Genomic DNA, 72,089 nt, shown 5'->3' on the forward strand with positions numbered 1-72,089 from the left:
CTACTATAATATTGCCCCTATATAAAAGGTTATAACTACTATAATACTGCCCCCATGTACAAGAATATAACTACTATATTACAGCCTCTAAGTACAAGAATATAACTACTATAATACTGCCTCTATGTACAAGAATATAACTACTATAATACTACTCCTATATACAAGAATATAATTGCTATAATACTGCCCCCTATGTACAAGAATATAACTACTATAATACTGCCTCCTATGTACAAGGATATAACTAATATAAAATTGCTCCTATGTACAAGAATATAACTACTATAATACTGCCCCCTATGTACAAGGATATAACTAATATAATACTGCTCCTATGTATAAGACTATAACTACTATAATACTGCCCATATGTACAAGGATATAACTAATATAATACTGCCCCTATGTACAAGAATATAACTACTATAATACTGCCTCTATGTACAAGAATATAACTACTATAATACTGCCTCCTATGTACAAGGATATAACTAATATAATACTGCCCCTATGTACAAGAATATAACTACTATAATACTGCTCCTATGTACAAGGATATAACTACTATAATATTGTACTATATACTCTTATACAATTAGTTGATCAGATAATATCCATATTTGATCTGAATGGACCCTTGATATAAATCCCTTTGAACACTGTTCCTGGCGTCGTCTGTATTATCAGAGGTAATATCGCATGCAGCGACAAGCTCAATGTAGCATTATTACATTGTAACAAATTTACGGAATGGCGATAATTTCAACCATTTGGGCAAACACCGTCTGTAGCCAATTATTAGCTAAACGGCTTAATTTCATTACGTGCAGCCTTTCTATCAGCTCACAAGTAGCTGCGTCTGCACATAACAATTACCCAGCTAATCAAGAATAAATGAACTGCAATTTCCCCTCGACTGCAAAGAAGAATGGAGGAAAGCTCAGCGGAACGCTTGGCATTTCAGAGTCGAAATGTCACAGATTTTCCAGGGAGATTGGGTATAAATTCTACTTTTGTGTCAGAAAACGAGCAGACAGAACCACTCATATTAAACGTGGGCAATAAAAAGTATCACCACCCGGGGACTGAGGACGTGAACGATTTACGAAGAGTAATCCGCAACCACCATCATCGGTGACATTGAAATAAGGATTTTTTTGGAAGAAAAGTATTAGAATTTTTTTACTACATAATCTTGATGAGCCTGACATCCCTATGTAAATTTATGTATAGTGAAACTGCGGACAAGATGTGTGGGTTCTCCGCACTAGGGGTCAATCAGGGGTCTTAATGTTGCATGTGGCGAGGGGAATTTAATTTTGTAAACAAAATAGAAAGAAAAATTAATTCTTATTTCACTATGAGACTTGTGCAGGTCACAACAATACTGTGGACTGTTGCATCAGGCATCACGCATAGCTATCTAGTATTTCCTGTCCAATCCTTTTTATAAAGGGTTGAATAATTGTGGTTGACTTTTTTTTAAATTATACTTGGTTACAAAATGTATAGCAAGAAAAAAGTGGTAATGGCAATTGACAGGGTGGTGTAAAAGAAAAAAAAATACCACAGCTAAAAATGTAAAAGCAGCATTATCGTCACTAGGGATGTTGTACTCAAAAAAAGGGTCAAAAGTGGCCTCTTTTACCTTTAGCAAGGAGAAAGTTAAGGGTGTGATGTAATATATGACACATCACTCATCTCAGTAACAAAAGAATATTATCACTGACAGCTACACCGGTCACAGAAGGATAATGTTACCTCTGACAGCGACAGCGGTCACAGAAGGATAATGTTACCATTGACAGCGACAACGGTCACAGAATGATAATGTTACCTCTGACAGAGACACCAGTCAAAGAAGGATAATGTTACCATTGACAGCGACAACGGTCACAGAAGGATAATGTTACCTCTGACACAGACACCAGTCAAAGGAGGATAATGTTACCTCTGACAGCGACACCGGTCACATAAGGATAATGTTGCCTCTGGCAGTGAGACTGGTCACAAAAGGATAATGTTACCACTGACAGCGACACCAGTCAAAGAAGGATAATGTTACCTCTTACAGCGACACCATCAGTTTTAGTAAGTGATCTGCACAAGCTTCCTTTTCCACGGAAGCAATTCATCTTTTACATAACAGACTTTCAATTCCATTAATGTCACTGGTTTCTGTTCACCCTCTTAGTCATTTAAGAAACAGCACTTTGGGTCCTAATGAAGATATTTCACAACAACATTGATCTTTATTTACCCAGTAGTACTTGGTCAGCGTTATCATCTGGCGTAGGCCAAAACCAACAACAGGGGTAACACCATGAAAAACATAGCGTGCACTGGGGACACTAAGAACGAAGGGCCCTAGCACTAGTGAGAGGGAAGATGCACACCTCCTCCACTTTCCTGCTGCTAAACCCTGCACGTCTAGCCAGTTCCTATACAGGTTTCTCACCTGTTGCCGAGCAGGAACCTGAAGCCCTGAGTGACCCTAAAATATAGTCCCTGGCTAGGGAGAGGGCAGGTAAGGGACGCTAGCCCCACCGCTGCACTGAAACAACACACCAGGAAAGGAAGGCAGATGAGGGGAAAACAACAGACTGCTGCAGCCACCACAGCAACTTCAGAGGGTTTTCAGCAGCTCCTTACACCTCAAAGACCAGCATCCAAATGGCAAAGAGAATAACTAGCACTCTCTGATGGTAGCAAAGGGTATATAAAGGGAATGGGAGTGATCCCAAACCAGAAACACCTGAGCTGGTCATTAGCCTGCTTGCTGGCAAGGAATACAGACATTAACCCCACAACTGCAAAAAGGAATACGTTTAATATTGAGAGTCAAGAATGGAAAATGTCCTGAATCTGTCATTAGTCTCATAATGTAGAGAAAATACAAATAAGGAATTTAGTTCAGCTCACCACTCCAAAGCAGGTATCTCCAACTTCTGGTCCGGTGCACGGAACAAGTGGTTTGGCTTCCACAGCTGAATAATCAGTCACATCAACAGGAGGAAGGGGAGGAGAGAAGATCCGGCACCGACGTAATAAAAAAATTCTTTATTCAAAAATCATAAAAAGGTAATTCCAACCAAGTGCAGAATATATTTATGCTTGACGCGTTTCGGAGAAAGTAGACTCATTCATAAGTAACCAGTAATAAGTTGCTTATGAATAAGGAGTCTACTTTCTCCGAAACGCGTCAGGTGTAAATATATTCTGCACTTGGTTGGAATTACCTTTTTTATGAATTTGGAATAAAGAATATTTTTATTACGTCGGTGCTGGATCTTCTCTCCCCATAATGTAGACAGACAGCTGTGACCCAATCATCATCATCATCTTCTAGCTTCATCACCTCCTCCTTTAATCAAACAAATATTCTTGGGCGTCCATGGCTACAATTTTCTCTATCATAAATCAGATTATTGGTAAAAGTCAGTATGTTATTTGCCTCCACTGAGGTGAATTCTCTGGCAGGACCCTGTGGATTGGGCCTTTGCGCAGGATTGGGCAAAACAGGGGAAAAAAAGCTTCCAACAAAAAATCTTTTTTAGCATATAGATAGTCCTTTGGGTATCAACTAGGCGGAATATCTCAGATAGGACTCTGCGCAGGATTGAAAAAAAGGGAAACATAAATTATATAGAGTCATTACACACAGTGGTCTATTTCTATATATTATGTAGAGTAATTACACACAGAGGGATCTATTTCTGTATATTATATAGAGTCATTACACACACAGGGATCTATTTATATATATTATACTAGCTGTACTACCCGGCTTCGCCCGGGTTAATAACTGCTGTTAACAAAATAGAATGTATTAACAAAAATGTATTCTGCACACAAAAACCACAAAACAGAAATAAAAGTAATTATGTCTGTCTCCCCGTCTGTATATATCTCTGTCTCTCTCTTTGTCTGTCTCTTTCCCTGTCTGTCTCTGACTGTCTGTCTCTTTCTCCATCTGTCTCAATCTCTTTTCCTGTCTATCTATCTCTTTCCCTGTCTGTCACTTTCCCTGTCCGTCTCTTTCCCTCTCTTTCCCTGTCTGTCTCTTTCCCTCTTTCCCTCTGTCTCTTTCCCCGTGTCTGTCTCTTTGTCTGTCTCTTACCCTGTCTGTCTCTTTCCCTTTCTTTCCCTGTCTGTCTGTTTCCCTGTGTCTGTCTCTTTGTCTGTGTCTGTCTCTTAACCTGTCTCTTTCTTTCCCTCTCTTTCCCTGTCTGTCTCTTTCCCAATCAGTCTGTCTCTTTGTCTGTGTCTTTGTGTCTGTCTCTTACCTTGTCTATGACTGTTTCCTACCCTGTCTGTGTCTGCCTCTTTCCCTGTCTGTGTCTGTCTCTTTGTGTCTGTCTCTTACCCTGTCTGTCTGTTTCTTTCCTGTCTGTGTCTGCCTCTTTCCCTGTCTATGTCTGTCTCTTTCCCTGGCTGCATTGAGACACGCCAACATTCCATATAAGGGCGTGGCTGCGCATTCTTCTGAAGTTCTGGCTGCACTGTGGCTCCCAGCTCCATTCGCTTTAATGGAGGCAGGTTTTTTGGCGAATAACTGTAAAGAACGGGGTTAAAATTTCCCCTCAAAACATAGCCTATGACGATCTCGGGGTCCAGAAGTGTGAGTGTGCAAAATTTTGTGGCTGTAGCTGCGACGGTGCGGATGCCAATCCCGGACATACACACACACACACACACACACATTCAGCTTTATATATTAGATAGTCATTACACACAGAATTATCTATTCCAATGTATATATTATACAGAGTCATTACACACAGAGGGATCTATTTCTATATATTATATAGAGTCATTACACACAGAGGGATCTATTTCTATATATTATGTAGAGTCCTTACATACAGAGGGATCTATTCCTATATATTATATAGAGTCATTACACACAGAGGGATCTATTTCAAGTGTCTATTTCTGTTAATGTTGATGATTATGGCTTACAGCCAATGAAAACCCAAAAGTCATTATCTCAGAAACTTAGAATACTATATAAGACCAACTGAAAAATAATTTTACACTCAGAAATGTTGGCGCCTACTGAAAAGTCTATAAAGTAAATGACCTCTATACTTGGTAGGGGCTCGTTTTGCATAAATTACTGCATCAATGTGGCGTGGCATGGAGGCAATCAGCCTCTGGCACTGCTAAGGTGTTATGGAAGCCGAGGTTGCTTTGATAGCAGCTTTCAGCTCGTCTGCATTGTTGGGTCTGGTGTCTCTCATCTTCCTCTTTACAATACCCCATAGATTCTCTATGGAGTTTAGGTCAGGTGAGTTTGCCGGCCAATCAAGCACAGTGATACTGTGGTTAGTAAACCAGGTATTGGTACTTTTGGCAGTTTGGACAGGTGCCAAGTCCTGCTGGAAAATGAAATTTCCATCTCCAAAAAGCTTGTCGGCAGAGGGAAGCATGAAGTGCTCTAATATATCCTGGTAGACGGCTGCGCTGACTTTGGTCTTGATCAAACACAGTGGACCTACTCCAGCAGATGACGTGGCTCCCCAAACCATCACTGATTGTGGAAACGTCACACTAGACCTCAAGCAGCTTGGATTGTGGCCTCTCCACTCTTCCTCCAGACTCTGGGACCGCGATTTCCTAATGAAATTATTATTAATTATTATAGCGCCATTTATTCCATGGTGCTTTACAAGTGAAAAAGGTATATATAAAATCAAGTACAACAATCATTAACAAAACAAAACAGACTGGTATAGGAGGAGAGAGGACCCTGCCCACGAGGGCTCACAGTCTACAGGGAATAGGTGAGGACAGAGCTGGTTGCACAGTGGTGTGCTAGACTGAGGGTCATTGTGGGTTGTAGGCTTGTTGGAAGAGATAAGTCTTCAGGTTCCTCTTGAAACTTTCCACGGTAGGAGAGAGTCTGATATGCTGGGGTAGAGCATTCCAGAGTATGGGAGAGGCACGGGAGAAATCTTGTATGCGATTGTGGGAAGAGGAGATAAGAGAGGAGCAGAGAAGGAGATCTTGTGAGGATCTGAGGTTGCGTGCAGGAAGGTATCGGGAGAGTAGGTCACAGATGTAGGGGGGAGACAGGTTGTGGATGGCTTTGTATGTCATGGTTAATGTTTTAAACTGGACTCTTTGGGCAATGGGAAATGTAAATTTACTTTCATCTGAAAACAACACCTTGGACACTGAGCAACAGTCCAGTTCTTTTTCTCCTTGATCCAGGTACAATGCTTCTGGCGTTGTCTATTGGTCATGAGCGGCTTGACACAAGGAATATGACACTTGTAGCCCATGTCATTTATATGTCTGTGTGTGGTGGCTCTTGAAGCACTGACTCCAGCGGCAGTCCACTCCCTGTGAATATCCCCCAAATTTTTGGATGGCTTTTTCTTAAAAATCCTAACAAGGCTGTGGTTATACCGGTTGCTTTTTTCTACCACACTTTTTCCTTCCACTCAACTTTCCATTAATATGCTTGGATAAAGCACTTTGTGAACAGCCAACTTGTTTAGCAGTGACCTTTTGTGGCTTACCCTACTTATGGAGTGTATCAATGACTGCCTTCAGAACATCTATCAAGACAGCAGTCTTCCCCATGATTGTGTAGCCTACTGAACCAGACTAAGGGACCATTTTAAATGCTTTAGAAGCTTTTGCAGGTGTTTTTTGGGAATTACTCAAATTTTCTGAGTAAATGACTTTTGGGTTTTTATTAGCTGTAAGCCAAAATCATCAACATTAACAGAAATAAACACTTGAAATGGATCACTCTGTGTGTAATGACTCTATATAATATATAGGAATAGATCCCTCTGTATGTAATGACTATATAATAAATGCATTTCCCCTTTTGTATTGAATTACTGAAATAAATTTACTTTTTGATGATATTCTATTTTAGTGAGATGCACTTATAGTAATCAAACCAGGAATCAAGCCCAGAGTTGTTTATCGTGGTCTGGACACTATGGAGGACATTGTCCTATCAACTTTGTATGTTACGGTCTGACAGTGACAGAAGAATAGCCGGTCGTCAACTCCTGGCCCTTGCGTGCATCATTTATAAAATACATAGTCTATCCAGGCTTGGCATGGACTATAAGGGGGGGCTTTACACATTGCGACATCGCTACCGTTATATCATCGGGGTCACACCGTTAGTGACGCACATCCGGCGCCGGTAGCGACATCGCAGCGTCTAAATCCTAGGTGCGACGATGAACAAGCACAGAAGCATACAATATCGCTGATCTGTGTAACGTCGTTCATTTCCATAATGTCGGTGCGTCCGCAGGTACGATGTGGTTTGTCGTTCCTGCAGCAGCACACATCGCTGTGTGTAAACCCGCAGGAGCGACAAACATCTCCTTACATGCGTCCCGACGGCAATGCGGAAGGAAGGAGGTGGGCTGGATGTTATGTCCCGCTCATCTCCGCCCCTCCGCTTCTATTGGCCGGCCGATTCGTGAAGTCGCTGTGACGACGAACACACCTCCCCCTTGATGGAGAGATTGTTCGGCAGTCACAACGACGTCGCCAACCAGGTATGTGCGTGTGACGCTGCCGTAGCAATAATGTTCGCTATGGCAGCAATCACCACATATCGCATGTGTGACGGGGGCGGGTGCTATCGCGCTCGACATTGCTAGCAATGTCGCAACGTGTAAAGCCTGTCTAAGTCTTAGTAAGCAATCTCATTGTACTCCACTGTGCAGGTACTATTAGTCAGTCACCCGTTTCCTGACATTTCCTTAGTTGCATTTTACAGTAAGAGCCCATGGTCCATAAACAGCTTACAACACAGCAAAAGGATCTCATTGTTTAAAGTTATCTGCAGGAAAAAGGTACAAAAAAAATTCCAAGGCATTAAATACACCATGGAGCACTATGAAGACATCATCAAGAAGTGGCTAAAATTTGGTAGAATAGTGACAGTACCTAGCACTGGATATCCATTAAAAATTAATGAAAAGACAAAAAATAAAATTGTTCCTGGATGCTTACAAGAGTCCTACAGAATCAGTAAATGAGTTGTAGGACTTTCTGACCAGTACTGGATGGAAGCCTTTTCTTACAAAGAAAAACATCCAAGCCTAGCTACATTTGGACAAAATCTACAGTTTGTTATGGTTTGATGAGACCAAGATTGAAATTTTATTGGCTGTATTTCCAAAATTATGTTTGGCATAAAGCAAATACTGAACATCACCAAGAGAAGGTTATACCCACACAGTGAAGCATGGTGGAGTCAGCATTAAGCTTTGGGGCTCTTTTTTGACAGCTGGAACTGTGGCTTTAGTAAAAGGTGGAGGAAATCATGAACAGTTCCAAATATCACTTCATTTTGCCACACAACTGTCAGGCGTCAGCTGAAAACCTGAAGATGAAGATTAATTTTACCTTTCAGCACAACAACCACCCTAAGCATACCTCCACCTCCACAAAAGAATGGCTTCATTACTGGAAGAACAAAGCTTTGGAATGGCCCAGCCAGAGCCTAGATTTGAATCCAACTGAAAATCTGTAGGTGACCTGAAGATGGCGCTGTACACAGGAGATGTCCCTGTAATCTGAAAGATTTGGACCTACTGCAAGAGTGGGCAAAGATTACCAATCCTAGATGTGTTATGCTGATAGACTCCTACTCCTAAGACTGAATGCTGCCACAAATTCAAAGGGAACTTCAAGGTATTAGTGGGTGTGCATCATAATTATGCAACCATATTATGTTTGCTTTTTATTTGTACCTTGCCCCTCCCCCCATCTCATTGTAGATTGTAAGCTCTCACGAGCAGGGTTGTGTGTTCCCCCCCCCCCCCCTCTAACTATTGCATTTCTATAAAACTGTTACTTGTTTGTATATGAGCCTCCTGAATTGTAAAGCGCTGTGGAATATGTTGGCGCTATAGAAAAAAAATTATTATTATATTTGATTTTTTTTCTACCCCCCACCAAAAAAAAAAAAAAGGTGTTTTTTTTTCCAAGAGAATTGTACAGGTTATGGGGACATTAAAAGGTGAAAAGCGTTCTGAAATTATTCTGTAGGATTTTTTATACATGAAAAAAACCCCATCATTTTAACAGGGCTGTGTAGACTTTTTATAGCTATGATATATGGATAGATACATAGTTGGATACTATATATACTCTGAGAATACAGGTGTGACGGGTGACAGACAGTCATGGGGTTTCTGGCAATTGAAGGTTAAAGAGTTTGGCTGCGCAAAATGCTCCCTGACTTTCTATTGTTCCTGCTGTCAGTATTCATTGTACTAAGTAGCTTCCATCTCTTGCCCTTTAGGACTCAGCGTAGCTCTATTTCCATCCAGCTCCTAAGTATTAGCATTCCTCTTGTGCTTAAATACTCCCATCATCCTTGGGATTGTGCTGGTGATATTTAGTTGTTTCAAGCTCTGGTTGCAAGCAGGTGGCTTGTTCTCCTTTGTAATATTGTTGCTGAATTTCTACCCAAGTCATCTGTGGATAAGTAGTTCATGCACTTTTTCCCTGGGTGTCCTATTTGTGTCTTCTTTAGTGGGGTTGACCTCATGCCACCCGTTCCCTATTTAGGGCCTAGCACTAGGGATATCTACGGTCAGGTACCCAGCTCGACGTATATGTGAGGAACCTATCTAGGGTGGTGAGGGTCCCCAGAAACTAGCAGTAGGTTTGTTCAGGGGTCATCTCTCCCTTCCCTAGACACAGGATTCCACTTTCCTTCATACTCCTCAGTGCCTACCGTGACATGTTATAGAGAGATATATAGCTAGAAATTAGACAGATTTGACAAAGATTTGCCAGTCTCTTGTGAGGTTTTCCTATGGTTCCTGCTCCTCTCAGTTCCGGAGATATGACTATGTAAATCGAAGTCTTGTTAGCCAGAGAACGAGACTCATCGTTTTTCTGAGGACGTCTTCATGCGTATCTAGCATAACCTCTTGGCTACAAAACCTAGATTGTAGATAGAGCCATACCTCAGGAAAACAAATTTTTTATTTTACTCAGGTTTTGTATAAAATGACGTTTCCAAGTAAAAAAAAAAAAAAAAAAAAATCCTTCACAGAGTTTCGTCTGATAAGCATTAAATGCCACCTTGTGGATATATGTAGTACTGCGGGAAGATTATTTTGCAGCCAAATATTTCCACACTAGATAGCTTATTACTCATCCTTTTGGCTCACCTCCCAAACTTCCCAGATCCAGTGAGACTCTCCCACTCAGGTCATGTCACAACTTCAGCTTTGTCTGTGTCCTCATGGCATAGACAAAGCTGAAAATAACAGCGGAGAAAGGAGCCAACGGGTCCTCCCTCCAGTCAGTCTATGTAATGTCCCTCTTCACATGTCCGTGCAGAAACATACATGCATGACATAGGTGTGGGTGTTCTCAGGGTGCTGTTCGGGTGACATCCAGATAGCACACGGACTTTAATACTTACCTGTCTCTAGCACTACTGTAACACTTGCTTCCAGGTCCGCAGTCCGTGCAGTGAATATTCATGAGGTATAATGAACAGGACCCAGAAGCAACAGCAGCACCAGAGGCAGCGCAGTATAAAAATGCATTAAATTTCAGTAAATGGGCGTCATCCGGTACGTGTCACATCAGTGTGCGATCCATGTGCTATCAGTGCTGCAGGGCAAAAACAGACATGTCACCGTGTGGAACACACGGACACATGGTCAGTGTCAAAACATGGATGTGTGAGCAAATCCATTTATTTTAATGAGTCTACTTGTGTCTGTGTCATATACGTGTGGAAATGGACATAACACGTACCGGAAACAGACGTGTAAAGGGGCCTAAAGGCGGAAGGTTCTGCTAGGACCTTTGCATCATAAGACAGTGGAGGAAGGTGAAGAGGAGCAGGACACATGCAAACTGTGCATTTGTTGATGTTGCAGAGCTCTGTGTTTTGATGTAGTAGAGCTGTGTGTTGCTGTAGCACAGTTAAGCGTGTGTTATCAACATACACAATTCTGCTATGTCAACACAACTCTGCTACATCAACACGCACTCTTAACTCTGACATAGCAGAGTGGGTGTTGATTTAGGGAGCAGTGTGTGTTGATGTAGCAGAGGTGTGTGTGTGTGTGTGTGTGTGTTCGGGGTGGCATCATGCTTTGCGGGGGCTCTGTAGGTTGGATCTCTAAGGGCATCATACCCTCTACGATTGCACAGTTTGTATCCCCCTTTCTTGTCAGAGTTTACAGGTTCCCCTTTTGTAATGTTTAAGAACATTTGTTTGGATTTTTTTTTTCTTTTTAATCAGAAATGCTATTTATTATACAGTTTAAATAAACACACATTTTACAAATCTTTCTGGAGAAACATCCTTGTCATGAAGAAGGTCTCTGGGGTGTGACCTCTTCACGTCATCCCGCATGAGAAGTCAATAAGAATAGGGGAGGTGAAGCATCAGTGACCTAGACACATTCCTAGAGTCCAAAAGTGGTTCTCACACTTATGGTACATCAACATCAGTGGGTATGGTACAATCCAGCATCCGATTGTACATCCAATGGCCTGCGATGTTCCTGTGGTCTCCATATTTCATCACTAAACCAAACCAATATGTTAAAGAGATCTAGAGCTGAGACCTAGTGTTAGACTGTGGTGACTTTAGTGCTGGTGAGGTCTTCCCTCCAATCCAGTCCTCCATTGGACTCTACGACAGGAGATGATTTTGACTTGATCAAATCCGTGACCTCTTGACCAGTACTAGTCTCCACCTTAATGGTCTGAATTGTGGTATTGACCAAGACTTCTGTTTTAGTAGTAGTTAGCATGATGGTCTCCTTGGACATTGTGTCCACCACCTTGGTGTCCATACTTGGCACTGGTTGGACCATATCTTCTGGACTAATTATGGTCACAGAGCTTTCCTTTTTGGGAAGCCAAAATGCGGCATAAAGGGGTTCAGAAAACGTACCCTCGAACCTATGCAGGAGAGTCATGGTGTCCTTGACCCCGTAAAATGCCACCGAGCCTCTCTGGTAGTTAATATAGACTCCAATTCTCGAAAACTTTCCTGTCTTTAGTGGGGTCTCCACGTCGCTGTGCCAGGCTGAAAAATCTTTACTGTTCCACTTAATGGCCCACGAGAAATCATTTCCAATGATGGTGCTGTTACTCTCTGTCCCCTTCCGGTCAATACACTTGTAGGTCACACCGATGTAGAGGACCTCACCTTTGAACTCCACCTCAAAGTAATGGCGACCGACGTAAAAGCTCTCATCACTCAGAACCTGACGCCAGTACTCAAATCTTTCTGGGTGCTCCGGGTATGACTGCTGCCATGGGGAGGCGTTGTTCACTTTATGGTTGTTTTGCAGTAACCTCAGGAAGCAGTGAGCCGTCACCGGGTCCAGGGTGACATTCGATTTATCTACAGTGACAAAAGCATGAAGTGTAAGGAGGAGAATTAACAGAATTGTTAACATTTCAGTCATTTTTAGTGATCAATGGATCTTCTACCGATCTCTACGTCCTGACATAAGTTATTTGCTTTGCTCCTAACGATTTTTTGTAATCCGCTTCCGGTTTGGTGGCGGCCCTTTTCTGATGAGACATTATATGGAGTGTATATTTAGTGTTCAACACACAGACATTGCTACATTGCAGCTTTATGAGGTCATAAAACCAACTCTGGAGCTGCGCCGAGCAAGTACATTAAATGACTATTAACCCAGGTGACCGCGCCTGGAAGAGTCTCGTGTACTGATCGTGATAACAGGAGAGTGTGACCTACATAGAACCGGGAGGATAAAGTTACACACTGGAATATCAAGTCCTTGTCTGAAATTTACACTGCAGATGAGATCTCCTCCTCTGAAATGATCCTTATATACACACACACACACACAAAAAAAAAAAATATCAAAAAAAAAAATTATATATGAATTTTTATGTATTCAAATTTTTAAATTTGTTGGGAACAAAAATAGTAACTTATTGGTCAATAGAAACCAAGAGGGGCGGTCCCCTGCCCCGGGCAGAGGAGGGGCGGTCCCCTGCCCCGGGCAGAGGAGGGGCGGTCCCCTGCCCCGGGCAGAGGAGGGGCGGTCCCCTGCCCCGGGCAGAGGAGGGGCGGTCCCCTGCCCCGGGCAGAGGAGGGGCGGTCCCCTGCCCCGGGCAGAGGAGGGGCGGTCCCCTGCCCCGGGCAGAGGAGGGGCGGTCCCCTGCCCCGGGCAGAGGAGGGGCGGTCCCCTGCCCCGGGCAGAGGAGGGGCGGTCCCCTGCCCAGAGCAAAGTCATCCACCAGGGGCTGAATTCCAAAGTGAGCCTGAAAACAAACTCAACAACTAGAATATCAGGTGGATTCGACTTTAGGGAATTTCATCATATCAACTCAATGTGTTTCAGTAGTGTGTACGGCCCCCGCGTGCCAGTGTGCACTCCTGGTAACTTGGGAGCATGCTCCTTATGAGACAGCAGATAATGTCTTCTGCCATCTCCTCCTAGACTTGGGTCAGGGCCACAGTGAGCTGCTGAATAGTCTGTGGCATTACTTGATGATGTTGAAAGCACTGGTACATAATGTCCAAGAAGGTCTCAAGTAGATTTGTGACGCCCTGGCAAAACCAGGTAGTCACACAGATAGGCCCCCGCATAACACCTTCCCACACAGGATTACATTCAGCCGACCTGAAATCTTAGCCACCCCCCTTTGGGTAGTACAGACCAGGGGTGGGATTCAGCCGGTTCTGGAGAACCGGTTGTTAAAATAGCAGCCGGTTCCCAGAACCGGCAAGAAACAGCTGCGGCGATCCGGTACCCTGTATTCATTTGTGTTAGTGTCTCTTTAAGACACTAGCACAAATGAATCCCCGTACCTCCGTGCCACACTTCCGGGTTCAGTGAAGCCTGTCTGCTCCCTGACCCGGCATGCAGCGACGCGCTGACGCTGCAGAGGACACGGCAGTGTGGTTAGGTAGCTCCTCCTCCTGCCGTCTGTCAGCGTCAGTGTGCAGAGAGGAGCCATGAAGGATGGAAGACACAGGAGAGGCCGCCGGTGCCTGGAGCAGCTAAGCGCTCAGTAAGCCGAAGATGCAGGGGAGCAGGGAGAGGAGCCGCATTAAGATGGCAGCTATATGTGGCTATATGGGGAGAGCAGGCCATATAAGATGGCAGCAATATGGGGAGAGAAGGCCACTCGTAAGATGGGAGCTATATGTGGCTATATGGGGAGAGGCCACATAAGGTGGGAGCGATATGGGGAAGGAGCCATATGGGACAGGATCTGCAGGGGGGGGGGGGAGGGGGAAGAGACTACATGGGATGGGATCTGTAGGGGAAAAGGAGCACATGGGATGAGATCTGTGTGGGGAAGGTCATCCATTCCAATTTTAGCAGGGCTCCTTTAGTAATTTTTAAAAACTGTAGAAAAATCATTTAATACAATATGACTGACAGTGACTGGAACAACTGGTGTTGGACAAGAGATTTAAGGTATAGGAGGGGAAGGAGATTTTACTTTAAATTACTTGTATTTTTTGGTTGAGGAAAGTGCGTGAAAATGGGCGTGGTTAAAATGGGTGTGGTTACAGAATGGGTGTGGTTTTCAAATGGACGAGGTTTACAGAGAACCTGTTAAAAATTTGAATCCCACCCCTGGTACAGAGACCAGTGGGCCGGACCAGGCGAATGAGAAACGCCCACCTAGGGGTCTGGAGAACCCAGGGGCGGGAAAGCAGTCAGTTTGGAGTTCGAGTGGAGGAGTTTGGAGGTGTTAGTTGACAGGCGTCGGGGTTGGAGCCCTGGCGTACTGGCTAGGTGGCAGACAGTGGCCAGTGTCAGCAGGAGACGGGAAGACGGCTGCTGGAGATCAGAGGTGGACCGGGGCAGGGTTGTAGCCCGCCGGTACTGACACCGGATAACCGACCCGGAGAAACCGTGCACACAAAAGGGGGTACTTTGACCCTGAAGCCAGGACCGAAACCAACGGCCTAGCTAATTAACCAATTGAGGGCAGGATTATAGGTCCTGTCCCAACCTAAGTCCCGAAAAGAGACAACCACCCACCGAGAGGGATAGGGCATCCATCAGGGCCCAATAGATCCCAAGGGTCAGCGTCAGCGGGCAAGGCTCCCAACCAAAGGACCGGGAGCGGACCCCCGTGTTTCACACCGGGAGGTCCAACACACAACACAAAGCATGCAGAGGAGAGAGACATTGACTACTAGCTCGGGTGTGGGATCAGATACAACTGTCTGCGGCCGGCCAACAACACCTTGGTTTACCAAAAGGACTTTTTGTTTATTGACTCCACACATCAGTGCAACCTCATCCAGCACCAGGACAACCGAACTGTAAGTTTACTGGTCCCTGCAACCCTGCACAACCCGGGGCATCCATCCCTACCCACGGAGGGGTTAATATCCAGCTGCCATCCCATCGCCCCCGGGTACCCCATAACAGCAGCGGTGGTGGTGCCACATCTCACCACACACCGTGGGTGGCGGCACAGACTAATTACAGCAAATCCCGTACAAATACATCCCCTTTTATTTGAAGTGTCCGCGCGACCCCCGAGTCCGGTAGAGTCCCTTGAGCCATACCGCAGATCCGGATCCAAGCAGCACGGCTGCTGGCACGGGGACGGCACAGATTCACATTTGGGAAACTTGAGGACTGGTCAATGTCATCAAGCCCTAGTCAACCAACAACTGCCTACACACTGCGGCCACATGAGGCCAGGCATTGTCCTGCTCCAGGAGGAACCCAGGGCCACAGCAACATCGTAAGGTCTAATAAGGTCTCTGAGGATTTCATTCACCAGTAGTCAGGGTAGTGTTGGTTATCATGTGGATGACTGTAACCCTCCAAAAGGATATGTCTCCCCAGACTACCACTGATCCACAACCAAGCCAGTAAAACTGGATTATATTACAGACAGCGTGGCATTCAACCGGGGTTTCCAGACTCTTTCACATGTGCTCAGTGTGATCCTACTTATTTGTGAGAGATCCCAATTGCAGAACTGAAAGCGTCTGGTCTTCGTTAGATAATGCCAATCGAATTGGGGGCAAGCACAGATCCCACTACAGGACATCAGACATTTATGCCATCCTCCTTTAGTATCCGTTTGACACATTGTTCAAAAATATGGACACCTGTGGCCAGCTGTAGGACATTTTGTAGGCTCTAGTCTTGGATCTCCAGGTCATCTGCGCACAAAAGGAGCAGATACCAGGATCAATCGCCCTTCTACAAACCTGTATGGCTTTTCTTGTGCAACACTACATGTCCTGGTATCCACTCCATGCTCTTGAGACAGCGCTGGGGGATGCAGCAAACTTTATGATGGCCCATCTAGAGGAGCTGGGCTACTGATAAAAACTTACTAAGCTGCATCTTATTCGACCAAAGAAATGGGTAATATGCTAATCTGAAGGAGAATAAGTCAGGAAGGAACTGTAGCCACCACCTGCAAAACCATTCCTGGTTTTTTTCCACCTTATGGGGATTGTCTTGGTGTTCCTCTGCGGTGGTCAGGTTGTCATTTTTAATTCCACCAAAGCTAGTGACATTGATCCACAATTGCTTCTGCTTCCAAACTGGACAGATCGAGATCCCTGAGGTTTAATTGACTTGGGGGTTATACTGTAAAGTGTTTTTTTTTGTTTTGTTTTTTTTTGAGCAGTATGTCATTTATTGTCCAAAGTCCAGACAGACCTGGGGGGGGGGGGGGGGGGGCAGAAATCAGAAAGGTGGAGTGAGAATTAGAGTTGGTGTAAATTCACACGCAGGACTCAGAACATCGGTAATTTTTGGCCGCTTTACGGGACACTCGAGGACCATCCCTTAACTGACAATATCCATGGCGCTCTTGATTTGCCGGCCTGACTTGTGGAGTGAAGCACATGTGACACTGGACTACGCCGGCTAATCAAAAGAAGAGCCACAGATGTGGGAAGGCCGGAGTTCGTCCTCAGGGCTCCCATTCAGCAGTCACAGATTACCGATTTGTCAATTCGATAGCACCAACTTGAAATAACCATGCTTTCTCCACCAAATCATCTACTGGACCAATTTCCACATAAGACATAGGCGTGACCAGTATCTCGGGGATGATGCCATTTTTCTCATGACATTTTCTAAAATTCTACCCTTTTAGATTAAAACTCTGAACCATTGAGTGTTTGCCAGGAGGTGACAGCACATCCGCACACTCACATTTCAGAAAGTCTTCTCTCGTTGTCGGGTCAGGAGCCGTTATCTTGTGGTTCTTTGATACAATTGCAGATACCATGGTCTTTATCCCTACGTCCTCTGCAAAAAAAAAGAAAAGTTGACCTTAAAGGAACATTACAGATAAAAGTGATTGTCATTGCGAGTCCTGGAACTGAGGCGGCAAACCCTGACAGGCGGATTCAAAATAGCCCATTGCCTGAAACATGGACCGGTTTACTGTTGTGTGTGCATATAGATCTAGTTTCTTGTAAGAATGATCTATACATTTTTCTAAGTCATCATTCATATTTTTTTATTTTTGTATCGTTTTAGTGTCTAGTGTTGTGACCCAAAAAAAAAAAATGAAAAGCCGCAGTACCTCTGGTGACCACCAGGTGTCTTAAGTTTTTGATTTATACAATAAATTGAAAAACTGTTTTGTACTTAACATTATATAAGATGTTGAGCAATTTTTATACATATGTATACATGTCTATTAAAGTATTCACTCCCTTTAGGTGTGGTTGTTGGTTCTCACTGTTCTTCTGTCTTCTTGGGACTTTTTCCTTTATTTTTTCCCAAGGTCATAAATTAATTTATCAAATCCTACGTTAAATATTTACTTATCTGAACTTTTTGCCAGCACATTGTGTTCTGAGCTGAGGCCAAACCTGCGGGTAAGATTATACTATTGTAGATGTGTTATGGATTAAGGGGATAAAAAAAGCAATATCACTACGCAACTGTAAGCATCATCATCAGCGGAGGAGACTATAGGTCATAATACGTGATGGTGTGTTATCAGATAGTGTGGCAGTTATTTGTGGGAGGTTAAAGGAGCGTCTGGATGCCTTTATGCCTGAAAGACAATGTTACAGGTTATAGGCAATAGATTCTGTGATGGGACGTTGAGCAAGGAAACTAGTCTGATTGCCATACGTGGAGACGGGATATCATTTTTCCCGTAATATGAGATTAGCATTTGCCTTGTGGGGATTTTGCCTTTTTGATTAAAACGTTAACCTTAAAATCTATAAAACTAACATTAAACCTATGAGGTATAGTTCATGAGGGCGGACGGTGTGGAGGTTACAGCTCATGAGGGCGGACGGTGTGGAGGTTACAGCTCATGAGGGCGGACGGTGTGGAGGTTACAGCTCATGAGGGCGGACGGTGTGGAGGTTACAGCTCATGAGGGCGGACGGTGTGGAGGTTACAGCTCATGAGGGCGGACGGTGTGGAGGTTACAGCTCATGAGGGCGGACGGTGTGGAGGTTACAGCTCATGAGGGCGGACGGTGTGGAGGTTACAGCTCATGAGGGCGGACGGTGTGGAGGTTACAGCTCATGAGGGCGGACGGTGTGGAGGTTATAGCTCATGAGGGCGGACGGTGTGGAGGTTATAGCTCATGAGGGCGGACGGTGTGGAGGTTATAGCTCATGAGGGCGGACGGTGTGGAGGTTACAGCTCATGAGGGCGGACGGTGTGGAGGTTACAGCTCATGAGGGCGGACGGTGTGGAGGTTATAGCTCATGAGGGCGGACGGTGTGGAGGTTACAGCTCATGAGGGCGGACGGTGTGGAGGTTACAGCTCATGAGGGCGGACGGTGTGGAGGTTACAGCTCATGAGGGCGGACGGTGTGGAGGTTACAGCTCATGAGGGCGGACGGTGTGGAGGTTACAGCTCATGAGGGCGGACGGTGTGGAGGTTATCGTTCATGAGGGCAGACGGTATGGAGTCAATGTACCATATCCCAAACAGTGTGGGAACACATTTTCGTCAGGAAAAATAGTCAGGAGCAATTATTTAATTAGGGGCACAGCAAAAGTCAGATTTATATTCAGTAGCATTATAATAACAGTATTATTTTTAAGGGCACTTTGTTTGGATGTGCTGCAGAAGACCAGAGAAGATGGAAGTCTGCATGGTAGATCTGTGGATGTGAAAAGTCATCATGGTGACTGGACTAGATGAAGATGAAGGGTAGAAGGGCTCAAATCAGAGAAAACATTACTTATAAAAAAAGGTACTTGGGTCTAAATGTTTATTTGAGATACTGATGGCATCTAATCCGTACTGTGGCTCTGTCTGTTCAAGATTGGTAACAACAACTTCCACTATCTCCTTACCATTGTTTGTGACATACTGAGAGTTGTAGGTTCATGTGATATAAATATATATGGCAGAGGCTGACCTCACATTGTAATTTGTTGCTGTAATAAGCTTTGGGCTGTCATGTACTGATGGTAGTTCAGGTGCTGCATTAATTTACATATGGTGGATCTGGTGATTTATTCTTGTACTGAGTTTGGTGCTTTATTCATGTAGTGGTGTTGGTGACTGATGTATTCCTATACTGATTGTGGTCCTGGTGCTGAATTATTGTACCTAGTTCGGATCTAGTTCTTTATTCATGTATTGATGGTGATTCTGGTGCTGCATTCATGTTCTGATGTTGATTCTGGTATTGGATTCCTGTATGGATGATGGTTCTGGTATTGTATTTTTGTATGGATGGTGGTTCTGGTGCTACATGCCTGCACCAATTTTGGTGCTATAGTCATGTACTCATTATTCTGATGCTATATTCATATACCAATGGAGATTCTGGTAGGAGACAGTTTTTTGACTGCAATACCACTGTATAGTATACAGTGACAGGCAAAAGGGTAACAAAGTTTTGAACTTTTGACTATCAGGCTACATACCTCATCATCCACTACGGTGTAAGACTACCTTAATTTTATAGACAATCTTGGTTATCTCATACATAAATTGACTTGCATTTATTTAGCATATGACTAGTTATGTAGTTTGTCATGTCACTGCTTTGTTATGGTTTTTCTTCTAAAAATCTGAATGAAAATTTGTATTATTTTGTAAATCCACATGGACCTGTAGAAGCGCATGGTGAGCGCGAAACAGCCGTAGGCCTGGGGGAGCTCGCACCCAGCTCTGCCACTCTTTATGCCCATATTTTTGTACCAATAATTCCTCTTTAAAGGACCTTGGAGTGGAGCCACTTTCTTTTGTGGGCATCTGCCTCTTTTGAACTGTGCCCCTCTGAGCAGGTTTGATTTTCGGATCTGCAGCAGCTTTCCTCTGGCCAGTCAACCATGAAAAGTAATCCCTGGTAGTGCAGGATCAATTCTTTGTGTCACATAGCTTGACTTGTGTTAACCTATGAAGATCATAGGGCTAGAAATGTACCTGTCAGGTGCTTGGAAAAGCTGGATAAGAATGTGTACTAATGTGTTATCCAGGGCAGGCATCGTGCCAACTAACAAAATGACGAGTGGTGGCAACAAGTTTGGTGTGGACGTGTGCACTTGCTTAGGGTTGCGCTTAGGTCTTTCTCGGCCTATTGCAGTGAGTATGTGAAGCGGAGCCCTCCTTTACAGAGTCATCAGAGTCATATGCAATATTCATGACAGTGTGTTGACTACATATTACAACTACATTTTTTGGCAATGGATTTAAAGGGCACCTCCTCCTAAAACATAGTAGCAATAGTGTGAACACTTATAAACAGTTAATTTCCAGTTCGTAATTCTTCGTTTTCGGGCTAAGTGGCCTCCACTTTTATACAACCCAAGGGGATGTCCATCTTTGGGGATTGGTTTTCTTTTAAACGGAATCGGTCAAGATCAACCTTCCTAAGCAGTCTCTATGGGCACGTAAAATCATAGAAAGTTGGATAAAATGATACTAAGACATCAGTTTGAAGATATCAAGGTAAGAAAAATGTGGATTAAGGTCTGAAAAATCTTCAGATCTATGGACTGGACACTGATCTCCCTGAGAAACTGCCTCCAGGGCTTATTTTAAAAGGTGAAAGGAGGAGTTACCAGTGTGAGACATATAATGACAAAGTCTAGTCTCCGGATCTACATGTCTCATACTGATACTTGCCTCCAGAGCTTATTTTAAAGTGAAAGTAGGACTTACCAGTGTGAGACATGTAGAGCCATAGAGTAGGCCATCAGTCATTACATGTCTCCCACTTGCAACACCTCCTTTCAGTTTAAACAAGCTCTGGATGCAATTACCAGTGTGAGACATGTAGATCCGGAGACAAGACTGTCAGTCATTACATGTCTCACACTGGCAACACCTCTTTTCAGTTCAAATAAGCTCTGGAGGCAAGTACCAGTGTGAGGAGACATGTAGATCCGAAGAGTAGACTGTCAGTCATTACATGTCTCACACTGGCAACACCTCTTTTCAGTTCAAATAAGCTCTGGAGGCAAGTACCAGTGTGAGGAGACATGTAGATCCGAAGAGTAAACTGTCAGTCATTACATGTCTCATCAGTGAGAGACCTGTAGATCTAGAGGACAGTCAGTTATTACATGTCTCACACTGGTAACACCTCCTTTCAGTTAAAATAAGCTCTGGAGGCAAAATTCTCAGTAAGATCGGTGTCCGACCTATAGGTCTTTACTGCTCAATTACATATTAAGAAAAATGTGAATGTCTCTGGACTAAAACATCAGATCATAGCTATTAAGGCATTATTTTCTTCAACTTTTTATGACCTGCATGCCCATATAGACTTAGGAGGGTTGATCCTGCTGACACATTCTTTTCAACTTAAAATACATGTATTTGGGGATAATCACCATTTTTACTGTTTGATTCTACTAAAAATTTTGCTGCATTTATTTTCAATAGCTTTTTGGTTGCACTGTCTATTGCGGGCTGCAAAATGAGTTAACTGAGAATCTATCAGTGAGCTCGTTTAAATTGAATGATTGGAGAGTTTGCAACTTTTTAAACCTGTGTTCTGAGCTCATTTATGACTACAGACCACATCAAAGTTGAATGTGCCATGTTACAGAGCCGGTAAAAGCCAAAAAGGTGCAAAATTTGTAATGAATCCCAATTGCTAAATTGATTTTTAGCCCCAAATACTGTCACTTAAGTAAAAATATAAATTGTCCCTAATTATGGATAAGCACTGTGGTATATTTATGGTAGATAGATGTGGTGTACGCCACAAGTGAGCCAATGAGGAGTTTGGTTAAAAGGAAAAGCGCAGTATGACTTCTCATGTTCTTACCCTCCTTCGCAAACTCCTGAAGATTATCAGTGTATGAGGTCTGCAGGTCATTAATAACTTTTTTGGTCGAATCGTTCACCACCTTCCTGATCCCCGACAGCTTGTCTATGAGTCCGATGTACACGCTGGGGAGGGTGTCGTCTCCAGTCGCCTTCTTAAATTCGCAATACTCCTGCAGAGATGACAAAGGGAGACATTTCTCAAAAAATTGTGAAGAATTTCATCATGGAAATAAGAAAAGCAAAACCACATAAACAAAAAAAAAAAAAAAACACACACACCACAACAGTATTTCCACCCTATATCCATAGGAGAACTCGAAAAGTCTTTTAAAGTGGCCCCTGACCATTTACACACTCTTTTTATATATATCTGAATCACAAATATGCAAAAACACTTATAGGTGGTTAACTTTTTTTTTTTCCCTTCATACTAAAATGCATGCATTTTTGACTAAAAATCACTCTGGGAGAGTTTCCCACTCTTATTTGTCTTATTTGTGTTCCCCAGCTGATCTATGACCCCATCAAAGTTGAAGGTGCAGAGAAAAGAGCCTGTAAGAACCAAATCGGTACAAACTTTTTAAAAAAGACAAATTGCAAAACTTAATTTTTTTACACCCTAATACAGGCATGCAAGAAAAGAAAAAAAAAAAAAAAAAAAAGTGTTATTGGTTAACCCCTTTAAATTAAAAATATGTAATTCCACCAATGACCACCAGGAGGCAATGCTTTCATAATGCAATTTGTAGGCTATACTGGTTTGGAGTTGTAGATTATAGAGCGTTACTGCCTAAAATAAAGAGAACTCTCCAGTCTACAGGGGATCTGGAGTCGTCCTTTGACAAATTGTTAAACTCTGTACTCATTCATATGCGATATGTTTTTGGAAGTAGAATGAAATCTCACCGGGACTAGTGATGGGCGAACCCGGACTGTAAAAGTCCAGATTCGCGCAGTTGCAAAGGTGCCTGGGATTCTGGGTGTTTGATCCAGCACTTGAGAAATGAAATATCTATATATATAATTGCCTTATTCTGTCTGTCTGTCGGTCATGCTTCAAAATTGTGTCCTTACGGTGACACAAAGCTGATTGGCCGCTGGGCTCGCCATGGCCCCGCCCCCCCACACCGATTGGCCGCTCGCCCAGGCTGCGCCCCCACACGGATTGGCCAGCCGCTCGCCCCCCCCCCGCGCATTCCCCGAACTGACACTGTCACGGCCCCCAGGTGAGTACTGTACAACCCCCCACCCCCACCCACCCCCCCCCACGGGAGCCCACATCAGCGTACGCCGCCAACCCAGCCGACACTTACCCTCGCATTGCTGGCCTTGCCGCCGTATGCTGGTGTGGGCTCCCGTGCGAGTGGGGGACGTGATGCGCTGGTAACCATCCTAGCATAGTTACCAGCACATCAAGGTCCTACAGCGGCAGAAGATCCACACGCACACATAACAGCACACACATACACACACATCAGATCACACTCACTCTCACAAACACCTCACACACACATCGCATCCACACACTCACAGCATCCGGCGATATCGCTTGCTTCTCGGCCTCGATACTGTGCTGTTGTGACCTTCCAGGCCCTGCCGGAGGATCACATGGCCAGAAGCATGTGGTATCTCCGGATGTTGTGAGTATGAGCGCGTATGTGCAATATAGTCAATGTGTGTGTGTGTGTGAGTGTATGCGATCGGGTGTGTGTCGGTGTGTGTGAGTGTATGCGATCGGGTGTGTGTCGGTGTGTGTGAGTGTATGCGATCGGGTGTGTGTCGGTGTGTGTGAGTGTATGCGATCGGATCTGTGAGTGTCGGCAGAGGAGCATGGCGTGCTGGAGGTGGCTGGGAGGAGAGAGGCTGATCCTGGGGAAGGCTGATGCTGGGGACAGAGAGGCTGATGCTGGGGACAGAGAGGCTGATGCTGGGGACAGAGAGGCTGATGCTGGGGACAGAGAGGCTGATGCTGGGGACAGAGAGGCTGATGCTGGGGACAGAGAGGCTGATGCTGCGGGTAGAGAGGCTGATGCTGCGGGTAGAGAGGCTGATGCTGCGGGTAGAGAGGCTGATGCTGCGGGTAGAGAGGCTGATGCTGGCGCAGCATGGCGGATGGAGCACGTTTGGGAGTGCGCAGCATGGCGGATGGAGCACGATGGGGAGTGCGCAGCATGGGAGATGGAGCACGATGGGGAGTGCGCAGCATGGGAGATGGAGCACGATGGGGAGTGCGCAGCATGGGAGATGGAGCACGATGGGGAGTGCGCAGCATGGGAGATGGAGCACGATGGGGAGTGCGCAGCATGGGAGATGGAGCACGATGGGGAGTGCGCAGCATTGGGAGATGGAGCACGATGGGGAGTGCGCAGCATGGGAGATGGAGCACGATGGGGAGTGCGCAGCATGGGAGATGGAGCACGATGGGGAGTGCGCAGCATGGGAGATGGAGCACGATGGGGAGTGCGCAGCATGGGAGATGGAGCACGATGGGGAGTGCGCAGCATGGGAGATGGAGCACGATGGGGAGTGCGCAGCATGGGAGATGGAGCACGATGGGGAGTGCGCAGCATGGGAGATGGAGCACGATGGGGAGTGCGCAGCATGGGAGATGGAGCACGATGGGGAGTGCGCAGCATGGGAGATGGAGCACGATGGGGAGTGCGCAGCATGGGAGATGGAGCACGATGGGGAGTGCGCAGCATGGGAGATGGAGCACGATGGGGAGTGCGCAGCATGGGAGATGGAGCACGATGGGGAGTGCGCAGCATGGGAGATGGAGCACGATGGGGAGTGCGCAGCATGGGAGATGGAGCACGATGGGGAGTGCGCAGCATGGGAGATGGAGCACGATGGGGAGTGCGCAGCATGGGAGATGGAGCACGATGGGGAGTGCGCAGCATGGGAGATGGAGCACGATGGGGAGTGCGCAGCATGGGAGATGGAGCACGATGGGGAGTGCGCAGCATGGGAGATGGAGCACGATGGGGAGTGCGCAGCATGGGAGATGGAGCACGATGGGGAGTGCGCAGCATGGGAGATGGAGCACGATGGGGAGTGCGCAGCATGGGAGATGGAGCACGATGGGGAGTGCGCAGCATGGGAGATGGAGCACGATGGGGAGTGCGCTGCATGGCGGATGGAGCACGATGGGGAGTGCGCTGCATGGCGGATGGAGCACGTTTCGGAGTGCGCAGCATGGCGGATGGAGCACGTTTCGGAGTGCGCAGCATGGCGGATGGAGCACGTTTCGGAGTGCGCAGCATGGCGGATGGAGCACGTTTCGGAGTGCGCAGCATGGCGGATGGAGCACGTTTCGGAGTGCGCAGCATGGCGGATGGAGCACGTTTCGGAGTGCGCAGCATGGCGGATGGAGCACGTTTCGGAGTGCGCAGCATGGCGGATGGAGCACGTTTCGGAGTGCGCAGCATGGCGGATGGAGCACGTTTCGGAGTGCGCAGCATGGCGGATGGAGCACGTTTCGGAGTGCGCAGCATGGCGGATGGAGCACGATGGGGAGTGCGCAGCATGGCGGATGGAGCACGATGGGGAGTGCGCAGCATGGGAGATGGAGCACGATGGGGAGTGCGCAGCATGGGAGATGGAGCACGATGGGGAGTGCGCAGCATGGGAGATGGAGCACGATGGGGAGTGCGCAGCATGGGAGATGGAGCACGATGGGGAGTGCGCAGCATGGGAGATGGAGCACGATGGGGAGTGCGCAGCATGGGAGATGGAGCACGATGGGGAGTGCGCAGCATGGGAGATGGAGCACGATGGGGAGTGCGCAGCATGGGAGATGGAGCACGATGGGGAGTGCGCAGCATGGGAGATGGAGCACGATGGGGAGTGCGCAGCATGGGAGATGGAGCACGATGGGGAGTGCGCAGCATGGGAGATGGAGCACGATGGGGAGTGCGCAGCATGGGAGATGGAGCACGATGGGGAGTGCGCAGCATGGGAGATGGAGCACGATGGGGAGTGCGCAGCATGGGAGATGGAGCACGATGGGGAGTGCGCAGCATGGGAGATGGAGCACGATGGGGAGTGCGCAGCATGGGAGATGGAGCACGATGGGGAGTGCGCAGCATGGGAGATGGAGCACGATGGGGAGTGCGCAGCATGGGAGATGGAGCACGATGGGGAGTGCGCTGCATGGCGGATGGAGCACGATGGGGAGTGCGCTGCATGGCGGATGGAGCACGTTTCGGAGTGCGCAGCATGGCGGATGGAGCACGTTTCGGAGTGCGCAGCATGGCGGATGGAGCACGTTTCGGAGTGCGCAGCATGGCGGATGGAGCACGTTTCGGAGTGCGCAGCATGGCGGATGGAGCACGTTTCGGAGTGCGCAGCATGGCGGATGGAGCACGTTTCGGAGTGCGCAGCATGGCGGATGGAGCACGTTTCGGAGTGCGCAGCATGGCGGATGGAGCACGATGGGGAGTGCGCAGCATGGCGGATGGAGCACGATGGGGAGTGCGCAGCATGGGAGATGGAGCACGATGGGGAGTGCGCAGCATGGGAGATGGAGCACGATGGGGAGTGCGCAGCATGGGAGATGGAGAACGATGGGGAGTGCGCAGCATGGGAGATGGAGCACGATGGGGAGTGCGCAGCATGGGAGATGGAGCACGTTTGGGAGTGCGCAGCATGGGGGATGGAGCACGATGGGGAGTGCGCTGCATGGCGGATGGAGCACGATGGGGAGTGCGCTGCATGGCGGATGGAGCACGTTTGGGAGTGCGCAGCATGGCGGATGGAGCACGCTTCGGAGTGTGCAGCATGGCGGATGGAGCACGTTTCGGAGTGCGCAGCATGGCGGATGGAGCACGTTTCGGAGTGCGCAGCATGGGGGATGGAGCACGATGGGGAGTGCGCAGCATGGCGGATGGAGCACGATGGGGAGTGCGCAGCATGGCGGATGGAGCACGATTGGGAGTGCGCAGCATGGCGGATGGAGCACGATGGGGAGTGCGCAGCATGGCGGATGGAGCACGATGGGGAGTGCGCAGCATGGCGGATGGAGCACGTTTACGAGTGCGCAGGATGGGAGATGGAGCACGATGGGGGGTGCGCAGCATAGGGGATGGAGCACGATGGGGAGTGCGCTGCATGGGGGATGGAGCACGATGGGAAGTGCACACCTCCCCCCAACACACACACGCGCGCACTGCACAACACACCACACACACACACTGGGAACCACAAACAACTGCCCTACACAGACACCCACACACAGACAACGCTGCACACACAAATATACGCACATACCGCACAACACACACATTGCACAAAACATACCTCCCCCCAAAACACACCCCACACACACAAACCGCGCAACACACACACAACGCTACAGAGACACAGCGCTCCACAAACAATGCAACACACAAACAACACCGCTCTCACCCCCCGCCACACCCAGAACATGTACAGCGCCCTACACAAACACTTGGTAACTACACACAACAACATCTATATCTATATCTATATATAATCAAAAATCATACATGAACTACACAATACGTAAATTCTAGAATACCTGATGCGTAGAATCGGGCCACCTTCTAATATTATATATATATATATATTTCATATCTATCTATCTATCTTTCTATCTATCTAATTTTGCACACTCACGCATATGGACACCGAGAGCGTCATAGGCTATGTTAAGAGGGGAAATTTTAACCCCACTCTTTACAGTTATTCGCCAAAAAACCTGCCTCCATTAAAGCGAATGGAGCTCGGAGCCACAGTGCAGCCACAACTTCAGAAGAATGCGCAGCCACGCCCTTATATGGAATGTTGGCGTGTCACAATGCAGCCAGGGAAAGAGACAGACAGGGAAAGAGATTGAGACAGACAAAGAGATAGAGAGAGATATATACAGAGGGGGAGACAGAGAATGGGAGAGAAACAGAGAGACAGTTACTATCCCGGGCAGCGCCGGGCGCTATGTTGTGAGGCGGAATTTAAACCCCGCGCATTCCAATTTACCAATCAATTTTGCCCCTATCTACATAAATGGGGAAAAAGTGAAACGAAAAGTGTTAGGGGCAAATTGACAGCTGCCAGATGTGAACAAGGGGGACTTTAAGTCCCCCTTGTTCACATCTGGCAGCTGTCAATTTGTTTTTTTTTAAATCAGATACTTTATTAAAACAGAATACATACAACAGAATAACAAATAGGCATCCAAATTAAATTTATCACATCTATTACCCCTTTAACTCCCCCTCCCGCCCCCTCCCCCACCCCGGCAGCAACACTTCTCCCCGATACTACATCCCATATAGTACACACTTATAATACCCTCCAACTGCAGTATAGAACCATCCCGTTGTGCAGGAGGAACAACTAGTAACACAAATAAAACACACACATCAGAGGTCTCAGACGGCTATCCCCGTCCCATATCAGTTTACTGGTCCATCACTCATCCTATTCACATTGCAGCCAAGGAGACCATAGCTTCTCAAACATTTTAACATTCCCCCTTCTTTCATACACTCCCTGTTCCAGCTGAAGAATACATTTCACCCTTTTAATCTACTCTCCCCTGGTCGGGGGGAGGTCTTTTTTAATCCAGGACCTGGCGATCAGCTTTCTTGCCGCATACAGCAGCCTAGCAATGACAATTTTCATAGTATTTTCCACCCCAAGCTCCTCAACATATCCCAATAGGCATATCACTGGTTCCCTGGGAAGGACACAGCCATATGTTCTTCCTATCTTGTGGATAACCTTAGTCCAAAAGGAGACCAGTCTCGGACAAGACCACATCATATGAAAAATACCTGCGTCAGATCCCTGACACTTTGGACACTCCAAATTCCTTTTCAACCCCATTTTAAACATCAGTAAGGGAGACCTATATACACCCGGTGAATCACGTATAGGTGGGATAGTCTGGCCGGTTTGCTCATGGTAAGTTTAGAGACATACTCTAAGATACTCTCCCACACCTCCTCCGTTATCGGCCCAACTTCCTCCTCCCATTTAGATTTAGTTTTAATTGGGTAGTCTAAAAGAAAGGTATGTAGTATATCTTTATACGTGCCAGAAATGATCTTTAGTGCTTCCTCCGCCCTTACACACATACTCCAGTACCAGGTCAGTCTGTATGGCCACACTTTGTTTAGCCGCTTGGGCTGCAATCGCATGTTTTAATTGACTGTAGTGGAGCCAGCCGGACGCCGGTAACTGAAACTCACTCTGTAACTGCGGGAACGATTTCACAATTCCCCCGTCCAATATCTGATGCATGTATATTACACCCTTGCGTCTCCACTCCTCAATATTCCCTATTTTCTGAATCTCCGGGAGATTACTGTTATCCCAGATAGGTGTAAACTTAGTTAACCGGGTCACCCCTCTCACCCTTTTCAGCCTATCCCAGGTCTTATTTATAAGTGCCATTGTAGGAGATGTTCTACCCAGGAGCCCCACCGCACCATCCTCTAGTCCCATTACCAATGGACTTCTACCCACTATGTATTCCAGTACTTCTTTAATGCCCCCATCTTTCTCTCGATCAGAGCAGCCCCTGAGGTGTTGACATTGCGCCGCTATATAATACAATTCCGGATTTGGGATTGCTAGACCCCCCTCATCTTTCGGCCTTTGTAAAGTCTCTAATCGCACCCTAGGCTGCTTTTTACCCCACACCAGGTCCCTAAACAGCGAGTTTATCCCTTTAAATCTTTTCCTTGAAATACAAACAGGGGCATTGTGCAGTATGTATAGGAGTTTAGGCATTACTACCATCTTTAGCAAATTAACCCTTCCAACAACTGACAAATGTAGCTTGTTCCAGGCATCCACCTTGGCTCAATTTTTTAAGGAGAGGCCATAAGTTCACCTGTATTTTTCTACTGGCAGAGATATCTGGATACCTAGATATTTAAATTCGTCCACATTCTTCAATTTGTTAGCCCCAGTATCCTCATTTGTCCAGGCTACTTCCCCATCCACTTTAAAGAGGCTCGATTTAGACCAATTAATGGTCAGTCCCAAAACTTCTCCAAATTTATCTATTATCTGCATGGCATGATCCAATGAGGCTGATGGATCCCCCAAGAAAAGTAATAAATCGTCAGCATAAAGAGCTATTTTCTCCTCTAAATACCCATACTTAAATCCATGGATCTCCTTTGTTTTCCTAATGGCCGCCGCCAGAGGCTCTATTGCAATAGCAAATAGGAGCGGCGATAGTGGGCAGCCCTGCCTCGTTCCCCGGTGCAACTCAAACGCTGAGGAGGTCATACCGTTAACTCTAACTTTAGCAGTAGGCCTATTATACAACAGCTGCACCCACTTTACAAACCGTGGGCCAAAACCCATATGCTGCAACACTTTCCACAGATACCCCCACTCAACACTATCGAACGCTTTCTGGGCATCTAGCGAAGCGATCACCCTCCGGCCAGGGTTGTCAGGCGGCAACTGTAGATTAAGGTACAATCTCCTGATATTAGCAGCTGTCGACCTATTGGCCATGAACCCTGATTGGTCCATATGGATTAGGTTAGATATAACTCCAGTCAGCCGGTTTGACAACACCTTAGCCAGAAGCTTCACGTCCGCTGTTAATAACGAGATGGGTCTATATGAGTCTGGAAGCCTTGGATTTTTATCCTCCTGAGGAATTACTACTATTATTGCTTCTCTCATAGATCCAGGCAATACACCTTCCCCCTCCGCCACCTCAAAGACTTTCAATAGTTTGGGTAATAGGATTTCTTCTAACTGTTTATAAATTTCAACTGGTAGCCCGTCTGCTCCCGGTGCCTTGTCATTGCTCATGCCATGCAGAGCGCCCTCCAGTTCATCAATAGTAATAGGTGACTCCAGTTTATCTCTATCCGCCACAGACAACACCGGAAGCTCACCTCGCTCAAGAAATGAGTCCACCTCTTCCACCCTCATCTCTCCGCTAGAAGAATATAGCGTGCGATAGAAATCTTTAAAGACCCCAAGGATCTCCTCAACCTCAGTGACCTGTGTCCCCTCCACCGTGTCCATACCATGCACAAATTAACTACTCCTTTGAGCTGCAGCTATGACCGATAGATGACCAACTTTTTCCCCCTCCTCATAAAAATGCAATTTTTGGAATGCCTGCTTCCTTACCGCCTTCTCCAAAAGCATCTTATTAACCTGTTCATGCGCCTGCCTAAGATTTTGCTTCACGTCCGTAGTAGTACTCCGGATTGCTTCCAGCTCTGCCTTATCTAAGGCATCCAGGCTATCTTTCTCATCCTGCCTCGTCTGTGTTTTACGTTTACAGATATCCCTGAACAGGAGCCCCCTGAAGTATGACTTCATCGCATCCCATACCACCAGCGGACCAGTGCTACCCTCGTTGTGGATAAAGAAATCCCCAAGATCCAGTTCTATATTCCCCATATTAATATGACGGATCCATGCTGGATGAAGCTTCCACTCTCCCCTCCTTCCCCCTGTCAGGGTCCCCCGTCGTATGGACACTAGAATTGGGCTATGATCTGAAATCACTCTTGTCAGATATTGCATGTCGCTTATCATTGCATCCATCAGATCACTAGCTAGAGCCATGTCAATGCGGGACAGAGTGTTATGCGAAGCTGAATAACAAGAGAAGCAGGATACCCTCCCATTCCTCACTCGCCAGGCATCCACCATTCCAAGTTCCCCAATAAGAGTGCCAAACGAAGTCATACAACTATCCTGGAGGTCTACTACTCCTATCCCAGTACAGATCTATCACATTATTGAAGTCCCCCACCAGTAAAAAAGGGATTACTCCCCCCTTCTCAGAGAACTCCCTTATCTCCCTTAGTTTGGTGCACTTATATGGAGGTGGTATATATATTGCAGCTATACACATGAGTCTGCCAAATATTTTACACTTGACGGCCACACACTGTCCCTCTTTATCCACATACACTTCTATCTCTTCACATTGCACAGAGTTATGGATCAGCAGTGATACACCCCTTGCATAGTTGGAAAAGGTGGAGTGATAGGCCTTCTGCACCCATCTCCTATTTAAAACATGCGTTGTCTCCTTTGTTCGATGCGTTTCTAGTAGACATATTACTGACGGGTTCTGGTCTTGAACATATTTAATTATTGCCGCTCTCCTAGACCTATCTGATAACCCTCTAATATTCCAACTCAACACCTTAATTCTATCCCCCATTATCCCACCCAGTAAAACCATCAAACCTTGTAGTATCTCCCCATGCTGCCTCCACCCTACCCCTTTCCCCCCTCCCCCCCTGCTCCCCTCCCCTCCTGCTCCCCACCACTTCCTGTTTTCGAGTACTCCCGTGAAGCATCGGGTTTTCCAAACCTGGTCCATAATCCCTACTAAATTCCCCCCTACCTCCCTCACCTTCCCCTCTTAGACGCATTTTAAAACTCGTCCCTTTTCCAACAATTCTCCACTCCCACCCTGTCTATGTATAATCATATTCCACTCAACCAATATAACAGTAAAATGGCGAACAGTAATTAAACTGGAATCTCAAATTGTAAATACCACCACCGCGCCTAATTAGGCAGTCCCCATGTCCTGCGAAGCTCACATCAAACCCTTCGCATTCCCCCGGCATACTACCTCAATCCCAAAGGGAAGGAGGAAAAAAAAAAAAAAAAGGGGAGAAAAAAAAAGAAAAAACAAGAAGGGTCCCCTGTAAGCTCCTAAGGATGTCGTAGAGCCTCAGCCGGCCTTCTCCAACACACTGCAGATTCAGACAGTCAGCTCATTCCTTCAAACGGATCCGCTTTTCGTTTGCGTCCAACCACTGCATGGCTTCCGCCGGAGTTGTAAAAAAGTGCACCCGCTCCAACGCCATCACTCTTAGCTTTGCCGGGAACATCATAGAGTATTGCACCCCCATCTCTCGCAGGCGCCTCTTTACTCCTGTAAAAGTCATACGGAACTTTTGAACAGAAATTGAGTAGTCCGGGTATATGGAAATTCTCTGGCTGTCAATCATAAGATCCTCCATGTCTCTTGCCTTTCGCAGTATAGTGTCCCTGTCTCTGTAGTTGAGGAGCTTGGCTAGCATAGTGCGAGGGCCCCTGCCTGCTGGTTGTGGCTGCATCGGGACCCTGTGTGCACGTTCCACGGCATAGAGCTTGGATAAGACATTAGCACCCATTTTCCCCCTGAGCCAGTCTTCTACATATTCAGTGGGGTTTCTTCCTTCTGCTTTCTCAGGGATGCCGACAATTCGGATGTAATTTCTTCTAGAGCGGTTCTCTAAATCATCATTTTTTGCCATGATTTCAGCTATCTGCTGTGCAAATGTTTTTTCAGACTTTTGTAGTTTTGTAATATGATCCTCTGTTATCCCCACTCTCTCCTCCACAGCCGCTGTTCTCAGATCTGCTTTCTTGAGGTCTTTCTTAATGCCAGCAACCTCTGCCTGTAATCCCTTAACTTGCTTTGTCAGGGTAGTCAGAGCCTCTTTACAAAAAGACACCACTGCAAAAACGTCCTTTAAAGTGGGGTTTTCTGGAGCCTCCTCTGCACTATGTGTTTTCTCCACTTCTCCTGTATTACCTTGCTGCTTTTCACCATCCCCCATCTCATCAGAGCTGGCATTATCTTCTCCCTCCTCTCCTATCTCACCTCTGTTATCTATATGCTGATGTGATTTCTCTGAAGTCCAGGCAAACTTCTCCAGCCTTGCAGCAATCTGCATCCTCTCCTGACAGGCTGCATTAACTTTCTCAGCTTCCTGCCTTATCATGGCACCATCTTGAGAGCTGGGGACTTTCCCGCCTCCATTATCTTTTTGCCTGCAATGGACCATGGCACCTCTCTGCATCCACCAGACTCACCCCAGATAAGTCCTCACCACCTTATCTTCCTGACAGCCGGCTGAGGCAGTGATAACAGCAGTATTCAGGGATTTATCAAGGGAGTTTGCAGGAGAGCTCCACAAACACGTCTCTTCACATTGCCGTCCAGGCCACGCCCGGCAGCTGTCAATTTGAATGAGAGCGATGGCGCCAAAGAGTATATACCGTACAGTTGCTAAGGTGGGGCCCTGGCATGGGATACTCACCACACTCGGGGATATGAACACACACAAAATGCGCCACACACTACCACGTGCTTGAACACATATACCACCCTCAGCACACATCTCACCACACATACACCAACCTCACCACATAATCACCCTAAACACACACAAGTCTGGTATTATCCTTCAAAAATAAAAATCTGATTAATAAGCAGCCAAACTACAAGAACAACAAATGTACCACATAGGAAATACGGCAGCTGTCAGTCACATGACCTGTCTATTATGTGTATGTGTGAGCTAATATATACTGTCAGGGGGAGGGCTTTCTGTTGCCTGGAGATTTATCAGGCTGCCAATAGCAACCAATCACAGCTTAGCTTCTATTTTGCTACAGTTAATTAATCTGAGCTCTGATTGGTTAATATAGGCAACAATTTAATAATTACATTTATATCTATTTGCCTTGTGTTTTTTGTGTGAAGAATACATTTTTGGTAATACATTCTACTTTGTTAACAGCTGTTATTAATCCGGGCGAGGCCGGGTAGTACAATATTATAATATATTATAATATAAGAATGAAGCGAGCGCTTCATACTTACCAAGGCTCTGTCGCAGCTGTACACTGCTCCTGCGCCCTCAGTTCATCATATATATGCACCGCTTTGCCGGCCCACCTGCCGGCCTGGCCTTTGTGATTGGGGGCACATCTGACTAAAACTAGTCTGTGTAACAGTGTGCCTGCCTGCAACTAATCGCAGGCACTGTGAAGAATGAAGCAGGCCGCACAGGCTAAGCAAAGGACACATCGCGGCCAGCTCATGAAGCAGGCCGCCCTGGCTGAGCAGAGGAAGACACAATGCAGGCGAAGAGATCTGCTCATCCCTCTCCCTACTCTTTCATCAGGGGTACCCCAGACCCCCGCTTCTATTATAAACAACTCCATGCCCACATGGACTTAAAAAAAGAATGCTTATTCTAAAATCGGGCTGCATTTTGAATACAACCCCCATCACGTGACAAATTACGTCACACCTGGAAGGAGCCCATACATTCTAGCATCTACCTTTACTTTTAGTGCACGATCTAGACGCACACAGCTCTGGAAGTGAATGTGCGACCCGGAAGCAGCTTGCCGCCATGACATGGAGCTTCAGTGAGTATACCGCACACGCTCCTATCCCCTTATCCCTTCCACCAACATTTTTAATCGCCGGATTCTGGTTCCCATAGACTTAAATGGGTACCGGAAACTGATTTTTATAACAAATGAGCTAGGTTTTTTGCGAGTCTGCCCAGCTCTAACAGTGACTAATTATTGCCTCGATGTTCACACACACACACACATCATACCTGAAGTAAGCAGAAGTCGTTTGAGTGATTTGCAATCCTCTCCACCTTGGCTTTAATCTTCCGAAGTTCATTGCATTTCTGCTCCAGGTGGGTCTTGATACCGTCGGCCTGGTTGATGGCCGCCCGCTCTCGATGCTCCAGGAACTCTAGCACTTTGGAATGAGCCTTCTTCACGGCATCATGAAGTTCTTCGAATTGCAGATCTGTTGCTCGTTTGGCCTCCGCGACGGAGTTCTGCAAATACACAAAAAGAGAAAGGTTCTACCAAAATTCAACTTGGGACACCAAGTTATCACCTGGACCTACAGTGAACTCAAGATAAAGTCATTGGGGCTTGACAGACTTTCCAATTTCAGCCAGGTGGCATCCAGAACATTTGTTTCCGGAAGGTTTCCGCAGGACCACGATTTGGTGACTCTTTTGGAAACCTCCACTTCTATTCTGGCATGACAGTGAGTGGTGCTTTAAATGTAAGCCCCCAGTCTTATACTCACCATCTGGCATTTTCACCTTTTACCTTCAGCGCCATCTTGTGACCATAATTTCTGACTAGCCGGAAATCATAAGTTATGTCACAAGACCTCAATGCAAGTCTATGAGAGCCAGAACAAGGCTCTCAGACTTGTATTCAGTTGTGGCCTTGAACGCGCTCCATGAAACACTGGAGCTGCCGGTAGGTCACAAATCCCTTAAGACTGACCAAAGTGGAGGCAAAAGAAGATGAAAACCCCAGAAGGTGAGCGAGTATCAGACAGGGGTCAGGGAGGCTTAGATTTAAAGCATACACACATATACACAGGAGGTTTTTAAACTCAGAGGGAGGCTTCAGTTCAGAGTAGGTACCCAGTATACGAGGTATGCCTTGACGTGGCTACTGGGCAGATATAGAAATGGCAGGTTTTTTTTTTTCATGCTCCATATCTCAATTTTTCTTAGATTTCATGTTGCAGTAATGCAGGTCTATACTCTTCCATTCATGGTTTTCATGCATTAGCATTTCAGAGTGCAAATGTGTCTTATGTCATTCATATGAAGATCAATACAGCAAGGAGGGGTATAAATTCCCCAAAGCGACTTCAATATTGAAAGAAATGCCCACCAGGGCGTGAATGAGGTGTGCTTTATACAAAAGAATAGCCTTTGAGAAGGTGACTCACCAGAAATGACTAACAGACGTTATTTGAGACTACAGTAGCCAAGGCAAATTATCTGGAAAGAATTGGATTGCTTTCACTAGCGTATCTCTACCAGAGAAAGAATTGTTCTTCAGCGTACAGGTAATCCTGACATTTGCACTAGTGTGAACATGGGCAACACACAGAAGTTGACGGAAGAAGAGACCATTACCGTGACTAAATGATTTATGGAACTAGAGGAACCTAAAGGAGGATCTTCACCACAGCTTGGAGGCAAGGTTTCCCAACATTTATCTAAAGGAGAAACTCTCCCTTCGCGGTTTGAAAATAAAGCGCCCATCTCCTTTTCCGGAGAAACAATGGAGCACCATTGTGAAGAACGTCGCCTCAGGACTGATTCATTGTTTATATGTAAAACGTACCAATATGGCTGATCAGGCAGCAAGTAAAATGATAAGTTTAATGAAACAGTTACTACTATGTGAACACCAACATGACTAATAAATACAAACCACTTCCCCTCCCTGAATCTAATGGAATTGGTTATTTTCTGTCAGACACAAATTTTCTCTAATTTTGCCGACTTTCATGGTGTCGTCAGGTCCTGTTCAGATTGTGGATACGCACACTCTGCCTGAGAGATTCTCTGGTGTCAAGGAGCAACGCAGGCAGACTCAGGCATCGACCTGATGTGTGCTGATTCATAGGCAGGCTAGTAAGAGTTAAATATCTGCTGGTCTGCTTCTTTGATCACTTGTTGTGAGGGAGCCTATCACTGCCATCCACAGAGCTCTAGTACTCTTTTTTTCCCCTGATAGCATTTTGGAAGTTGGTATTTCTTATACTTTTTATCCGTTTTTAATTCATTTTAAAAGGAATTTCGTAGTCTATTATGTCTTAAGGACGGCAGTAATGACCATATGTCTTCAAGTCTATTCTGTCATTTCAAGTTATTACAAGCTTTTGTATAAAGCGCACCTCATTCACGCCAAGGTGGGCATTTCTTTTAATATAGCCGCCCCTTGTGTATTTAAACCCCTTCTTGTTGTATTGATGTTCATATGTAGTTTAGTTTTAAGAAAGTGTTTGATACGAACCTGAGACTCTTAAATAAAAGCTGCTTGAAGCATTATCACATGTGGAACTACTACTCCTTCACAGCAGCTCGGCCTACCAGAACGTCTGTCTCCTAGTCCTCTTAATCTACGTGAAGATCTTTAATCTGCAGACGTGACAGCGGCTGAATAATCTATCGGCATTTATTAGAACCATCAAGACATGCAGAGCTGCCTGCGCTGGGTCTACAGGGGTGCTGCAAGGGGAGTATTCCTCCAGTAGGTATTTGTCAAACAATCCATGTTCCCCACCCAAAAATTGTTTCTACTCTGATCCAACCCTTTTAAACTAGTCGCTTTCCCTAGTAGAAGGTCTACGTATCACGTCTATTGTAATCCTGGACTAAAACTCTCTCCCAGCTCACCCACTCTGATCATTTTGGTATGGCTCCCTCACAGTTTGTCCATCAGCCATGGTCATTTTGGTCTGGCTCCCTCACAGTTTGTCCATCAGCCATGGCCATTTTGGTCTGGCTCCCTCACAGTTTGTCCATCAGCCATGGCCATTTTGGTCTGGCTCCCTCACAGTTTGTCCGTCAGGCATGGTCAGGACATCTTCACAGACGATTGTTCACGCTACCTGTATAGACGTTGTGTTCGCCTCCAGTTTGATGATTGAGTGCTCCGCACATTTCAGCTTCGTGTCATATTCTGTGACTATGTCTTGAACTTCTGCCTGAAGAAATGAAAGAGGATACTGGTTATTCACTGGTGCATGCAAGCTTTTCCACTGAGTTATTTCCAACAAATCAGTCTAAGAAAATAGTGAACAATGAAGACACTACCCTATGTCATACATTCTGCCCCATCACCTCCAATACATGAGAATAAGGGTATGTGCGCACATTGCGTTCTGTGCAGAAAATAAAGCACCCTCTAAAACTGTAAACATTGCATTTGTCAAAAAAAATGAATCCAAAACGCATGCATTTTGGATGCATTTTTTGCAGTGTGGTCCCACGGCAATTGAGTTCCGCTACATGCCCGCTGACAGCAGACACAGACAGTCGCGCCATGAGAATGAACTTCACCCGACTTAATTGTCATACTGCGGCTCTGTGTGTCGCGTCCTGATTAGCGGTCACCCGTGAAGGACTCACCGGTGACCGCAAATTCCCTGAGTGACTAAAGTCAGCAGCGCTGATCACTTTAGTCACTCAGGTGACTTGCTGTTGTGGCGCCCTGGACAAGCCAGGACGTCACAGGTACTACACCAACACACCCCACACCCCGGTCAGGCACACCTAAGTCAAGCAAAAATCCTTGTTGCCTCCCTCCAGGGGCTGATGTTCACACCAGGGGGTGGGCCAGGCGGTTGGTCCCGCCGACCGAGGAGTTCACAGTCCTGGAGGCGGGAAAAGCAGAGCAGATTAGTTTGGAAGTGGAGAAGTGAGGTGGAAAAAGAGCAGTCTGAAGTTGGTCCGGGTGTGTGGCCCGGACGGAACAGCAAGGTTGGCAGACGGTGGTGACCGTCTGCAGGAGAGGCCTATTGGAGCTAGCCGTAAGGATCGTGGACGGGCGGTGGCCCGGCGGTACCGGACCGGTACGCAAAGAGAAGCCAGCACCAACCGGCAGGGCTTACGGACCCCGACAAGGCTAGGAGTCGCCGCTGAAATTGTCAAATCCATTAGCGAAGGGAACCTCCGGGGTTTCCCAGCAGCCAAGTCCCGATAGAAGGCAACAGTCCAACCGTTAGAGGGAAACACAGTCACCGCCAAGGCTGGGGAGCGGGTTACCGGTGGGAACCCATTGGAACCGTCTACACTACACAGGTGCAGGGAAAGGCAGTCACCATCAACCTGCCGGGAGGAGAAACACCGCAGCCGTCTGTGGGACCCGTCCATCCAGCCGTTTGTTTTACCAGAGACTTTGTGTTCATGATTGGCTGAGTGAGTACCACCGTGCCGTGCGGCACAGCGCTGCCCCCGCAACCCTGCACCTCACCAGGCCCCGTAACCCGCCTGCCATCCATCCCTACCTCCCTCACCGGGCCCCGGGACAATCAACCCCTCTATCCACGGAGGGGAGAATCAACATCCAAGCTGCTTCCCGTCATCGCTCCCGGGATCCCCATCCAGAGCAGCGGTAGTGTCACCAATTTCACCACAACCGTGGGTGGCGTCACGGACAATATCCCTAAACCCAAACCACACCCTTTCACTCACGGGCGAGGAACGCCGCTCGAGTCCCCGGGATCCGGCCCACCGCTCGAGCCACCACCGAGCAGCAGCAGCAGCCGGACCCGAGCAGTGGGAGAGCGCAGCGTCCCCTCCTCCGCCCGCGACAACTTGGCGTCACAAACAGGATCTTACCGCTCTGCCATCTGGTAGAGGTGCGCCTTGTGACCGCCGGAGGTGCCCGGCCGAAAAATTTGAGAAGCCGCCATCTTGGGCACGAAAAGTCCCCGCTCGAGCGTCTCCTCGAGCAGTGGAGGCGCAAAAATCAAAACCCCGCCCCTGTAGAGGAGGAGCCGGAAAGAGACTAAGGGGGACTGATGGCGTCTGGCCGCATGTAGCCCGTGGCTATAAAAGCAGGGACGCCAGGACCCTGCGGCCATCTTGTTGCTGGTTCCTGGAAGAGGCCGCCGGAGCCATGTATATGCCGTCCCACAGCACCGTAGCCCCCGCGCCTGGAACCGCGGCGTGGGTGGAGGTCCGGACCGCTCAGCTTCAACAACGGCTGCAGGTCAAAATGCAACTCCTCTTGGAGGAGTGGGAGGCCGACATGGCGGAGGTTGTGGCGACCGTACAAAGACGTGAGGAGGAGGGAGTTTCGGAAGGGAGGGTGAATGACCCACGCCCCTGTACCCCTAGTGGGTCGGTCATTGCGGCCGAGGGACCCGGTCCATACCCGCTCGCCCTGCTACCTCCCCTGCTACCCGTGTTGGCTGCCGCGACCCCACCACTAGGCCCGCTACCACCGCCACCGGTACCCCGCACGTCCGCCCAGGCGGATCGGCCTGCAGCCGGAGCCCATGACTGAGCGGAACTACTTCTGTGGAAGGTGCCGAAGCCTGAACCGGAGGCATCTGCGGAGACTTCTTCAGAGCCGGAGCAGACAGGCCACTCCGTGCAGGAGGCCCAGCGGAAGAGGACCCCTGCGCCCATCCCCCACACCTCGGCTGAGGTTGCGCCGGGTTGCCGCTGCAGGGCAGCACCCCAGGCCAAGTCACCGCGGGACCTTCCATCCAGATTGCCAGTGGTGGGCAATGTCCAGAAGGTCTCGCGGGGCCCGACCCGTGCGCCGGAGCTCGCAGCAGCCCCGTATTGGGACAGGGAGCAGACGCCGCTGGGCCCGGAGATCATCGAGAGGGAGAGAAAGAAGGCGGAGTTGGTGGCCCGCACAATCCGGGAAAAGGAAAGCCTCTGCCAAGCGACCTTCCGTGTCCGGGGCCCACTCTACGAAGGGCAGGTGAGGCGGTTTGATGTCCGCCGGGGCTATGGCTTTATCGACGAGCCGGGCCTGGAGGCCGAAGTCTTTGTAGCCCAGTGGGATGTCAAAGCCCACCTGCCGGAGGAACACCCGGGCCGCAACCTAATGCCAGGAGACCTAGTGCAGTACACCCGGCACTGCGGGGAGAGGGGGTGGTTCGCGTTGGATGCAAAGCTGAGGGGCAGCCAAGAGGCCCGAGTGTCTACCGCGCCCCCTCCCCCGGCCGACACCGAAGAGTCCGAGTAATGGCAGCGGAGTCCCGTTGCAAGTTGTCCCCGTTGGGACCACCAAAGTACCGTTTTGAACGTTTTAGTGAATGATAAGAAAGAATAAACTGAAGAGGTTACCTGATTGACCAACCCTGATTAGAACCGGTCGTTGCCGGCAACTGTTGTCCCCGTGGGGACTGTTTACAACCCAATGCGTAGAAACTGCTACGGACAAGCCCGAGAACTGGCAGGGCAACCACGAACTTGTGGTGTGTAAATAGATATGTTTTTATGGCTTTACCGTTACCGCCTCCGGAGAGGCTGATTTGGAGGATGGGCCTGGAGGAAAGAGATGGCCCAGGCCCGCCACTACCGCAACCGGTGGCGATCCTCCGGGGGGTTTCAGGGGTTCCCCATGGACATGGGTCCCCTGAAAAGGACAGAACCCGCTCGGGTAACTTGTGCTGGACTGGGGTCAAGGGGTGCTGCCCATTTGCTTAGGGGCAGCATCAGGGCCAGGTTTCTTGGGTGGGAGAGAGCGGAAGCCGTTACCGTTAGCAACGTTTAAGAAATGTGCCTCCCGATGTGGGAAGAGTTAATATACTTGTATTATATGTTACCGTTTTATCTCTTCAGTTGTGAAAATAAAACCGGTGATGGACGGGCAGCCCGCGGACGGTCTGCATTTTACTAAGGGGGAATGTGGCGCCCTGGACAAGCCAGGACGTCACAGGTACTACACCAACAAACCCCGGTCAGGCACACCTAAGTCAAACAAAAATCCTTGTTGCCTCCCTCCAGGGGCTGATGTTCACACCAGGGGGTGGGCCAGGCGGTTGGTCCCGCCCACCGAGGAGTTCACAGTCCTGGAGGCGGGAAAAGCAGAGCAGATTAGTTTGGAAGTGGAGAAGTGAGGTGGAAAAAGAGCAGTCTGAAGTTGGTCCGGGTGTGTGGCCCGGACGGAACAGCAAGGTTGGCAGACGGTGGTGACCGTCTGCAGGAGAGGCCTATTGGAGCTAGCCGTAAGGACCATGGACGGGCGGTGGCCCGGCGGTACCGGACCGGTACGCAAAGAGAAGTCAGCACCAACCGGCAGGGCTTACGGACGCCGACAAGGCTAGGAGTCGCCGCTGAAATTGTCAAATCCGTTAGCGAAGGGAACCGCCGGGGTTTCCCAGCAGCCAAGTCCCGATAGAAGGCAACAGTCCAACCGTTAGAGGGAAACACAGTCACCGCCAAGGCTACAGTTCCCAGGGCCACAGCCTGCGGGCAAAAGGGGCTCCTTCAGCACATATCCAAGCTGGGAACCCATTCGAACCGTCTACACTACACAGGTGCAGGGAAAGGCAGTCACCATCAACCTGCCGGGAGATGAAACACCGCAGCCATCTGTGGGACCCGTACATTCAGCAGTTTGTTTTACTGGAGACTTTGTGTTCATGATTGGCTGAGTACCACCGTGCCGTGCGGCACAGCGCTGCCCCCGTGACCCTGCACCTCACCAGGCCCCGTAACGCGCCTGCCATCCATCCCTACCTCCCTCACCGGGCCCATCAACCCCCCTACCCACGGAGGGGAGAACCAACATCCAAGCTGCTCCCAGTCATCGCTCCCGGGATCCCCGTCCAGAGCAGCGGTGGTGTCACCAATTTCACCACAACCGTGGGTGGCGTCACGGACAATATCCCTAAACCCAAACCACCCCCTTTCACTCACGGGCGAGAAACGCCGCTCGAGTCCCCGGGATCCAGCCCACCGCTTGAGCCACCACCGAGCAGCAGCAGCAGCCGGACCCGAGCAGTGGGAGAGCGCAGCGTCCCCTCTTCCGCCCGCGACACTCACAGTTGGAGGATCCAGCGGTAGCCGCGGGTAACCCGAGTGACGTTATTGCTGATCGTGTGGCTCACTTCAGTTGCTGCGTGGAGCTGACAGAGCGGTCTGGTCTGTGACCGCTCCTGTCAGCTTCATGTAGCAGAGCTGAGAGCGTCGTGGGGATTACGCCGGACCTGGATGGGTGTTTGTGGATTAATAAAGTGGTGAAAGAGGGTGGGGTTTTTTTGTCTTTTATTCCAAATAAAAGGATTTTTTCAGTTGTGTTTTCTTTAACTTACAGGTTAATCATGGAAGGTACCTCGGGGAGATGCCTGCCATGATTAACCTAGGACTTCGTGGCAGCTATGGGCTGCCATTAACTCTTATTACCCCGATTGCCACCGCACCAGGGCAATTCGGGATGAACCGGGTAGAGTCTCGGGACTGTCGCATCTAATGGATGCAGCAATTCCGGGCGGCTGCTAGCTGATATTGTTAGGCTGGGGGACTCCCCATAACGTAGGGCTCCCCATCCTGAGAATACCAGCCTTCAGCTGTGTGGCTTCACCCTGGCTGATACCAAATTTGGGGGGGGGGGAACCATTTTTTTTTTTTAATTTTTATTTTACTGCACGATATAGACCCGCCCACCGGCGGCTGTGATTTGTTGTAGTGAGACAGCTGTCACTCAGCGTGGGTGCGTGTCTGACTGCAACCAATCATAGGCGCCGGTGAGTGGGGAAAGCAGGGAATACGAGATGGAATAATGAGCGGCCGGCATTTTCAAAAGAGGAAAAGCCGCCGGAGCTTTGTGACAGCCGTGCAGCGCCGCGCTAGTGATCGGGTGAAAATCGGTGAGAGAGAGGGACGGACATTGAAAAGACCTGCGTTTTGCTTGTCAAAAAAGCATGCGGAACGCAACAAAGATGCAGTCCTATTGCATTTTGGTTGCGTTTTGATCCACATCATTGATTTCAATGGGTGGAGAACACAGCTACAACGCACAAAAGAAGTGACATGCTGCTTTTTTTTCCACAGCGATTTTTGGCATCCAAAACGCTGTGTTTAAAAACGCAGTGTGCGCATTGAATTTTTGGACTTCTCATAGACTTTGCTGGGGAAGCAGAACGCATGCAATTTGGCACTGAAACGCTGCAGTTCAAAACGCAACGTGCGCACATAGCCTAACTCAACTTCACTCCAAACCAGTTCTCTTATCAGCTTATGTTCTTGATTGGTGCAATTGTATTATTGGTGTCTTTAAAAGATCTTTCTTCAGGAGTGCACCACTCCCCTTCCTGCCGCTTACTTGGGGGGGGGGGGGGGGGGGGCATAAAGTTGTAGCAAAATATACATCGTAAATAAACATGCATAGTATACACACACATGCGCTCTTTTATACAGAGGACACATATTTCTTTACACTCACATGGTAGCATAAAGCCCACTATAACCAATTAACTTACCATTAATAAAGAATAAATACTCAGACACATGACATTTGGATAAAAATGGCCGTGGTGTTTTATTATTGGTAACTTGATAAATTAAATTCACCATATTATTGAAATTCAATAACCATAAAATTCCATAAATACCACCATAAAGTACCATTAACCACTTATAAAACCACAATCCACCCAACATAGTTGGGCGATTTTTTCCCAAACGGCCGAGTATTAACAATACGAGGCCCCCCCCCAAACACCGCAGCCATTTTTCTATCATATTCTGGATACCCACATTAAAAATGTCCAGACCAACGTCAGAGAGATGTACCCCATCAGACCTGTACAGGCCAACCGTAAAACCTTCCAGATCACTATGGCGATATGAGAAGTCGCCCAAACTAACAAAAAATTTTGCCATGTCGCGATTGACACGTTTCCTTATTTTTTCCAAAAAGGCAAGCTGGCCATTCCAAACCAGTCTCGGAACAATTTCAGAAAAAATCAATGCTGAATAAGGAAAAAGATTCTTTAATAACGCAAAATCTCTGCGGAAATTAGATAACAAGTCCAAAGTCTTAATTTTACCCAAGTCATTCCCTCCAATGTGTAAAATTATAAGGTCAGGATACGGATGAGTCAACAGCATACCTTTTAAGGTGCCAAGTAAATTAGAAAATTTCAGACCCCTTATACCGTACCAAAAAACATTTATCAGTTCATACTGAAAAGATAAGTTTTCTGTGTAACTTCTACAAGCCGCTCTCCTCTGCGCCCAGTGTATAAACGAATGGCCTACAAGCCAAATCACCATTGGGCCTAGAATTGGAGAGAGACAGAATAAATTAATTATAATAAATTCGGGCGTATATACAACTGATAGCGTTTTGACGCCCATCTGCCAATTTTACCAATTCTTTTTCCCGTGAGGCCAGCTCTTGCTGCCTCGGTTGCCGCCCCGATCCGAAAAGAATGTGATGAGAAGTTGGAGCTATCTAGCTGCAACTTAACCATACATTTTTTTAATATTGCATTAAATTGAAACTTAGTGGCAGGCGAACCGTCTACATGTAAAAACAACAAACCCGGGGTATCCCCCCGTACAGTAAGCCATTTACATAAATTGGTGACGGGGCATATACATGAATCCCATAAAGCACGCAACTTCACAGAACACCCTTTACCAAGTTGATCCATTTTGGACCTACTAATAAATAACACCGCACAAGAGTCAAATACATAAACATCCTTTCTATATAAACCCGAGGTGTTGTACCGACTATGGGACAACAACTCACTAATTCTGAGTGCTGCGAAGAAACAAAGCACAAAAGCTGCACGAAATAAACATAACTCAAAATTGGTAAAACAAACTTCACTCAACATAAACCATAATCTTTCTAAGAGATTCACGGATATAGGCCTGCGGCGATCAGGCACAACACAACCTTTTTTACAACCCTTTAGCGCCTGCCGAACCACAAATAAGCTTAATAGAGACTCCTCACCATATAATTTTAAGAAAAAAGAAATTCCACAAAATTTTTTATACAAAAAATTATAACGATAACCTAAACCAACATAAAAATTCAAAAAACCAAGTGCTGTCGACACATCACACTTGCGGGGAACCAGATTCCTGGAATCACAAAATTGATTCCATGCCAACCAAGCAGCCGAGTATGCCTTCCAAGTCCCTGGTGCAATAGAATTTTTAATGGAATCTGCTACTAATCCAAAATTGCCTCCCACAACTGGGACGGGCATGCAGTCAAAAGGGGATCCATCTTTCCTGAACTCTTCCTGAATTCCTCTAACCGCTGAGAAGAGAGGTAAAAAACGGAAGCATTATTGCACTCAGGAGCAAAACGAGCCTTCAACCAAATATTCCACTTCAGACACAATAGAACCAATCTGCGCAATACACCACCCAGAAACCTACACTTCACCACCAAGGTGTTCAAAGCAAAAACCAAACCTTGACAATGCGATATGAGTATAATCCTCTTATTCGCTAGTTCCTTACCCCAAATATGCACTGAAACAAAAACCGGAAAAAGCTCCAATAACACCTGCTTCTCCAGCAAACCTTCCGACAACCAAGATGAAGGCCATGAAGAAAAGCACCAGTGTGTACGAAAAATCGTACCGAACCCCACTTCCTTAGACACCCCTGTAAACCAAAGGAGATCCTGAGACAACATAAAATCCTGTTGAACGCAGCTAATCCCGTTGAAACTTTCTAAAAATTCATACCAAATTCTTAAATCCTTCCTCATCTCACACGAAATTCTAATGTGTGAACCTGAACACCTAACACCCTTAGTTGCATCATACAAACGTCTGGAAAACACTCTCCCCATTGGCAGAATTCTTAATGCAAAGTTCAAACCACCCAGCAGAGATTGGAGCTCTCGCAGGGTACACTTTTTCTTCACTAAAAAACTCGCAATACAGCCTTTTAACTTCGTAATCTTCTGGCCAGGGAGCCTCAATTCCATTTTTTGTGAATCCAGAACAATCCCTAAAAACTCAAGCTCCGTACAAGGGAAAACTGTTTTATCCTGAGCTAACGGCACCCCAAAAAACTTCATCAAACCCAAAAATTTATTTAGCAATTGCAAACAACGTCCTGACCTACCAACAAAAAGGAAATCGTCCAAATAATGTAACATACCCCCCTCTGAAAACCCCTCTTGAACTGACCAATGCAAAAACGTGGAAAAGGACTCAAAATAATAACATGATAAAGAAAAACCCATAGGGAGGCACCTGTCAAAATAAAAAGAGCCCTCAAAACAAAAACCCAAAGAATTAAAACCCAAGGGGTTAATTGGCAGAAGCCGGAAGGCAGACTTAATATCAGATTTGGCCAGGAAACAATCCGGGCCAAACTTCCGTAGCAAATCCACAGCCTCATCAAAGGATGTGTAACTCACCGAAGATGCATTAGGATCAATAGCATCATTCAGTGAGCTACCTGCTGGATAAGACAGGTGATGTATGATCCTAAAAGAATTAACCTCCTTCTTGGGGACAACCCCCAAAGGTGATATCCTAAAATTTGTAAACGGAGGAAATTCAAAAGGACCAGACACCCTACCCAACAACAGCTCTTTTTCAATATGTGCCCTGACAACCTCCTTATGGCTATCAACTGATTGTAAATTCTTAGTTACATTACAACCTATACCTTCAAAAGAAGGTACAGGAAAACCTGCCTGAAACCCACTACGAACCAGAGCTGCCTTCGGCCTGTCTGGAAAACGGTCTAGCCACGGGAGCATTCCTTCCAGGCTCACTGGAGTCTGAGCCTTTGAAAAACTGCTCCCTAACACCAGATGGCTGTACCGTGGACTGACCATGCTTTTTAAAACATTTAAACAAGGGGTGAGCCCCGCCACAAAACGAGCACTCATGGCGAAAGCGACAGTTACCCTGCCACTTGCACGAGGACTCATTGAATGCAAAGCACACCCCCCTTTTTGAATTGACATTCACCTGCTGTCTGTGAGGGTTCTGTCGCTGAGGCAGCATTAAATTCAGCCATAAACCGACATCCTTAACACCCCACTTGACATTAGGGTGAACCGCCAACTTCTGCCTGAAAGACTCATCGTAATTCAGCCACGCTAAGCCACCGAAACTACGATAAGCCTCCAGAATACAATCTTGGTGCTGAAACAAACCACTACACAATTTAGGAAACTTCTCCCCAAGAACTGCAGCATAAATGGAGAAAGCCTGTAACCATGAATAAAATGATTTAAAATTTTTCTTTCGTTCTGACTCAACCTCTTGTTTTCCATCAGGTTTCTCCACTTTATGCTGCAGCTCCCTAGCAACCGGTAACAGAGAAAAGATCTCTACATATTCTTGTCTCCAAATCTTTTCCTTAGTGGAAGCACTGAGATGAAAACCCAAAGGGGAAACATCACATGTCAGTGCTTCCTTTAAATGAGACTCTGCCACCCCAGGGAACCTGTCCTGAATAGAAACTTCAGCAACAGGTGCCTGGGGTAGCACTACATGGCCCCCAAGCAGTTCAGACAAAGTCCTAATGACCATGTCCTTTACACAATTAACATTGGGTGCTCCAGCAAGGGGGCTCTCACCATGTCCTCCGCTCCCGGGTCCATCCAACGCGCTGTACTGGGGTTGACGACCTCCGCTCGCTGCGACGTCCTCTTCGGATTCTTCTGTCGAGCTCCAGACCTGCGTCGCCGCCGCCAAAGCCCCAGCTGAGCTCTTTTGCAATGGGGCTGGCGGCGCGTACAGGCCCGTGAGCGACCCAGGATCTCCGCTATACCCGGCCACAACAGCCGGAGCGGAACTCCCGACGGCGACTTCCGGGATAATCGCCCGCCGAGCCTTCTGGGAGTCGCGCCCTGATGACGCGGCCAAATCTCGTCGGCTTCTTGGGCGGTCTCGCGATGCTCCGGACCCTCCTCTCGCCGGAACTCCCGCCTCTCCCGATGTCTCCGGCGTCTTCCTCCCATCGCCGCGCCGACCGCGAGCAGATGCCGACCTCTTCCTCCCTCCGCCGGACCGCTGAGAACATGATGCAGGCGGTGAGTAGACGTCGCTCTTCTTCCTCTTCTTCCGCAGGGATCTCCGGACGTCTTCTCCTTCTCCGGGCCGCAGAAGTTCTTCCCTCCGCGCAGGAACGCCGGCGAGATCCGAAGCTGGATCCAGGACCACTTCGGCGGCTTCGTTCACCGGCGCCAGACACCTCTTCAGCCACTCCTCGCCGTCCGCTGCGCCGACCCGAGCCATCATCTTCTCCAGGAGGGACTCCATCTGGATTCTTCTTTCTTCACAGCTGGAAACTGACACAGCTGGCTCACAGCTGGCTCCTTATAAAGGCAAGTCTCCTGCATATTTACCTCTGTCCACCAATGACAGACTTTAAAATTGGCGCGCAGCAGGCTGACCAATCACACAGCCTGCTCGCGTTACTCACAGGGGGCAGATTAACCCCATAAATTCCCATCATAACAACTTCCATTACCACCACGCAGCAGGCTGACCAATCACAGCAGCCTGCTCGTGTTACCACATGAAGGGAATTAACCCTTCATTCCCCATACTGAATTTGGCACCGCTCAATGCCACAACTTAAACTTGAAACACCTATAAACATACTGTCAGGGGGCCCATGCCACCATGTAATCACCAGGCTATACGCTGCTGGTGATTATACATTATATAACACACACACCACCATAATTCTATAGATTCCATACATTCTAGGCTCCACCACACACGCCCGTCTATTCCCAGACGCTCTCTGTAACACCTTATACTCTGACCTTGAGATGGGGATTCTGCACACAGGACTCCTTATCTTAAAAATTACCTAGGAATGTTTAATAAAATAGGTTTTCCAAACTGGAGAGTCAGTAAGAAGAACATTTTCATAGGATCATCTACATTTAACCCCTTTACAACCTATGACGTCATAGGTCGTGTCCCTGTCTTTGATGCGGGCTCACATACAGAGACTGCATCTTTCCCTGCACGTCGGCTAATCTGATCCTCCAACATCTGCCTCTAACAGCCATGGGTGGATGAGCGATTGTCATAATATATCTTTATTTCTATAGTGCCAACATATTCCGCAGCGCTTTAAAATTCAGGAGGTTCATATACAAACAAGTAACAGTTAGAGAATACTATAATTAGAGCAAAAAAAAAAAAATTGTGGGTCTCAGAAAATGGTGACTAGAGTTTTGGGTTGTTTTTTTTCACTAATCTAATTGAAGACAAAACAAAAAAAAAACCAAAAAAACAACATCACAAGGTGCTGAAGGGGTTAAGAGCTTCTATATACTTCATCTTAAAGTTTTGTTTTATTTTTGTGAAAAGAAAAAGTTAAAGTTGAATTACTAAGACACATTCTGAATTTCCAAAATCCCTATGACAACACTTCCTGCCTTGTGTTATGGAGTCACTGGTGGGAATGTTATCTTGGACGGTCTGATAACTGTCTAAAGATTTAGGAATTAAGGCATTATCTAACCCTAATTACATTTTATAGATGATTATTTTATTAGTAAACCCATCATGAACATCTGAAGAATTACAAGGAGATTACAAGGATTTTAAACCCTTCCCCCCCGAGCGATGTTCCATTTTTTTTTCCCTCACTAAAATTATATATATATATATATATATATATATATATATATATATATATATATATATATATATATATATATATATATATATATATATATATATATATATATATATATATATATATATATATATATATATATATATATATATATATATATATATATATATATATATATATATATATATATATATATATATATATCTATATATATATATATATATATTTTTTTTTTTTTTTTTATTAAAGTCATAAAAAAAATTCTAACATTTTTAAAAATAAAAAATTTTTTATTTTATTTTACACATTTAAGATTTTATTGTTTACAATATAATTATATGTATATATAATTATATTGTAAACAATAAATTCTTAAATGTGTAAAATAAAATAACATTTTTTTTATTTTTAAAAATTTTAGAATTTTTTTTATGACTTTAATAAAAAAAAAAAAAATTATATATATATATATTATATATATATATATATATATATATATATATATATATATATATATATATATATATATATATATATATATATATATATATATATATATTATATATATATACACATATATATATATATACATATATACACACACACATTTTCTGAGACTCGTAGCGTTCTAATTTTTCGGGATCTGGGGCTAAGTGATGGCTTATTATTTGTATTTGCGCACTGACCTGATATTTTTACTGATTCAGTTTTGGGACAGATACGATGTTATGATCGCCTCTTATTGCAATATCACGGCGGCCCAAAGGATCCCCATAATTCTGTTTTTTTTTTCTCAATACACAGTTTACTTATCGGTTTAATCTACATTATATTTTGAGAGATGTAACTTTTCTAAATACAGTGATAGCAGTATAGGTGTTTTGGTTTCTATTGTTGTAATGGTATCAGTGTAGCTCCTGATCACATCTGTAAAGCGCTGTGGAATTAATAAGTGAGCACAATAAATGTAAAAAAAAAAAAAGAAAAAAAGCTCCCGCTATAGACCCTGGAGACTCGCAAGGGAGTGGAGGCCCTGGGCAATTAACCAGTCCCCTCCCCAACGCCAGCCCTGCGAGACTGAGATCCAGCAATCTGGCCAGCTTGGGGAGCAGCGCTTACAAGCTGTAAAGCAAAGAGCTTACTGCGCTCCCTTCTTAGGAATCTGGCCACGAATGATAGAGGTGGTCGGTAATCTAGGTAATGAGCTGTAAACTATAGGATTAAAAATTCTTCCGTTCTTGACATTGGAGAGGTTTTGTCTCCTCTTGTTTCATAGGTAAAGTTGCTAAAAACAATTGTTTTTCCAAGTGTGCCGCCCCCGTGTCAGCAGCCGCCGCTGCTCGGATCTGGGCCTTCTGTGGGTGGTTCGAAGGTCTCCGGACCCGGGAGTCCCGGGGACACTCAAAATTAAAAAGGGGGACGTAGATGTACGGGCTAGTCCGTATTAGGTTCGTGACGCCACCCACAGTGTGTGGGACACCACCGCTGCTGTTGTGGGGCACCCGGGGGAGAAGTAGTGGCAGCTGGATGTTAACCCCTCTGTGGGTAGGGATGGTCGCCCCGGGACCCAGTGTCTTTGTGCAGGGTATAGCGATGGCAAGGGCCGGCTTACTCACAGTAAAGGAATCACATGAGTCTTTTGGTAAACCAAAGTGCTCGTGGCCAGCCGCCACGGCCGGTTGCATTCAGGTCCCCCACCCAGGCTGGTGGTCGCTGTCCTTTCCTCTGCACTTGCTTTGTGTATTGTGGACTGCCTGGTCAGGAACTCAGGAGTCCGCCCCCGGCTGGATGTGGCCTAAGCAGCCGTGCCCGCAGACGCTGGCCCGTGGGATCTATGGGCCCTGGCGATGGCCTTATCCCTATCGGTGTGCTGTTGTTTTCTCTTAGGGACTCTGGGTGGGACAGGACCTATAATCCTCCCCTCAATTAGTTAATTAGCTAGGCTGCTGGTTTCGGTCCTGGCTTCAGGGTCTGAGTACCCCCTCTGTGCTACGGTTTCCGGGTCAGTTCTCCGTGTCGGTACCGGCAGGCTACAACCCTGTCCCGGTCCACCTCGGATCTGCCGAGCCGTCTTCCAGTCTCCTGCTGACGGAGACCACCGTCTGCCACCTAGCCAAAAGGCACCAGGGTTCCGACCCTGGCACCGTTCAACTTGAACTTCCTCTGCTGGAGCTACACCGAGCTCCAGCCCGCACTCCTCTCAACTTTAACTACAAAACTCATCTAGGCTTGAACTGACTGTTTTCCCGCCCCGGGCTGTCTAGACCCTGAGGTGGGCATTTCCTTACCGCCTGGTCCTGCCCACTAGCGTGCCTGTTTTTCCCTAAGGGGGGTGACTAGGGTTTCAGGTCGGCTGTGTGTCACCTAAGTGAGGGATGGTGTTATGAGGGGGCCTTTCTGTGACTACCTGGTTTTGCCAGGGCGTCACACAAGTTTTTAGCAACTTTACCTATGAAACAAGGAGACAAAACCATTTACTGATTGGTACTAGAGCTGAGCAGATCGCTTCTCGCGACCATGGTCCCCGGTCAATAGTCACTCTTCTCTGGCTATGGACAGGAGCTGCCCAAATTTATTGAGCTTCCCGATTCCCCAACATGGACCTGACATTATCGATGTGGCCCTCAGGTAACGTCTCATCACAAGCCAAGCCTGGGAGGAGGGTAAGGAAACTTGAGCAGCTCCTGTCCACGTCCAGAGAGGTCCGACCCGAACCATGGTCACACGAACCAATTCGGTCATCTCCAATTGAGCGAGATGATGATGAATGACTAATTTGTAGCTAATAAGCTTTGAATAATAGTGGGAATCTCCACCCAAAACTAGTTTAGTGATATTATACTGTCTGCTCTAGTCTGCCAGGGTTTTAGCTGGGCTTACCTTTCTCCAGAAGCCATGATTCAGCCCTGTACACTCAAAGTGGCTTCTTAGTGCACCATTATTGGAACCAGAGCCGGCGCCGCGCCCTCACCTGAAGCCGATTACTGCTAGTTAACCCGTAAAGATGACCTATTTTCATGGACAGTCACACCTGTTTATAAAGGGTTTAGGTTTACAAAAAAATACTGAAAAACAATGTCCCATTTTCCAAGAAATGATGGCTGCTATCACGTTGTGTAACACTGATTCATCAAACAATTTTACCATATTCACAAACTGCCACATCCTTGTGTGCGGAGCATAAACAGGATCCTGGTCTCATCCGAACCGTCGCCCCATCCAGGGTCTACCATGGGAAGATTCCAGAAGTCAATGCCTACTTCTTGAGGATAATTTGCATCTACTGTACCTTCTGCCTCAGTGTTTTGCCAGCAGTGGCGAAATCACAGTGACGGCTCACATCACCGCTGCAGCCAGTCATTCAACTCAACAGTAAGGAATAACGTTTGGAACACCATTCTAAGTCTGAACTGGGTGCAAAAACCTAAAAAACATCACTATGGGGAGATAAGGTATGCACACCAGTGACTATGTAAGGGGAATACATGTAATAGCAGAAACTGCTGTGTGAATACTGACTTGAAAAATCCAATAGCTATATGTAAGATTGAAAATGTGAAAAATGGAATCTGCATTACTGCCATGAATATATGAATCAAGAGAAATTTAGCTACTGAATTGATCAATGCAGAAGAGCCCCAACACTACGCCAAAGTATTTCTCTACGTTGGGGTCCCTAGCTTGTGTGTGTCCTCTCATGCAGTTAAAAAACTTACCGTGTATGGGAAGCTGAGACCCAGGCTATTTATGCATATGATATGGATTGGCAATAGGTGTGTATGGGGAGGGTTCACAAACGAAAAAATACTAACAAATAGGAATAACGTTTGGAACTCCATTCTAAGTCTGTAGAGAAATACTTTGGCGTAGTGTTGGGGCTCTATTGCATTGATCAATTCAGTAGCTAAATTTCTCTTGATTCATATGTTCATGGCAGTAATGCAGATTCCATTTTTCACATTTTCACTCTTACATATAACTATTGGATTTTTCATGTCAGTATTCACACAGCAATTTCTGCCATTTCATGTATTCCCCTTCCATAGTCACTGGTGTGCATACCTTATCTCCCCATAATTCAACTCAACAGCACTGCCGATATAGATGGCATGAGCTGGGGAGGGTGAAGATCTGATTTTATTGCTTTATATGAGCTCTATCAGTTGGAGACCACTTTTTAAAACAGTAAAGAGTCCCATAATATATTTGCCTTATTCTGTCTGTCTTGCTCCAAAATTGTGTCACCGTGACAGTGTCGTTACAGTGACAACTGTCGGATTGGCCGCTGGGCTCGGCCTGCCCCCCCCACAGATTGGCCAGCCCCGCCCCCCGCATGGATTAGCCGCTCGCCCCGGCCCTCCGCACGCATCGCCCGCTCCAGCGTACACATGTGCAGGGAGCCGGCATACGCTGACGCCTCGCCCGCTCGCCCCTGCCACACTCGGCCCCCTTGCGATGCTGGGATCGTGACGGAGCCGATGTACGCTGGTAACCATGATACACATCGGGTAACTAAGGGAAGCGCTTCCTATAGTTACGCGATGTGTATCATGGTTACCAGCGTACACCGCCTCCCGGTACACATGTGCAGGGAGCCGGCATACGCTGACGCCTCGCCCGCTCAGCCCCGCCCCCGTTGCCACGCTCGGACCCACCCCCGGCGGCCCCAGCATGGGGGATTGAACACGATGGGAGATGGAACACGATGGGGGGTGCACACCTCCCCCAAAACACACACAAACACCCACACAAACACCGCGGCATACATAAATATACGCACATACCGCGCAACACACACACTGCAAAAAAGATACCTCCCCAAAACAAACACACGCACTCCACACCCACACAAACCGCGCAACACACACAGCGCTCCACAAATAACGCAACACACACACACACAAACACACACACACACAACACCGCTCTCACACACCCCCCACCCAGACAACACCCAGAACATTTACAGCGCCCTGCACAAACACTGGCAACTACACACAACAACATCTATATCTATATATCAAAAATCATACATTAACTACACAACACGTAAATTCTAGAATACCCGATGCGTTAGAATCGGGCCACTATAATATATATGTATGTGTGTGTTTGTATAAATATATCTATCTATATATATATACACACACACACACACACACACACACACACACACACACACACACACACACACACACATTAGATAGATATCTCTGTGCAGGTGTTAAAGTAGTTACGTTCAGTAGCATAACTAGAGGCTGATACGCCCAGATTCAAAATTTAGACCTGTTTATCTGCATGTTGGTCAGATGTATGGGTATATATGTCCCTCATCCTGGTATATATGCCCTCCATCTTGGCCCCTTCCTGCTGCTGTTCTTTACCCCACACACACACACACACACACACACACACACACACACACACACACACACACTTCTACTCTCCCACGATGCATGGCATCTTCTCCTGTAGCCAACACAGTGGCCGACAGCTGTCATCAGCATGCCTGCTATTGTGACGTATGACGTCACTGTCACAACACCAATGCCTGGCATGCTGATGTGAGTTGTAGGCCTCTCATTGGCACAATCAGACAGGTTTCTGTGGCTCCACACACTTCAGCTGAATGTGTGCCCTCAAATATATATTGAGCTGAAGTAGGCTCTGGGGGTCGGCAGGTTCTCCTGCAGCACAGGCCCGGGAAATCTCTCTGCAGCTGCTACACCCCTGATTATATTCTTGTACATAGGAGCAGTATTATACTAGTTATATTCTTGCACGTAGGGGGCAGTATTATACTAGTTATAGTCTTCATAGGGGTAGTATTATAGTAGTTATATTCTTGCACGTAGGGGGCAGTATTATACTAGTTATATTCTTGTACATAGGGGCAGTATTATAGTAGTTCTAGTCTTCTTCATAGGGGTAGTATTATAGTAGTTATATTCTTGTACATAGGGGCAGTATTATAGTAGTTCTATTCTTCTTCATAGGGGTAGTATTATAGTAGTTATATTCTTGTACATAGGGGCAGTATTATAGTAGTTCTATTCTTCTTCATAGGGGCAGTATTATAGTAGTTATATTCTTGTATATAGGAGCAGTATTATAGTTATATTCTTGTACATAGGGGTAGTATTATAGTAGTTATATTCTTGCATATAGGGACCAGTGTTATAGTAGTTATTCTGATATTACACTTTCATGAATTTGGCATTTTATGAATATATATATAGAAGCGTTTGAAGTTCGTAGCCTTTGTCACTGGCTTTGTGATAATAACAGTGCTTTCCCTGTGAACAAGCATCATCATGTCAGGCGTGGTCACCCTGACATCCTGCACATACTTGTTGAGGCATCCATAAATTTCAGAACATTTTGACTATTCGCATTAAGTAGTTATTAAATTTCTGTAGAAATTTCCCACAAACCTGAAATGTTTTTTTTTTTTTTTTTTGTAAAATGCTTCTTATGATAGATTTAACATGCATGTGATGTGGTTGCACTTCAATTGTTGCACAGCCCCCATTCTTTCCATGTGTTTTGGGGGCACTAATAATGTCTTAACCTGTTGATGCGACAGTGAAGAACCACCTTATGACATGACATCATGCTGGATGCAGTGACATCACTAAAAGACCAGAACAGTTGAAGAGTTACGGTTTAGGACCACCGACATCACTTTTCTTTAGTTAGCGTCTTACCTCCACCTGCTTTCTTGCTTTCTCACAAGGAATTGGGTCATGGTCTTTGTGGTCGCCGGTGGCACATTCCTCACAGATGCACATCAGATGCTCCTTACAGAACCACTCCAGGGGCTTATTATGGACGCTGCAGGATCTCAGGGCGGCCTCATTCACAGGGGGCACCAGCTGATGGGAGAGCAGCTTGGGGTTGTCTATGTGGGGTCTGAGGTGGACAGCGCAGTAGTTGACCATGCACGTAAGACAAGTCTTCAAAGCCTTCACTTTGGTCTCCATGCAGAAGTCACACCAAACCTCGTCACCAGTCAGCGCCTCAATCTTCTCGTTGGATGGATCATCTAATGTTCCCGATTCTCCAGCTGCGGATCCAGTGACAGTCGGTGGTCTCAGCTCCTCTACAGATCGGCTTTTGGCCACCTTGCCCTCCCCGTGGTTTGCCATGGAGGAGAATTCCACGCAGCTTTGCGATTTATACACCGGTTTGGAGGTTATTTCTGTGTCAGCCATGTTCAAGAAGCTCCCAGCTCCAGTCACAAACTTTTCTGCTTTCTCTCCAGCTGAAGATCAGGTTTACTGGTGGCCACACCTGACTGAGTAACCGAGCCCGGAGCATTTAACCGGTTCTGTTCCGGAATCAGCGCCAGCAGATAATCCCACATGCCTGGGTTTCCTTCTTTCCAGTCATGCGCTCCTTCAGCAAACAATGAGAATTGCAAAAAAACAAGGACGTGGACAATGCTGACATCAGCTGGTCTGCAAGAAGAACAAGCCCAAGAATTTTATAAGGTTTAGCAGAGTTCATTTTAACCTTGGAAGATAAGCATGCAAAAACAAACGCGGAACATTCCTAAAATTAAAGGGGTCTGGACAGATGAAAAAATGTTTGCCCGATGAGACCCCCCATGATCACACACTCGCCAACAATCTGCAAAGGGGGCAACTTTTAAGCTAATCGTGCCCAAAAGTGGGCATATTTGGTATCACTCTTGAATCAATTCAGGGTGGTCATAATTTTGGCAACTATTTGATCACTGTTCCTCCTCACTGGGGCTGTTTCCATTGACCCCCATGGACATTTAAAGAGCCAGGACAACAGTCAGGGCAATGGGGAGAGAGGGACAGGTATCATGAACGCCTCTGCTGCTCCTCCTGTCCTGAACAACTAAGGCTGCTTTCACACATCCGGTTTGAGCCGTGCGGCTCAATCCGGCTGTGAAACCTATGCAACGGATGCGGTGAAAACACCGCATCCTTTGCAGAAGTTTTTTACATGCGGCCCGTCCGGTTTTTGCCGCTTGCGGCATGCTACTGAGCATGCGCAGTGGCGAAAACCGCATGCGGAGGCCAGGTGCGGTTTTTGTCGCATCCAGCATTCATAGGGATGCATTGAGAAAAGCGCCGCAGCGGCTAAATCTGCCGCATGCGGCAAAAACCGGACCGAACGCAAGGCCAATGCGGCACTAATTAAAGTCTATGCAGGAAAAACGCAACGGTTGTTTTTTTCCTGCAAAGTGCCGGATTGTGCTGCATAGCAAAAACCGGAGGTGTGAAAGCAGCCTAAGGAAAATACTGGAGCTCCAGGATTCACACGATCAGTCCTCAGGTTGTCTGTCCTATTGATTTCAACCCAATGAAACACAATTGAGCTGAGCTGCAATACCAGACACAACCTGTGAAGAGTGGTGGTGCTGTTTCTTAGAAGAAATACGCCATGTTATAATAATCATGAACATCTGATCTCTTGAGGCCCTTTGTAAGGCTGAGGCTCCACTGAGGCCTTTGGAGTGCATAATTCATTTTTTTCTACAGATGTAAATCAATGTCCATAGATTATATATTTACAATGGTGCTGAGGCCTTGGGGGTAAGAGCCCTTTTAGTGCTATGGCCACCTCGGACCTAATCGCATATTTGCAAACCCAAGTGTTCATGGGGCGCTCCGCCTGGCATCATTCCTGTAGGCACTGCTGGCGCTCAACCCATTAGAGGTACTATGAAGCCCAACATCCTTTGTGATGAAGAATCTGTGGTGTCTGGGTTCGGTCACTAGTGACTCCATCAGACTTTTTCATCTGATACAATGCCTGTATGGGTTCCAGCGGTCTCCTCTCCTGGTTCTGGTCCAAGCTTCCTGTCCACAGCTTCCAGGACATCCTGTTAGGAAGACGTCTCCTTGCCCAGATTTCTGCAGACAGTGACTTTGTAGAGATATTCTGTATATGTATTATTATACATATCTATTCTTCATTTCTCTTAGTCCAGCATCTGATGGTCCAGAAATGCTAATGAACGCAATTCAGGAAATAGTCCCATGTTATTACAAGAGAGTGCAGGAATGCCTGTGCCCATATCACCCTCTAGTGGAGGGAGAGGGCATTGCAGGAACTACATAAGTACTAATAAGTGTGGCTGGCTGCATTAGCCGGGGACAGTAATAGGCTGTGTTATGGGGGCACAGTAGTAGTAGGCCGTGGTATGAGGATATGATAAGGATTATTACTATGGCACAGTCGGTGGATGTATAATGGCAGCACAGTGGGGGACCATGTTATGGGGACACAAATGCTGGATGTATTATGGGGCACAGTGGGTGGATTTGTTATGGGGCACAGTGTATGGATGGGCTATGGAGACGCAGTGTGTGGATTTGTTATAGGGCACAGTGGGTGAATGTGTTATGGGGCATAGTGTGTGGATGTGTTATGGGGTTTATTCGGTGGTTATATTATGGGGGGCACAGTGTGTGGATGTATTATGGGGGCACAGTGTGTGGATGTATTATGGGGGCACAGTGTGTGGATGTGTTATTGGGCACAGTGTGTGGATTTGTTATAGGGCACAGTGTGTGGATGTGTTATGGGGGCACAGTGTGTGGATGTGTTATGGGGCACAGTGTGTGGATGTATTATGGGGGCACAGTGTGTGGATGTGTTATTGGGCACAGTGTGTGGATGTATTATGGGGGCACAGTGTGTGGATGTATTATGGGGGCACAGTGTGTGGATGTGTTATTGGGCACAGTGTGTGGATGTATTATGGGGGCACAGTGTGTGGATGTATTATGGGGGCATAGTGTGTGGATGTGTTATAGGGCACAGTGTGTGGATGTGTTATGGGGGCACAGTGTGTGGATGTATTATGGGGGCACAGTGTGTGGATGTGTTATTGGGCACAGTGTGTGGATGTATTATGGGGGCACAGTGTGTGGATGTATTATGGGGGCACAGTGTGTTGATGCATTATGGGGGCACAGTGTGTGGATGTGTTTTTGGGCACAGTGTGCGGATGTATTATGGGGGCACAGTGTGTGGATGTGTTATTGGGCACAGTGTGTGGATGTGTTATTGGGCACAGTGTGTGGATGTGTTATTGGGCACAGTGTGTAGATGTATTATGGGGGCACAGTGTGTGGATGTGTTATTGGGCACAGTGTGTTGATGTATTATGGGGGCACAGTGTGTGGATGTGTTATTGGGCACAGTGTGTTGATGTATTATGGGGGCACAGTGTGTGGATGTATTATGGGGGCACAGTGTGTGGATGTATTATGGGGGCACAGTGTGTGCATGTGTTATTGGGCACAGTGTGTGGATGTATTATGGGGGCACAGTGAGTGCGTGTGTTATTGGGCACAGTGTGTGGATGTATTATGGGGGCACAGTGTGTGGATGTGTTATTGGGCACAGTGTGTTGATGTATTATGGGGGCACAGTGTGTGGATGTGTTATTGGGCACAGTGTGTTGATGTATTATGGGGGCACAGTGTGTTGATGTATTATGGGGGCACAGTGTGTGGATGTGTTATTGGGCACAGTGTGGATTTGCTATAGGGCATATTGGGTGGGTATATTATGCGAGTAAAGTGGCTGGATGTGTTATGGGGCATATTTGGTAGATGTATTATGGGGGCACAGTGTGTGGATGTGTGGCGCCCTGGACAAGCCAGGGGCCACAGAGCACAACACCCACACACCCCACACTCCCGGTCAGGCACACCGAAGTCAGACACAAAACCCTTGTTGCTTTCCTCCAGGGGCTGATCTCCACACCAGGGGGTGGGCCAGGCGGTTGGCCCCGCCCACCGAGGAGTTCACAGTCCTGGAGGCGGGAAAAGTAAATAGATCAGTTTTGGAGGTGAAAGTGGAAGGAGGTGAAGTGGTAGTGGAGCAACTAACTGACAGCGTCCGGGTGTGTGGCCCGGGCGGTACAGCAAGGTTGGCAGACGGTGGTGACCGTCTGCAGGAGTGACCGATCGGAGTTTACCGTAAGGACCGTGGACGGGCGGTGGCCCGGCGGTACCGGACCGGTACACAAGGTGAAGTCAGCACCATCTGGCAGGGGTTTACGGACCCTGACAAGGCTAGGAGTCGCCGTGAATTTGTCGAATCCGTCAGCGAAGGGAACCTCCTAGGTTCCCCAGCAGCTAAGTCCCGACAAAAGGCAACAGCCCAACCGTGAGAGGGAGACACCACCACCGCCAAGGCAACCGTTTTCCAGGGCCAGAGCCTGCGGGCAAAAAGGGGCTCCTCCAGTTACCGGTGGGAACCCATCGTAACCATCTACCGTACATACAGTTAGGTCCAGAAATATTTGGACAGTGACACAAGTTTTGTTATTTTAGCTGTTTACAAAAACATGTTCAGAAATACAATTCTATATATAATATGGGCTGAAAGTGCACACTCCCAGCTGCAATATGAGAGTTTTCACATCCAAATCGGAGAAAGGGTTAGGAATCATAGCTCTGTAATGCATAGCCTCCTCTTTTTCAAGGGACCAAAAGTAATTGGACAAGGGACTCTAAGGGCTGCAATTAACTCTGAAGGCGTCTCCCTCGTTAACCTGTAATCAATGAAGTAGTTAAAATGTCTGGGGTTGATTACAGGTGTGTGGTTTTGCATTTGGAAGCTGTTGCTGTGACCAGACAACATGCGGTCTAAGGAACTCTCAATTGAGGTGAAGCAGAAGATCCTGAGGCTGAAAAAAAAGAAAAAAATCCATCAGAGAGATAGCAGACATGCTTGGAGTAGCAAAATCAACAGTCGGGTACATTCGGAGAAAAAAGGAATTGACTGGTGAGCTTGGGAACTCAAAAAGGCCTGGGCGTCCACGGATGACAACAGTGGTGGATGATCGCCGCATACTTTCTTTGGTGAAGAAGAACCCGTTCACAACAACATCAACTGAAGTCCAGAACACTCTCACTGAAGTAGGTGTATCTGTCTCTAAGTCAACAGTAAAGAGAAGACTCCATGAAAGTAAATACAAAGGGTTCACATCTAGATGCAAACCATTCATCAATTCCAAAAATAGACAGGCCAGAGTTAAATTTGCTGAAAAACACCTCATGAAGCCTTGACAGCAGACAAGAGTAGCCGGATGAATTCTGAAGTGTACCGGGATATACTTTCAGCCCAGATTCAGCCAAATGCCGCAAAGTTGATCGGACGGCGCTTCATAGTACAGATGGACAATGACCCCAAGCATACAGCCAAAGCTACCCAGGAGTTCATGAGTGCAAAAAAGTGGAACATTCTGCAATGGCCAAGTCAATCACCAGATCTTAACCCAATTGAGCATGCATTTCACTTGCTCAAATCCAGACTTAAGACGGAAAGACCCACAAAGAAGCAAGACCTGAAGGCTGTGGCTGTAAAGGCGTGGCAAAGCATTAAGAAGGAGGAAACCCAGCGTTTGGTGATGTCCATGGGTTCCAGACTTAAGGCAGTGATTGCCTCCAAAGGATTCACAACAAAATATTGAAAATAAAAAATTTTTTTTTGGGTTTGGTTTATTTGTCCAATTGCTTTTGACCTCCTAAAATGTGGAGTGTTTGTAAAGAAATGTGCACAATTCCTACAATTTCTATCAGATATTTTTGTTCAAACCTTCAAATTAAACGTTACAATCTGCACTTGAATTCTGTTGTAGAGGTTTCATTTCAAATCCAATGTGGTGGCATGCAGAGCCCAACTTGCGAAAATTGTGTCACTGTCCAAATATTTCTGGACCTAACTGTAGGTGCAGGGAAGGGCAGTCACCATCAACCTGCCGGGAGCAGAAACCACCGCAGCCGTCTGTGGGACCCGTCCATCCAGCCGTGTGTTTTACCGAGAACTGTGTCCTCATCATTGGCTGAGTGAGTGCCACCGTGCCGTGCGGCACAGCGCTGCCCCTGCGACCCTGCACCTCACCAGGCCCCGTAACCCGCCTGCCATCCATCCCTTCCCCCATCACCGGGCCCCGGGACAACCAACCCCCCTACCCACGGAGGGGAGAACTAACAACAAAGCTGCTCCCTGTCACCGCTCCCGGGATCCCCGTCCAGAGCAGCGGTGGTGTCACCATTATCACCACAACCGTGGGTGGCGTCACGGACAATACTCAAATCCACCATCCAACCAATCCCTACCCCTTTTCACTCACGGGCGAGGAACGCCGCTCGAGTCCCCGGGATCCGGCCCACCGCTCGAGCCACTGCCGAGCAGCAGCAGCAGCCGGACCCGAGCAGTGGGAGAGCGCAGCGTCCCCTCCTCCACCCGCGACAGATGTGTTATTGGGCACAGTGTGTTGATGTATTATGGGGGCACAGTGCGTAGATGTAGTAGTAGGCTATGTTATGAAGGCTAAAAGTAAAAATTATAGCTAACAATAAAAGTACCTGTAAGAGTTGAGTTGTAATAAAATAACATAAGAATACCAAGATGTTAAGTATAAAAAGTATATATTGAAAGTAATGCTAATCAAAGTCAAGTAACCGTGTACTGTACAATCAAAAAGGTGTCCTGCGCAAGCAAAGAATACTGAACTGCAAAAAATGCACATATACTCAATATATGGAAAATATGGAAATTGTAGAGTTCTGACATATAATATGACATAAAATACATATAAATAAGGCTACTTTCGCACATCCGGTTGTAGCAGTGCGGCACAATACGGCGCTCTGCTGAAAAAACGAAACCGTTTTTTTTGCCGCCGGTTTCGTTTTTTCCAGCATTGATTTGCATTGGTGCCGCATTGTGCCACAGGGGCTTGTGCTCCGTCCGTTTTTTACCGAATGTGGCAGATTTAGCCGATGCGGCGGCCGGATGGAACGTTCCCTGGCACGTTTTTTGCTCTGGCAAAAAAAAAACGCATCGCGCCACATCCCGCCGCTGCGGCGCATTTTTCAATGCATGCATATGGACGCCAGATGTGGCGCGATGCGGCAAAAAACGCATCCGGCTGCCGCATGCGGTTTCTTCCACTGCACATGCTCAGTAGCGTGCCGCAACCGGAAAAAAACGGACGGGCCGCATGTAAAAACTTATGCAAAGGATGCGGTGTTTTCGCCGCATCCGTTGCATAGGTTTCACAGCCGGATTGAGCCACAGTGCTCAAACCGTATGTGAGAAAGCAGCCTTAGGGGGAAAAGAAAACAGTAGCACAGGTGATATAATATGAAAGACCAGTAGGTGGCACTGGAGCACCACTAGCTGAATCTAGTGTGTGTGTGTGTGTGTGTGTGTGTGTGTGTGTGTGTGTGTGTGTCCGGGATTGGCATCTGCACCGTCGCAGCTACAGCCACAAAATTTTGCACACTCACACTTCTGGACCCCGAGAGCGTCATATGCTATGTTGTGAGGCAAATTTTTATCCCCGCGGTTCCAATTTACCAACCAATTTTGCCCCTATCTACGTAATGGGGAAAAAGTGAAACGAAAAGTGTTAAGTGTTGGGGGCAAATTGACAGCTGCCAGATGTGAACAAGGGGGACTTAAAGAATGAGAGCGATGGCGCCAAAGAGTATATACCGTACAGTTGCTAAGGTGGGGCCCCGACATGGGATACTCACCACACTCGGGAATATGAACACACACACAAAATGCGCCACACACTACCACGTGCTTGAACACATATACCACCCTCAGCACACATCTCACCACACATACACCAACCTCACCACATAATCGCCCTAAACACACACAAGTCTGGTATTATCCTTCAAAAATACAAATCTGATTAATAAGCAGCCAAACTACAAGAACAACAAATGTACCATATAGGAAATACGGCAGCTGTCAGTGTCTATAGGTGTATGTGTGAGCTAATATATACTGTCAGGGGGAAGGGCTTTCTGTTGCCTGGGGATGTACCAGGCTGCCAATAGCAACCAATCACAGCTCAGCTTCTATTTTGCTACAGTTAATTAATCTGAGCTCTGATTGGTTAATATAGGCAACAAAGGGCATTCTCAGTATAACTGCTTGTGTGAGGTAATAGGATGTCAGGAAGGCCCCACTCACTCTTGCGCTATTTTGACACAAACGGAATCCGTCAGTAATGTAGTACAGTTCATTTATTTACAGTGGAAGCGCGACACCATGTGGACACAAGCGGGTACTGCATGACACACACGCGGCATATTAACGCGCTTCCACTGTAAATAAATGAACTGTACTACATTACTGACGGATTCCGTTTGCGTCAAAATAGCGCAAGTGTGAAACTAGCCTTAGGGTGTGTTGGTGGAAAGGCTGATGTCAGTCACATTACCTCTATGTGAGAGGATATAGAAATTGTCAGTTACAGACTATTTTTACCACAATAATGCCTCATAAGAAAAGGAATTCCTTGGCACAAATGTCAGCTGATGCGAAAAGAAAAGCTGCATTACGGGCCAATGAAAAATGTGAAGACCGAGAAACAAGGCTGGCACATATGAGAACAGTAGCTGCTTCCTCAAGAGCCAATGAACTTTCTGAGGAGAGGGAAGCGAGGCTTGCAGACAAGAGAACAAGAGCTGCTTCCTCAAGGGCCAATGAACTTTCTGAGGAGAGGGAAGCGAGGCTTGCAGACATGAAAACAAAAGCTGCTTCCTCAAGAGCCAATGAACTTTCTGAGGAGAGGGAAGTGAACCTTGCAGACATGAAAACAAGAGCTGCTTCCTCAAGAGCCAATGAACTTTCTGAGGAGAGAGAAGCGTGGCTTGCAGATAAGAGAAGAAAATCTGCTTCCTCAAGGGCCAATGAATCATCTCAGTAGAGAGAATGCTGACTTGCCACTAAGAGAATTGCTATTTCTTCCACCGGGGCACAGGAAATGGTTGGAGATTTGAAACATGCTGCCTTTTGTTACCAGTCAGACATAAACTATCAGGATCATCCTAAAGTTCAGATAGGAAAAATGGATGTGGTCTGCATGTACTGCAGTGCCCTGAAATGGAAAGATGAACCGCCAGGTTTATGCTATGCAAATGGCAAGATAAAACTTCCACCTCTCCTGTCACCACCAGATTCCCTAAAGTCTCTGATGACCGGTACCAGTACAATATCAAAGCATTTCTTGGACAATATTAGGAAGTACAACTCCTGCTTCCAAATGACATCTTTTGGTGCAACAAAAGAAATAACATTCTATTTTGTTAAGATCAGTTATTAACCCGGGCGAAGCCGGGTACTACAGCTGGTGTTACTATAATAAAGAGGGCAGCTACTGCCTGGTTAAATATATGGTGCCTATCTGTGTAATATATATAGAATATTCCCAGTAAGTGGACAGGTGCTACATGTAGTAAAACATCTGCAATTTGCCTAAAGTAATAATAAATGGTAATCAAAGCAATAACTGCAATACACTAAAGCTAATGTTAGGCAGAGGAGAATAAACAAACTAAGTCATGTAGTACCTGGATATATGCCGCAGTGCCATATAACCGACGCACGTTTCAACTTAGGGAGCCTTCTTCCTGTGACATGAGGGCATAGCGATAGGAGACCAAGAGCCATGAAAGTGAGATTTTGACCAGAGAAAAGAGCCATCTACAATACCGAGTGACTGGAATAGAGTGTGAATCCACTGAGTAAGTGAGTGTCCGAGAGACTGATTGCTAAAGGAGACGCTCAGCAGTACGGCCCTTAATGACTTATAGCTCAAGAAGGGACAGGTCTAGATGAAACAGCGCGCGAGTTGAATAGAGAGTCCTGGGCAGCATATCCAGAACATCAGGAGGCGACTAGCCTGGTCCAGCCATATTGGCACAATCTCAATGGGAGAGGAATATAACACGGAGCCACAGAGAGGACGGAGCGACTCTAGAGGACTGTGATGTCAGGTTGAGCTTGGTGGTGGTGAATTGCTCAGGCCTATTTGGAAGTGTAAGGACATATGAGAATGAACACGCTGCAGGAAAATGTCTGGAGTTACTCTTTAATGCATGTGAAACGTCCGAGAAGCAACGTACCCTCTATCGTGTGTATAGAGGTATCATCAGCCATCTGTTCAGTAAATTATATGGAGAGAAGGTATGCACACCAGTGACTATGTAAGGGGAATATATGAAAAGCAGAAACTGCTGTGTGAATACTGACATGAAAAATCCAATAGCTATATGTAAGAATGAAAAATTTCTTGATTGATCTGTTCCGTAAAGACTGTGTTTCTAACGAAGTGGAGGCTTCCTTTCCCAAGTAAAGCAACGACTAGTCCTGGCAACAGCAACATGCGGCCTTCACGGGCGTGCCACCCACACTACACAGACTCACACACCCAGCTAGGACCACATCTTTCATGTAGCGTTCCGGGCTGCAGCAGATGATTACCTCGTCCACAACTACCACCCCGCGCCACACTACACTGGCACAATGGGTTGATTTAGTAGGGGGACATACAGTAGTTGCTAAGTGCATTATAGAGGCATAGTTGCTGGATGTGTTATAAGCACACGAGAGAGAGAGAGAGAGAGAGAGAGAAAAACCAAAAACACTCAATTTCAATCTCACGGGCTCGCACCGCCATCGCTAGGCTCCTCCTCTCTTCCCTCCAGTGGTTCAGTATAAACATTCTCCTGCACTACTGATCCGTTTCCTCCTCTGTCTATGTCGCAGTCCGAGAGACAGCACGTTCTGGGGACCAGTCTCGCTCCGCCATCTTGCCACTGCGTCGTCCAGGAATGTTATGGCAGAGTCCTGGCATCCCTGCTTCACTTCCGCTGTTGCTACATTTCGGCTCGCCCACTCGTTCTTTTCTCAGCACTCTTTTGCGCGCTGTGGCCCTCTGGGAACTTCCGGTTCTGGCCTCACACGCAAGACGAAAGGCGGGGCTTAAGCTTTGCGCACTTTCTCGGGGAAGACAGCGTTTTGGCACGAAAAGATGGCGGACAATGGCAGCATTGGCGGGAAAAGGACTCTTGACTTGCGGTTTTTGGCTTTCAAGGTGCACGTCACCCAGGTAAGTGGGTCCTGCTCATATCCTGTTCATGACGCCAGGTTTTTCGAGGTGTACCGCCCCCGTGTCAGCGGCCGAGCCGCTCGGATCCGGAACCGCGGTGGCTCGAGGGATCTCTGGACCCAGGAAGGGGGTTCTCGCGGACACTCGAAGTAAAAGGGTGGATATGTACAGGGGGGTTAGGAGTTTGTGACACCACCCACAGTGCATGGTAAGATGGAGTACCACCGCTGCTGTTGGGAGCGCCCGGTGGCGGTGGTATGGCAGCAAGGTGTTTGACCCCTCCGTGGGTAGGGGGTTTGCCCCGGGGCCCGGTGATGGTAGCGAAGGCGTGCCGTTGGGAGAGGAAAGGGTTTCTGCGTACTCACTCAGTCCAAGAATACTGACACCGACAGCTTGTAAACCAGAATTCTGAGCACCGCTGCAGCAAGGAGGGAGCACGCTTGGATCCGTGCCCTTGGTGTTGCTTGTTAGCCTGTGACCTTTTCCGTGGCACCTTCTTCACTATTTGGACCCTGTAGTGTGGAACTAGTCGGGTCCCGCTCACCCATATGGCTAACGGAGTAAGCTTGCCCTCAGGGTTCACGCTTGGGATTTACTGGGAAAGTCCTATCCCATCGTTGCGCTAGTACCCCGATTTTGGAGCAGGTGAGGGATGAATCTTGAAGACTTCACCCCCGTCGGAGAAATTACCAGGACGCTTGAAGCTACTTCCCAGCCTAGGGTCCACGTACCCCGTCGTGCCCTGGCCCCTGCCCGGAAATGGCTCAACGCCACCAGCTGCCCTCCTTGGCAGATCCGTGCCCCTTGACACGATCCCCTGCGACCGGGGTTCCAGCTCCTACCAGGTTCAGACCAACGTCTGCAACCTAGTATTCTACAGGGAGCCCAGATCCTGACCTCCTCTTTCCTCTCCTCACACTTCACTTCCCTCTTTTCAACTGACACCTTTTCACTTCCCCTTACCAACCCCCCAAGTGGATGGCCCTATTCCCTTCAGGCCCCCCAATGGTGTGTCTGGTGGGTGTGGTGCAAAGTGTACCTAGGGTTTTGACTGGCTCTAATCTTAGCAACAAGGAGGATGCGGATACTGTGCAGAAGGGCAGATTGCACAATACCCTGTGATGACCTGATAGGCCAGGGCATCACAATAGGTCCTATTGAATAGGAGCACAGAGGCGGGATTAATTATGGGGGAAACGTGGCCAAATGGGGGGCTTAGTGGGTGGAAGTATTTTGGGGACCCAGTGGTTGGATGTATTATGGGGGCATGGTGGCTGAATAGTGAGCCAGGCAGGCCATCCTTTTTGATTTATATGCTCTGTTGTCTCGTGGTGGCAGGGAATAGAGGTGATGTAGTGCTGGGCTCTATATATTGTTGGCAGTGGGTGAGCTGACCGGTTGAGGTCATGAGTCACCAGTGTATAATCGAGAGCGTGGGCCCAAACAGGTTCTGTTCTAGATAGGTGATGGAGCAACAAATGCTTTTAACTACTGCACCATGCCTCATGATCCAAAAGAAGAAGGTCATTTAGTTCAGTGTGCCACAGAGTGCTCCTGATAGTCCCCTTATCTGAACTGCTGAAGAGCAATGCCTGTGAGAGGGATGAGGCACAATTGCTTTGAACGTTTCTGATGACTACGCAGTGAGGCCACTTCAGTATAAGAGGAATCACTGACCTAAATTATGACCCCCTGGGAAGGACAGAGGGCAATGTAATAAAATTACCAAGAGTGTCTAATGGTGTCAGTCTACTGTTAGGTCGAACAGGAGCAGTGGCTACAGGGGAAAATGAAGTTATATTCTTCCTGTTGCTGCTCATTGCTTCCTGTGATCAGGACAGTGCAGGGAAACAGATACAGTCACCATTCATTGTAAAGTCAGAGCAGCTATATTCACTCCCTGACACCTTGACTGACAACTCGCTCTGCAACGTTTGTATACTGTATGTTTATAACTGGTTGTTAGTCAAGATGCAGGAGGAATGATTTCAGTACAGTCACTGTATAGTGAATGGAGACTGAAACTTCTCCATGCACCAGCCTAATGTCTGCAAGTGAGAGGCTGCAGGGAAGATATAACTTAATTTTCTCCCTGTAGCCACTGCCCCAATCATATTTAAAATTCTATTTGCCTTTAGATTATGACTTTGTCTGCATGTAAATAATGTTTTTTAGCTGTAAATCAAATTTTCTGAACAAATTGATGCAAATTTTAAGACTTGCAGATTTGCTCTTATATAGTAAAGATCTGCCAAAATCAGCCAATACAAACATTGTTTGCAGCAGCTCAAGATCTACAGTTAGGTCCAGAAATTTTTGGACAGTGACACAATTTTCGCGAGTTGGGCTCTGCATGCCACCACATTGGATTTGAAATGAAACCTCTACAACAGAATTCAAGTGCAGATTGTAACGTTTAATTTGAAGGTTTGAACAAAAATATCTGATAGAAATTGTAGGAATTGTACACATTTCTTTACAAACACTCCACATTTTAGGAGGTCAAAAGTAATTGGACAAATAAACCAAACCCCAAAAAAAAAAATTTATTTTCAATATTTTGTTGCGAATCCTTTGGAGGCAATCACTGCCTTAAGTCTGGAACCCATGGACATCACCAAACGCTGGGTTTCCTCCTTCTTAATGCTTTGCCAGGCCTTTACAGCCGCAGCCTTCAGGTCTTGCTTGTTTGTGGGTCTTTCCGTCTTAAGTCTGGATTTGAGCAAGTGAAATGCATGCTCAATTGGGTTAAGATCTGGTGATTGACTTGGCCATTGCAGAATGTTCCACTTTTTTGCACTCATGAACTCCTGGGTAGCTTTGGCTGTATGCTTGGGGTCATTGTCCATCTGTACTATGAAGCGCCGTCCGATCAACTTTGCGGCATTTGGCTGAATCTGGGCTGAAAGTATATCCCGGTACACTTCAGAATTCATCCGGCTACTCTTGTCTGCTGTTATGTCATCAATAAACACAAGTGACCCAGTGCCATTGAAAGCCATGCATGCCCATGCCATCACGTTGCCTCCACCATGTTTTACAGAGGATGTGGTGTGCCTTGGATCATGTGCCGTTCCCTTTCTTCTCCAAACTTTTTTCCCATCATTCTGGTACAGGTTGATCTTGGTCTCATCTGTCCATAGAATACTTTTCCAGAACTGAGCTGGCTTCATGAGGTGTTTTTCAGCAAATTTAACTCTGGCCTGTCTATTTTTGGAATTGATGAATGGTTTGCATCTAGATATGAACCCTTTGTATTTACTTTC

The 72,089-nt window shown here is 46.9% G+C and overlaps 1 protein-coding gene across 1 annotated transcript; it reads right to left on the minus strand.

Moving 5' to 3' along the window:
• Window positions 1–11,254: 11,254 nt before the first annotated feature.
• TRIM16 (tripartite motif containing 16) lies at window positions 11,255–58,241 on the minus strand. The gene is given in 7 exon segments (XM_075350779.1): window positions 11,255–12,385; window positions 17,175–17,270; window positions 22,235–22,406; window positions 35,616–35,849; window positions 38,447–38,542; window positions 57,614–58,168; window positions 58,170–58,241. Coding segments are annotated over 7 exon segments (1,992 nt in total). The 5' UTR covers window positions 58,227–58,241; the 3' UTR covers window positions 11,255–11,603.
• Between the last annotated feature and the right edge of the window lie 13,848 nt (window positions 58,242–72,089).

This window comes from Anomaloglossus baeobatrachus, chromosome 5, assembly GCF_048569485.1.
Source record: "Anomaloglossus baeobatrachus isolate aAnoBae1 chromosome 5, aAnoBae1.hap1, whole genome shotgun sequence".
Classification (NCBI taxonomy): domain Eukaryota; kingdom Metazoa; phylum Chordata; class Amphibia; order Anura; family Aromobatidae; genus Anomaloglossus; species Anomaloglossus baeobatrachus.